Source organism: Manduca sexta, chromosome 22, assembly GCF_014839805.1.
Source record: "Manduca sexta isolate Smith_Timp_Sample1 chromosome 22, JHU_Msex_v1.0, whole genome shotgun sequence".
In the NCBI taxonomy this organism is placed as follows: Eukaryota; Metazoa; Arthropoda; class Insecta; order Lepidoptera; family Sphingidae; genus Manduca; species Manduca sexta.
In genome coordinates this window covers 10,872,069-10,944,157 of record NC_051136.1, presented here as the reverse complement: position 1 = coordinate 10,944,157, position 72,089 = coordinate 10,872,069, and the positions used below count along the sequence as shown (strand labels likewise).

Here is a 72,089-nt window from a genome sequence, read left to right as displayed (position 1 = left end):
ATGTCAGTTCCTTATTAATGGACACTAATTATTGTCATCGAGAATTGGATCTATATTTTTATACAATTCTTTAGGAACGTGGAAAATTAGTCATTGATATGCGTGCGGAGGTAATTATAGTTAATATAAATTAAGGACGTCGTTTTAATCTTAAGAATTTTTGTTCTTAAATAAGTGCAAAGTTGGTTTTAATAATATCAAATAATCTACTAATTACAATATTACCATATAATTATTCATCATTATCATTATCCTCATCATGATCAGCTTATATTTTAGTCCACTGCTGGACATAGGCCTTCACCATTACGCACCATTTCACCCGCTCTCTATATAATTATTATGTATGTAAATTAAAAATCGCTTCAAATCAAAACAAATATCGAAAGACAATTTCGATTGCACCGCGTGTATGCAAAATGAAAATCAATTTAACGCAATTGGTTAACTTTATGGAACGGTGTACAATTCGTTTGATGCCAAACCGACCCCTAGACAGTGATTAAAAACGTTTTCATTTTGTAAATAATCCAAAAATAACGAGGTAGCAATTAAATGGGACTTTGAGACGAAACGTATGGACATGGGGTTCACATCAAAAGGACATGTAGGCACGTGCCAGGAAGATAAACTTCCATATGCGTCACCCGTTATATTGGTACAGTGATCAACGAAGTTATTCGTACAACGTTATTAGTGTTTTTCAATTTGATGTTTCAAAAGGACAAAGAATGTGTAGAGTACCCTGGGGTTTTATTGTCACTCTACCTTGTTATTTTATGAAACATTTAATTCTATATTTCCAATCCTAAAAATAAAGAACTAATGAGGATGAAGACAATGTCGTTGGTATAGCTTAGTCAGTATATTTTTTATAGTCTATTTTTGACTGCGCTTTGTGGTTTTGGGATCTAATCCCAGGTCAGGCCATTGATATTTTAGTTTTTCTGCTGTGTATCAGAATTTTAGAATTTTTGTCTGGTACGGTGCTAGATTCGCTCCCTATCACATCGTGGGACGGAATACATTTGGCGAAAAGTGGGTGCCCTGGTTGCACCTCTGCTTACCAATTCGGAGATAAAGGCATGATGTGTGTGTATATTTTTTATTTATAGATATACGGTAACTTCCATGCGGTGATCATGCTTTCAATATTATTTATATAAGTATAGATATACGGTACCTTCCATCATCCATTCGGTGATCATGCCTTTAATAGTTGGATTATAATAAATATATAAATAATTACGTATATTTTACGTAATTGAAAAATATTCTTATTTAATTTAATCAAGGACATTAATTGCAGTAAAATAAACTCATGCGGAATTTATGCAATTTTATATTTCAGTACGTTTGGTTGTGTTACCAATACCAAATTTTATTTTAATCTTAAAACTACTATTAGTCAGTTGTAATTCGGTTCTAACTGTACATTAGTATTGCTAAAAGGTTTGGCGCGCCTTTGATCGTCCAGTAAATATTTGTTTTTATTCGGGTTTATAATTGACTACAAAATGGGTACATACATGCGCGTTTAAACATTGGCCTGGATTAGTTTGGGGCTACGTTATGGCTTTGAGCATTAATTACACGGAGATAGGTGCTGTAGGATTTATCCTACGCCTTGAATTACGAGCGAATGCTCTCAAAGATAAATTGATATGGTATGGCTTTTTTAAAATAAAAACATGAATGCCAAGAGAAAATAAGATACATTTGGCATAATTTGTAGCCAATAATTTAGTTTTTAGGATGCACCAGTATATAATATTATGTGTGGATTAATAATAATTCATAAGCAGGCGAACCTAGTGCTCTGTTTACAAAGTAAAAAGAATGGTAAAAAGCTGAATAAACGAAGCGCAAATCGATACCAAAATCGAATATTCTAGTTCGAAACTGCACACACAAACACTATTTTATTCAAGTTTTGCAGCTGCGAATAGTTGAGTGGAATTCAAAACGATCTATCTTAACTTCTCTGGTGTTCCGACAGCTAAACAGTGAATGTAAAAATATACATCCGTACAAATCCAGGACAAAATCCAAACGGAAGTACGTTGGCGCCGCATCGGCCACCAAGTTTACAAATCCACCGGTCGGTAACTGGCAGAGCAATTACTTGCTTAGACACTTTAAAATCCCACAACATTCGGGAAATGGAAACGTCTGGTCGGATCCGCTGGTATCGTTGGTGATCTGGCTTTTTGCGAAACTAAAAATGTTGCTGAACTTGTGTTTATGGGGCCCGTTTCTGTTGTTTTAGTAACTTTACACTTCACTTTGCGTGGGTAAAGGTTATGCTGGAATGGTTAATGTTATAAAATTTTATTTTACGTCCAAAGAAGGTTTGTTGATTTAAGAAATAATTCTGTTGTTGATCTTTAAACTAACAACTCACAGGAAATATCTATTCCAATGAACATTTTAACTGGTTTTTCGACTTCAGCTGCTATTCAAGTAACATGGATATCACCAGGAAAACAACACAAAGACTTTCAATTCCCCCAAGGATTTTAAAAGCACGCTGAAATTGTACCGTATGTTCTATAATGTTTCATTTTTATGAGAGGGGTGTCAAGTTGCAAATTACAGTTGATGCGAACTGTGAAATACTGGTCATATACAGGGGTAATGTGGAGTTCCGGAGAAAATAATTCAAGGCATTCGTTAGAGGTGTGGTCGTTGAGCAGAACCCACGCACGCGGCCTGAATAAATAATACAGATGATTATAGTAGAGGTGTTAGGCTCTTGTGTACCGCAGTTCTGATGAGTTTTTTGATAACTTATCAGATTAATACGGATGACATTTTGTAATCAACAACGTTTATCACATCATTTAGAAATTCGTACTGATTTTTCCGTTGCCCATTAATGAACATTTTTTTCATTACTTAGTTTATGATTTCGAACTTAATAATTATGAATGTAGTACTGAAAGATGCAATAGAAATGTATTATACTGCGTGAGGAACGTAAGCGTCCGTGTATAAGATCAATTAGCAGCTCGAGCTGAGAGCGACCCGTTATTATTGTTTGGAGGGTTCTTGTTAGTTATTGTGTCGGAGCAATTTGGTTGGTCTCACTGGGAGCGCTCGTTCCTGCACGTCGGAGTTCTGATTTGCTGCATCCGGAATATCTATTCTGTTACTATTATTGTTATTTCATGCTGTTGACTAAATTCTTGTTTGGGTGATACGTTTGTTTAATCGTTTGAATAGCTTTTATTTGTATCATGATATTTGATATGATTGTATTGACTAAGGCGTCATTAATTTGTTCGGTTGCGGTAATTTACACCAGTTTTTTTTATATTACTTCGAGTACTGAAAAAAATAGACTCTAATATACTGTAACAGAGAAAGTTAGAAAATTTCCTAAAAATACAAATGCTCTAAAAATAAATACAGCAAAATGTTTTTTGGCTAACCACTGATATATTTTAAACGTTAGTATCTAAATGTATAATATTTTACGAAAAAAGGACCCTTTTTGTGTTTAGTTTATGGCGGCTCAATGTTGTGGAAGTGCGTGGAAAGTCCGAGATATGGCCACGTCATAAATATTGCATGCGATATATGGATTTATTTCGTTGAATCATCGATTTTTGGTCCAGTTAGTAAGGGGTTGAATTTTTGAGCGAGCGAAATGTTTTAGTTTTCAATCCAATGTGTAAGCGAAAAATATAAATTACATTAGGATGTTTTATCGTATAAAATGGAGTACATAATTTAAATATTGGAATCATAGAGTGACTAGTGCATAAATTAAGGAAAGTGAGATAGTAGAGATTTTGGTGTGGTAGCCATGAATGTACATACACACATACACGCCTTTTGTTCCCGAAGGGGTAGGCAGAGGCGCAACTAGTACACCTACTACCCGCTGTGTGTAATTCGATTCAATTTTCCCCGACCCGGAGATCGAACCCGAGCCTTCAGCGCTGCAGTCGCACTGAGGCAGTCTTGAATGTCATTCACAAAGTATACGTTATTTATAAGCACAATCTTTGTAGTAAAGGTGTTGAAGAGTCATGACACAGACGAATTGCATTAGCAGAACGTGGCTATGTATGTACATAAAATGCTAATCCTATGATTAGAAATAATGATTGAGTACAAAGTACGTTCTACACGTATTGCGTAATGTGACAGGAATAACTTTAGATTATTGCTACATAGCCGATACTAATGTTGTACCTTACAAATTAGATAATAGACTTAAGTAAAATAATAATTCAAAATATACATAACTAGCTCTTGCACGCAGTTCCACCCGCCTGCTACAGTTTTTCCGGGATCATGTTTTCCCGTGTTAAAAAAAAAGCTTATAGCACTCAGAAATAATATAGCTTCGTATTAGTAGAATAATTTTTATTATTTATTTAGTATATCAATACATTAACTCCTACAAACAAACTAATTCAAAATCTTTTCCCGTTGGTAATATTAGTGTAGATTAAGTACATAGATGTTTATATTTCTAGTGGTACAATCCTGTTAATTGTACTTAGTAATGTTTTTGTTCGTGACCAATCACTTTGAGAGTATAGAGTGGAGACGCGCAGGTGTCCCAGGTTACTCGCGAGTGTTTACCGAGCGGGGGCTGGGGTCAGTACACCGAATTGGGAAGGGTGCATTGGACAAAGAAATCTGTGGAGTAGGTATTTTTTTATATGAAAATATTTTTTTTGCGAGGAAATTGCAGCATCCCTGCGAGCAGAGGCGAGTATGGAATCATCTGTGTGTTCTCGTGTACCAGAACGAAGTCTCGAATTGTGGCCAGTAAGTAGTGATAATGTCGATTTAATACATTGGACCTTACATAACTGGCTAAATGTGGGTGTGGTAACCACTGCCTACACTTGAAAAGCGAAAATATCGTAGTATTATTTAACATAAGATCTGAATGTCTGAAATACATTTCAAATAATTAAATAAAAAGGTTATTTATTCATTTATTTTTATTAAAAAATGTATATAAAAAAATCTAAAGCCGTGTCCACGATACTCTATGTCCAATTTAGAAATTACGTACGTAGAAGATTATCGTTGTCAGAGCTCGCAGAACGGAAGGTGTATGCAGGAGGGTGCCACCACGGTATCTACCTGCGTCACTTCCGCTCGGACTGCATACAAATGCTCTTCGATTTTTGAATGTTGCGACTGTTTAGGATTTTCAGGAGAGTCGGTGCTTAGGTTATTTTTTGTTTGGCAGCTATAGGTTATACGTGGTACAATAAAAAATGACGTTCATTTTGATTGTGAAGTAGTCGAATTCATTGAAGTCATATTATACCATTTTTAGACACTTGTAAATATTTCAGTTTCTTTGGATTGATGCATTTTGAATTCTCTGTAGCACGCGTTATAAAATTACCTATACTTAGTTAGTTATTGCTGGTCGATGAACTTTCAGACTCATCACTCGTATCCTTGTGATACGCACACAGAGTATTAACATCAGTGCTAAGTTACCGAATGAATAAGATGCTTTATGCAAACGTATCTAACTATAGTGTTTAACTACACATAATTGTGTAATGAAAGAGGCCTCCCGCCCCAAGCCGTGTGTCACAAAGTTTGTAGACGTTTTACACACACGGACAATAAGAATGAAAACTTGAAGATTAATTAATTATATGAGATATTTAAAATAGGCTACTTTTTATCCCGGGAAAATATATTTTATGGCGGAAATCTTTTTCATGCGCACGAATCCGCGAGGAAAAGCTAGTTTTTAAATAAGCAAGATTTGTCGGTGATTGGAATTGGTGTTGGTTATGACGTATGAGTTTAGTAGCGATAGGAAAGATACAGTAACAACTAAAGCACGCTCCTTGATGGGGATGATCTCTGATTTATCTATGTATACAATAACACCCAAGTGTAATTAATAACCGAACATCATCACTGACTTTTACCTCTACAAAATTAGTAGGATACATACATACTCATTTTTATTGAATTAGTTTAATAATATAAGTAATGTATTATCTACTGCTGCACTGCTGGGCAAATGCCTCCTCTACAACTGAGAGAGTCTAGGCCTTAGTTCACCACTCTGGCCTATAGAGGGCAGCCTTCACATACTTCCAAAATTCTAGATATAATGAGATTACTCACTACATCTTCATCATCAGCCGCAGGATGTCTACTGCTGAGCATCGACCTCCATTAAAGATTTCCATATCGACCTATTAGAAGTGGTCTGCATGCAGCGACCTCTTGCGACTCTCTATATATTATTAACATATTTGATATATTACCTATATAATTGTACTAAATCTATAAGTCATAATAAGATTGGCCGATCACAATGACCCTGTGTGATAGGATAGGATATTATCTTGTTGTGCCCAAATGAAGAGTCAAACAGACCCCATAGCTTCTGTTCTCGCGTCATTGGACTTGAATGGGTCCGTAATACGGACCTTTAGTACGCAGGTGGCATTTAAATCAACGGGCTATTTGCAAGGAGCCGTTTTGAGACGAGGTTTGTTTGTTTCTATAGTTTCTGGTTGTTTAGAAACTAATTTTACTACTGATAGATTGTCTCAAGATTGTTCAGGAAATGTAAAATAAGAAGGAAGCAAACAATTCTATTCCAATAAACATTTTTCTTTCTGTTGCCCCGAGTATAATACAGATTGAAAAATGAATGTATTTGTGTGCATAATACTTTTTCATTCATTGAATATAATGTAATATTCTCGCATATCCTTCATTATATTGCATGTTTGTAAAATGAGATAATGAGTGCAAATTGCATTATTTTTTAAGCGGAAACGCTATAGTGTGAATTTATTTATCGCGTGGTGGGAAATCTATAGCGTGCCTTATCGAATAAATACGACTTTTTTATGTATCGATGTCATTTTTTAAATAATACATTTTTACTTACTACTTAACTTGCTATCCGTTAGTAGTAAGGTAGAGAAAATTGTTGCTTCCAAACAATTTTAGATATCGTGCGAGGTGTAAGTATTTGCTTGGCGTGTAACCGCAGAATGTTCGTCTTCACATCTGTATTCCATTAGCAAATACGGTTTAACCTGCCTTTACCGTAGCCGGTTTAACTAGAGCTCCCCTTCCCCCCTTAGCCGTTATATAATTGGTTGAGATATGGGCAGGATGCCTTTAATCATGGATCTAATGAGAGTGGCGGCGAAGTAAGACGCAACAAACGCCCGAGGTGCCATCAGCCAGGTAACGGGTAAAGTGAATAGGGTTGCCGCTTGTGATCTCTAGATATCCTTGCACGATCTATGATATTATGGCTTGACTTGTGTGACACCTACTATGAATAGCAACGTGGTATAATACACGATTACTTTGCAATATTATATCATAATATCTACTGCTATATGGGTAAGGATTCTTATTTATTAAGCTGTATTTTGGTGGGTGTACTTAACTTAATAAAATCGTTAGAGTCAACATTTCATGCAGGAAGTAAATACTGCTTTCGCAGTTTTTTATTATTTATAAAATTGGAAAGCATGGTTTTTCTCCAAATACTTGTTTTATTTTTAACTAGCTTTTGCCTGCGGCGCCGCCCGCGTCAAAATGTTTTGAATGATAAAAAGTAGCTTATAGCACTCACAACGAATGTAGCTTCATATTAGTGAATTACAAAAAAATCTAAATCGGATAGTATTTCACAGTGGCGAAGGGTGAAATTTTCCAAAAAGGGAAACTCATACAAGGTATAACTACTAATAATATGCATAAATGCGGCTTGCAAATCGTTCTAATGATAATTAGATTTTAGATTACGAAAAGGAAGCCGGCAGGAATCGGTTTATATTAACCTTTGCCACTGATATTTCATGAGCTTAGCAAGTTCAAACAAACTCTGCAGCTTTATAATATTAGTATAGATTTGCATTATTATTTTCGACTCTAACTTTCATTATCTACAATTGATTTATAAAATGAAAGTAGCGTCAGATTTCTTCAAAAACTTATATATTTTTTTTAACTATAAGCGATTCATGAAATTAAAGTAGCGTCAGCCCTATCATTAGAAACATGTCAGCTAGCCCGTGTAATCTCGTTCGGATCGCGGGCACGAATTTCATAAGTGCTCGGTTGAGTTAATGGATGAAAACATTAACTCCACGGGGACCGGCGAATTTGGGAACGTGGCATTACCATGCCTTGTATAGCATTTGCATATGCGATTGTGATTTAGACCCAGTACCTCCCGACGGGAGATTAGATACCTTACCAGAGTATAAAGGTTTTATACACGAGCATGAGAATGATGGTTCTTAGTTGGGTGCGTAGTTGGTGCTACGCGATTTCGCGTTGCAGGTATGTGAATTATACATTAATTTAGACTGAAAATACATTTTGTGTTAAAGATGTTGTTAGGAAAGGAAGCGATTATGATTAAAATAAAATATCTACCGCTTAATGATTTCTTAAGTTTACGCGAATGTTCGACATTTAAATTAAACTATTTTACGAATTTTATAGCGGTTTTAATATTTTACTTTTCTCCCGACGTTTCGAAGACCTTGCAGCCTTCATGGTCACGGGGGGGACTGAGGTTTCGTTCATCCGCAAAGTCAGAGTTACAATATCTACCTACATTTTATAAATATACATTTTTTTTTTTTTAATTTTTAGCTGTTGGTGGTCCGATCTACGCAGAATGAGCTCACAGTGTCTTGAAGTCTGGCAGCCGGTCTTTTGGGTTCCGATTTAATTAAATGTAGAACTGGATCCCAGGCTTGTGCAAGCTTACCGCTTATTTAATTTGACGGACATACTTTCATAAGAGTATCACCAACCAACAGACCGGTACAAGAATTAGTGACCAATTGCCTTGATCTGTCAAACGCTTTATAAACTTAACTTAACTTTATAGCAAAATGTGTCATAAATGGCCTCACAAAAATATTCCTATGTTCCAATATACATAACATTAATTTGTATACTAATAACAATTAAAATCAATAATTCGACATAAAGTAAGATAAACTTTCGCTGCAAAATCGCCCATGCATACCCGCACTCGCACACGGTCACAAAACATTTCGAAAAGCAATAATAAAGTTATGAATCATTCGAGTATTTGACGGTCACTTGGAGTGTGTCGCGCAACTTTCCCGACCAAGCTCATTTCGTGTTTTTTCTTCATATGTGGATGCCACAAAAATCATAACTAAAGATGAAAACTGTCTGGTAGAGGACTTTGAAGAGTCAAATCAAAGTTTTATGCAGTTTGAAATAGCAACTTATAATGAATACGAAATCCTTTGCAATGTTTGCGCGTAGTTAAAGGCTAGCGATGTTCTAGGAAATGTAATACATAACGAATACATGTATACGATTCTACTTGAAAATTTCATGTCAAATAGCAAATAGGAAAAACTGAGTAATAAATACAGATCTGTCAGAGATTCCGATTGGAGATAGAGCTGCGCGACATTTCAATTAGGCGATTGCTTGCAGAGCGGGCGTGGGACAAATAGGGCCTTTGTGAGCACAGAGCGCCGAGTGCAAGCCTCATCATGAGCCAATACGCTGATGAGATGACAGGCCCGTCACCAGCTTTGAGCCTCGTGTGTTTTTATGACTTACTTTTATTTTTGAAGGTGTGTGGAGTATGTTGTTATCGTTAATGAAGACCCAATGGTTTATAGTTGGAGATGTAACTGAATAGCATACTGGTGTTTACGGCGAAGTTCAAAGCGATAGATTCTGTCTGAGTTGTTTTCTATTACTCTTCTTTTAGTCACCCACTTTTTTTTCTTTTTGTTGACTGTACGGACAATTCTGCATTTTATTCTATGTATAGATCTGCAAAAAAAGGACGTACTCCACAAACATTTCTTGAATTCTGAACACATTTGCCAAGTAAAATAGACAAAACAATCAAGTCCCCGACGAAAGTTTGTGAGAAAAAATCATGAATATCTAAGCGTTGCGCAGTAGAAATCAGTGAATGTCTCAGACACTCGGGTAGGTTGTCGTTTAGAACCTTGGTGGGTATATAACAAAAACCCTCTTACGCACTGCGGATGAAATGCGTGCGTCTTTGAACGGGCGAGTGGAATAGAATTACTAGCGCCAGTACTAGTTTCGATACTGTTATGGTGTATATTTGATTTGGTAAGATAACAAAACATTTTCAAGCCTTTGTTGGGCTTAAATATTCATAAAATCTTTTCATTATAAAATATTATGAAATAATTTTGATTAAATTCGAATACCAAAACACCTAAAAATTGTAGTATGGTTTTGTACTGCAACACAAGAAAAATATGGTGGTGGATGGTAGCCATGTAGGAACCGGGCTTTCTTTGAATTATCTTAGTGGTGTTGGTGAACTGACTGCCAGTGATCAGACTATTATACAAGGAATATTACTGAAGCAACCCTATAACTTTATAGTAATATGTTATTTCATAGGAACAAGCCGAAATCGTCTGTGTGGCGTCTAATAATAATATGTTGTATCTATTGTTTTATTTTACCACAACAGTAATTCTACTAAATCGATAAACATTTAAAAAATGTATGCAATATCCTGATACAATCCACATTATTGTATTTTTTACGGATTATCATATCACGTTATAGATAAGATGATAAGTATGTTTTTCATGTGAAGATATTTATTGAAAAAAATACAATAGCTATATTAAATTCGACGAATGTTTATATGTAAAATATCTTTTCATGTTTCCATTACTGGATATTTTTCGATGGTTTTACTAATGATATAAATGTGACAGTTTGTGAAAATGCTAGTATTTTTTTATTATTTATCTTAGATGGTTAAAAAGTTGCACTTTCACTTATTGTTGGATAACAATATTTCCTGTTATTCTCTGATAGGAATGCAGAGGGGGGCAGTCCGCTATTTGATACGTAATTCACACCCTCAATGTTTGGATGTTTGTATGTTTGTTAGAAGTGAATGTAGAAACAACTGAACGGATTTGTATGTAATTTGGCATACAGTTACATCATGTTTTGGGTTAACACATAGGGTACTTATGTCGGTAATTTTCTCCCATGGAAAATAAAGGAATTTATAAATAAGATTTTTTTGAATAGATGGCGTTGGCGTCGTACCGTGTTTTGGGAATTTTTGATGTGGAAAAGCTTACACGGGGACGTAGTCGCGAGCAACACCTAGTAATACATAAATTGCTGCGATTTATATGAAGTTTTATCCAAAGTTAGACAAACTATTGGAATAAAATCATAGATTAAATTTTATCTCGTGTTCAATGGGTTTTATTTAGTGGAAGTACTTCCTGCGAGCGGAAAAACGTTCTCAAGCACTTCTTTAGTATAAGAACAAAATATTTGAAAATATTGATATCAGAATTGTTATCACTGACTTACTAAGCGACGATACGAGTATCCTTTTCAATAAAGCATGACTCGTCAAACTGATAAATGAAGAAACAAACTCAAGTGATTATATTCTTTGTTTTAATGTTGATAATGAATGAAATCGAATTATCAATTTATAATATATTTAATTCTTATATGGTATTCTAAAGCTGTAGTATGTCGCACTTTAGACATTTTTTTCCAGTGCGGATTTTTTGTACGGGCACAGATGCTCGGAATAGTTGGGCGCTTTACGATCAAGAATATTACATTTCGGATATATCTGACGAGTCCGCCGCGTGGATATTCGACGTGCTGCTGCGAATTTTTATCCACAAATTTATACACATGTTTTGATTATTTGACATTGACGGTTATTTTGAAAAATTCGTAATTGTTATTTGTGGTTTATAATTGTAAAATCAAGCTAATATTATAAAAGATAGTGAATAGATATTTTAAATAAATGACGTTATTGTAATTTTCGAAATGCGAGAAAATATTTTGATGGTTGTTATTTAGTAATTAAAGGTGTTTTAGGAATTGGACGTTCCACCTGCGGTTATTTGTTTTTATTCACATTCACTTATCTTATACGTTTTAATAAATTCAGCATTCACGATAACAGAAACTTGAGTTTTTCACAGCAACACATATTCTAGATGGAAGATGTATATGCGAAAAAAAATATTATAACCTGCATTATAAAGTATCAAAACTAGTTACATATTAGAAACAAAAACCGCTTAATATGTAATACCAACAAACCTACGTAGATAAGATTACTGTAATCTCAACTTATTAAGAGGCTCGCCCCGATCACATCATGGGACGGAATATGCACGGCGGAAAATGTGTGCACCAGTTACGCTTCTGTCTAGCCCTTCGGGGATAAAAGGCGTGAGTGTGCGTAATCAATTAAGTACTGGATTTATCTGATAAACGTCGTGTACAAAATATCTCAAAATAGCTTTTGCGAGCGGCATTATCTTTGTGAAAAATAAAATTGTTTGAAACTTCCACTTTTTATTTATCATTTATGGCTATTATATGTTATGATAAGGTGTTGTTTTCCAAAAATAAGTAAGTATACGGTTTCTTTTATTATCGCAATGACAAAATGACTATATATTTTGAAATAGGCATACTATGTACACAACATCCAAACAAATAGACATTACGCTAATGACTAATAGACATTAAAATAAATTAATAAATATTTCTCTATGGTAATGAGTTGTTATATACAATAGTATAAATATTTTTAACCCCAGTGCAATAATCAACGAACGTTTGATGATGCATGCAAAACGCGTACGACGTCGGTATTGGAACAGAGCCGAACATTCAAATGATTTAATTTCGCCAATCACCGTGCAATTACGCAAAGCTATTGTGCGCACGCGGTCCGAATATATTGATAAAAATCCCTTCTCAGTAACAATGTAAAGAAATATAAATAACGGTGGATAATTTATATATTGTGTATTTTTATACATGTGAATGACAGGACTCAAAAACATCCAGAACTATGGATTATAGAGCCCTGAAAACTAACCTATGCTCATCACTGAGACATTTTAAATATCTTTATTGTATAATAAAAATTGGCGATAGACTAGTTGGGAGTGGAACGGACTGCCGAGACTATGTATGTCTATGTCCGCAGGTTCAAAATCCAAATACAAAACTTTGACTTTTCTCAAGTATATGTGTGTATTCTTTGTGAATTGTCGCTTGCTTTAACGGTGATGAAAAACATTGTGAGGAAACCTGCGTATCTGAGAAGTTCTCTATAAGAATTTTGAGGTTAAGTTTGAGGTCTGCCAATCCGCACTAGGCTAGCGTGGTCGACTAAGGCTTTATCCCTCTCAGTACAGAGGAGGCCCGTGCCCAGTAGTGGGACAGTATATAATACAGGGTAGAATTATTATTGTTATTTATTCTCATAATGGCCAGTAACATCTTTAATTATTCAAGACTCCTACCTCTTGTTTGAGTTATAATATTCCAATCATAACCACGTTAATAAACGTAGCCACACGCAAAGATCAGCAAACAAAGATTCCAAGTTTTAATAAAAGTTTGCCATGTAAGTGATGGATTGGGCGGCGCGGGGCGCAGAGTCGGCGTGCGTGCTACTCCATTAGTCAAATAGCTTTTCCATCAAGATTAACTTATCAGCGCCGTGACAAACGCTCCCTGTCCGTAGTTCGCACTCGAATGTCCGACATGACCAGGCCTTATTCCTCTTTGATTTGATTTTAAAACCTGATTACATTTATTGATACTAGATTTTGGTCGTGGCTGTGAGCGTCATTTGGATTTTACAGGATAAAAGTCCAGCTATATATTATTCCGGGATAAAATGGAGACTATATTTTAAGTAAGACTTCTAGCGGTACATAAGTGAAAACTGTATTCAATACTATGCAGTAGTTTTTGCGTGATGCGTGTACAAACATATAGACAAAAAAAAATCTTCTGTTGCTGAAACAAAGACACCCCATCTTAGTTTTCTTCTACATCTATAATGTACAGCCTGTTACAATTTAATTATGTAAAGATATCGACAATTAACGTATTTTTGCATAGTCTATACGTTCGTACTGGTACAGTTATAACTTGAGGGGATAAAAAATTCATGTGGAAGCAGTGGCGAAAGGTGAAATTTTCCGAAAGGTAACCCGACACAACATATAGGTACTAACATGCATAAATGCGGTCTGCAAATCGTTTTAATGACAGTTAGATTCTACATAAATTCTGCTTCAAGGGAAGCCGGCAGTAATAGGGTTATATGGATCCTTCGCAGTGGCGAAGAGGTGATAGGGATTGTAATCTCACAGTTTGAGCTGTCCCATTCACACTGCCCAGAAAACTGACTACTAAGTTATGATAGAGCTGAAGAATTACAATTCTATAGAAGCGGAAATTCACGTCAACAGGCTGGTGTGTTTGTGCAAGTATTGCATTATATCTAATGTAATCATCGAATGATAGCGATATCAACTTCTACGTAACCAATGTTTTCAGTAAATACAGATATATACTGTCCCACTGCTGCGCACGGGCCTCCTCTACTACTGAGTGGGATTAGGCCTTAGTCCACCACGCTGGCCTAGTGCGGATTGGTAGACTTGACTCACCGTCAAAAATCCTAAAGCGAATTTCTCAGCTATGCAGGTTTCCTCACGATATTTTCTTTCACCGTTCAAGCAATCGATAGTTACAAAGTATACACACATAATTAGACAAAAGTCAGAGGTGTGTGCCCTTAGGATTTGAACCTGCGGAAATTCGTCTAGACAGTCCATTCCACACCCAACTAGGCTATCGCCGCGTTAACGGCATCATAAATGAATGCGTGTCTCTTAACAACAATAAAGTTAAAGTCCAACATTTCGTCCCTTAAACGGAAATTCGGTAACAAAATAGACCTAAGCTATGTCTTTAAGATAGAGATGATACAGATAAGTTTGAATGACAACATGACTCATAACTCGTGCTCTGTAACTTCTGCACCTTGACGCGTTAACAGAGTTGATAGATATTGACAGTCACAGTTTATCCCGTACTTATATAATGTGGCAACAATAGTTTCTAGGCTTTTTTATTACTTGATTTTTTAGTTTTATTTTGTTTTGTATTTGCTATTATTACTTGACATTGGAAAAATACCGATACATACACGATGGCAGCCATAAATAATATAATAGTTTTCACTGTCACTATCTCACTATAGTACCGGCATGCTAGCCCATTTTGACAGATGATGTGAAATCTCATCTGTCAATAAATAATAATATTTAAACGCGAGTCGCATAAGTTTTTAGATTTATAACTATTAGAAGTGGATAGCTGATGTAAACGTTTTAAATAAAACAAAAATAAAAATGCATATTGCAACGAATATGATATACTTTATTATGCGAATGTGCCGGAAGTAGAAGTGATGGCTAGCGATCAATAAGTGGTGATCGTAATAGATAAAAAAAAAATCAAATTTCGAATTACAATTTCTGAGTTGTGGCGTAAATTGTATTCCATACTGCACGTCACTCTTGACAGTCAAGTACAGCAATTAGTTCCTTCAACGTAGTTATGATTAATATGAAACTTGATGAACGGACAGACCATCGTAATCAAAAAGGCCATCATAGCGTGCCGGTATTGTAATGTTACAACGTCCTATGCGGTGCGATTGTCACACAAATAATGGAATGAGCGTCATAATATTACGTCTGTAGGTACACATGTGCGAGTAATAAATTTAAGTGTCTGTGTACGGTTTCTAAGTATAAGTTGATTCATTGATTTTTGTGGTTATTCCTAAGGGTAAAGATGACGATTTTTATATAGCCAAAATGATTGCATGGGTATTTTCTTCAGCAGGTAGAACATGTCAGAGTATTTTGAGTTGCATTTTATCCCAAAAAAGGCTTCTCGTGGGCGGGGCTGTGTACAGAATCTAGTAATATTTTATCATGGCTGATAACGGCAGCAGATAACTCACTCCATACTTTAATACGTTTTATTGTCTATTCGACTGAGGGAAGAAAATTATGTTTGTTTAAAAATATCTTCGTTCAGCATGTTATCGTGTATCGCTTTATTAAAGTAACATTCAATTGATAATGGTAATTATTGTTTGTGGGAGGATACCGGATGCAATTAAAGGTAGGTTTTTTCGTAGCGTATTATGACGTAGACAATAGACATGGTGGAAAAACTGCTAGTTTTACAAAGTATAGAAATAGCTATAGAATTTTAAGTGTATTTATCGGTAATGTAGTTTCAGAAGTGTCTACTGAGTTTTTAATTAATTCCTTTTAAGATAATTTCATAATAAAATAATAAAAAAATAAAATAAAAATAAAATACTTTATTTATCACGTAGGCGAACAAAGTTGCACTTATGACACGTCAAAACAAAGAATAAGAATAATTATTATTTCTATACAACTATTAAAATCACTTATATAACTATGGAGATTTTAAATTATGGATAAAGTTTATACAAAAGACAAGGTACAAACCGAAGTAACCAGCTCGGACTGGCAAGTAGGGGGAAATAGAAGGATAACGCGTCGCGATCCTCACCGGCGATGACATGAGCCCTAACCTAGCTAACCTACCAGCCTTTCACTAGCTACCTAAGTGATGACTACCCGAAGAAGAAAGGCAGAAAGAAACTCCGGGCTTTCTTTTTGTCATCAATTGTTCAGTACTTCTTTTGTATTTTTTTCCAAGTCTTTCTTGTACATAGTCACAATAGTTATATAAGCTAATGCACGCACATCACCGTTAACATGGGATAAGATGAAATCCAATCGACTAAACCTGGAGCGGCATAAAATAAAATTAGCGATAGCAAATAAAAGAGAACATAGATTCATACTTAAATAACGGCGTACAGCGTGCATTCGCCTACATTTACAATCATAGTTTTCAATCATGAGAAAAGAAAAAAAAATAGTGATATTAAACAGGCAAACACAACATGATCGGGTGGTCGTCTTTCAAAAATTACATTTTATTAAGATATGATAAAAGAAGAAAGGTGTCTATTCAGCTTTGAATTAATGTATTTTTAAGATCTATTATTCACACCATTCTAATACAAATGTAGCTATACCTATTGTAAGAAAAGTAAGAAGATAATTTACGTTTCACCGCATTGGCTGGTGAATACCTACAGTCACATTGTCATGCGTGAATAAGTCACGACGCGTAATTGTAAATGCATTGACTTTATTGATAAAGAAGAATGAGGATGAGGCTAACTAAGCCGCTGTCGATCTTGCTGGCATTTACAATATACGACACGAAAGTTAAATCTTTTTTTCACAAACTAAACAAAAACACACATCACGCCTTATCATAGACATAGGTGCAAATAGGGAACCCATATGTCGCCATGTCTGTGGCGTCCTATGATGTGATAAGGGACAAGTCTGTCATATCCGGTACAAATATGACTCTTCGACTGATAGAGAAAAACCGAATATCAGTACCTAATCCGGGATTCAAATCCGAGACCTCAGAGTGGAAGTCGTACCGCGTACTAAAACTATGCCACCGCTGCAGTAGATTTTAAACCGACTTAATTTAGTTCTAACATATTGCTTTTAATTACATCATTTGATAGAATAGCTACCTTTTTCTAGGCCAAGCGATTTAACACGTTCAGAAATCGATAATTTAAAACCTCGGACTTCCCCGCTCCCATCAAATACTTTAGTGACGTGAAAGGTAAATAAAGAATTACAATGTTTCAAGTAGAGTTATTTGATATCTGAGAACTTCATTTTGAATTTAAATAGTTTCCTTCCCCTCTTGAGACACGCTGTAGACAACTTCATATATGCTGGGTATTATCTCACAGAAAACTGACGTGAAGAGATCTATAACGCGTGTTGTCAATTAGATTGTTGGAGGTATAACAAATCCTCTTCCAAATATATATGAACAACCCTTATAATACTACATATATTTTGATCCGGGAGAAGAACCTCCTCCACTGAGAGGATTTAGCACGCTGGCATAGTCCGAGTTGGTGTTTTTGTACTTTTACTGAATCAAAATTCGATCTCAACGTAATCTATAAAGGTATTATAGATAACATTTTATCGGTTAAGTATTATCGTTATTCTTATCTATATATATGTTCCATGATGATGAATTCGATATATTTTTACTAGAGGAACATTCGGACGCGCAACATTCGGTGGTTTTAACATTATATATTTTTTCTTTTTATAGTGCTCACGGATGTGAAGTGGTGTTTAAAAATTCGACAGATTAAGTGACAAAATGCAATCAGGTGAGTTAAATTGATAATTAAAGTTTTATTTATGACTAACTAACGTGACAAGGCATAATAATCGATCTAATAATTCGTATTAAATATATTTCTAAATCATATTACTTTGCGTCATCGTTTTACGTTAATGTGTATAGGCATTAAGAACAACGTATAAAATATTTTTTTCAATTCGAATTTGGAGTTATAGTGATGAGTCATTAACAAATACGTAACGGGAAAATACGAATTTGAATTATAAAAGGACTACAAGATCCGGTAAAGTTCATATCACCCGGAATTTATTTTATCAACTATTTTTATCAGCGGATATCAAACCTAATCAACCTTCAACTCCAATTCATTTGGATCAATACTGAATACTGACTGCATCGTGTTAGATTTGAATTTCGATATAATATAAAACAAACTTGCTTCTATATAAACGCAGTGTACTTAAATTCACTTTGACCAAGGTTTTTCTTAAATTTACGACGTTTTTTAAAGTATTAGTTAGGCACCGACTCCAAAAATAATTTAACTTAAAGATGAAGTTAAATAATTTTTTTTTGGTTTGTAGTGTTCTCGAAGTCGATTTTATTTTTTATTAAAAAGTTTTTATTCATTACGTACCTCTTTGTTAGAATGTATTCAACAGATCTAATTTAACAAAACCCTTATCCTATTTGATTTTGAGGATATCTCTCCTACATATTCGTCCCATACCAATGAAATTAAAATTATACCAATTAGAAGCTATTGGAAATATGACGCAGAAACATTTTTTTAAAATCGGTCCATAATTAACGGAGAAAGTTCGTCAAAAAGTAATAAGAAGTGGCAATTCCTTTACAAATCAAACAATTTTGTACGTTTCATTTTTATTGCTGTTTTTTGAGAATTTCACAAGTTGTCTTCAAACCACTTCTGAACTAGAGGGGAAAAAGAAAACATGAAATAGAATTTGATCCATCCGTTTTCGCGCTTGGCAAGATTAACGACCACCAATATCTTATATCTTAACTTATACATAAGATTAGATAGATATAGATAAAAAATACACTTTTACCAATACAACTTTGTGTTATTACTTTACAAAAAAAAATTATAACCTGCAATATATGAAGCAGCATAATTCGTATATTAATTAGCTAATAATCTATATAATAGGTCATTTTCCTTCACATCTGTTAACAACTTTAATCTTTTTTTTTTATGCTTTGAATGACGGGTTTGCCGTCCGCCTGATGATCCACCATCCAACACCTTAACTTACAAAGTATTGTTTAGTATTCCATTGCGCTCGCGAACATGACATGTTAAGTCTTATCATCTCCAGTAGTTACATTGGCTACAATGGTCTTCAAACCGGAACACAACACCGATTGTACACTGCTGTTTAGCGGTAGAAATAGACATTGTCGTGGTATCTCACATGTGAGAGACCCACCACCAGTATGTTCGTTAACTTATCATGTATTACATGATTAATTAATGAAAGTGCCAAAAATATGTAATATAATATAATCTTTATTTCACGAAAATACACTTGAATAAACACAACTAAAGCAATACAATAAATAGTATAGATTATGAAAATGCAAATAGTGTTGGTGAACGGCCGGTATCCAAAAAAGATTTAACCTCAGTTATAGACACCGATTATTCACATCCAGAAAATACAAGCTCGTAAAAAATTTTCCTTGTTTATTAATTGTTTATACTTATTACCGTTTTGTGTATGTGAAATATTTAAATATAGTAATTTTGTATCTATCCCATGATGACATAGGAGTAGAGACTATCGCCATATCGGGAATAAAATCCAAACTCCGGACTGATACTGAGTAGACAATCCCAATTTCACTTAGATCGACCAGTATCGAACCCGGGACTGCAACACTGCAGGCGTACCGTAATATAACTACGCCACCAAGGCTGTTGAAAATAAAAACAATAATATCGTAATTAATTTTCCAGAGAAAATGTCAGGACCCAGTTCTTACCCGGAACAACCTCCTCCCTACAGCGGACCCGCACCATCACATCAGCCAATGCAACCATATGGAATGCAAGCCACCGTGGTTCAACCAACCGTGGTACCCGCAGTGATACCCATGGTAGTGGGCCAGCAGATGTCCCCAGGCGCCGCCAGGGTGACCTGCCGTTCCTGTGGTATGGAAATCATAACCAGGGTTGAAACCAGGCCGACAATGCGAACACATCTTTTCGCCGCTCTTCTTTGTCTTATAGGGTATGTATACTTTATCTCTAATTTGATACGATACATTTTATTTAACTTATTATATTCCACGAAATAGATTATCCTACTTAATATCGTTCAAATGAATCGAATTTTAATATTGTTTTAATTCTAGCTAGTATACTGGTTCTCAGTTTACTGATTTCTGCTTTTACTTCTAACAAACATCCAAACCAGTGGCGTAAGGTGAAATTTTTCGAAACGGTATTTGAGGTAATATATATGTACCTACATATGTATATGCAACATTTCTGCAAATCGTCTTGATAATAATTAGTTTCAATATAAATTCTACATAAAGAGAAGCCGATTGGAGTCGGGTTATATAGACGCCTCGTCACTGAGCCGAACATATAAACATTTTGCAAACATTCACATTAATTAGTATATATTTATTATATTACTGAGAAATGTGAGAAATAAGAGAAGTTATGAGTAAAAGTAATTTGATCTATGTCCCATCGTGTTACTATGTTTAGATCTACTGAAACTTCTTTTGTCATTCTGTCCTTTCTTATGTCGTTATCAGGAAAAACATTTTTGGGATTTCACTTTGCTTGATTCTTTGCTCACTTCCAATATTTGCTATTAAATTATAAAAGGTGTATAAATAAAAGGTGTATAAGTAAATAAAATAAAATAAAAAAAATAAAGTGTCTTTAAGGGTTTGATAGTGCTATTGCATTAGGAAACTTTAATTTAAAAAGTATGATATGCTTTTCCTTTATTGGTAATGCCACTTAACTTAGTTGCACCTTAATAAAACTGTTGATACCCATACTTTATTTATCTTGGACTTTACATCACGAATTATTCATCGCTATAAAACATTGTTTCCATAGGTATCTATTATAATTCTCTTTGACTCATTCTAAATCTTAACACGTATTGTTAATTTATGTAACGTAATAACAAATAGTTTACTCACATTTATTTCAATTACTCTGTAATCACAATCTTTTCTGTTATTCCTTTGTTTTGTTGATATGAAATATGAACAGTCATGGCGCTTATCAGACTTGCACGACTTATAAGTCAGTTCTGTACAAACTATTTATTTCTTTTTCCAGATGCTGGCCATGCGTTTGTGTGCCGTACTGCGTTGACTCTTGCAACAACGCTGACCATTACTGCCCTAACTGCAACGCCTACGTCGGAAGCTACATTAACTAATACTTTTCCATCGATGTATTTAAAATATTTATTGTCTTCGCTAAGATTAGAATCTATAAGGATTATTTTTCATTGTTCAATTATTGAAGATTAAGTTAAGATAAAAATCATTATTAATGAAGGTTATTTGAAAGAAAATTATCGATATGTTTATAATTTTTCTTATTTTGATTTGAAATTGGCGAAAAATTACAGTTCTAAAAGTTGGCTGTGAAAAAAGGAAAAACCTTGTTGGTTAAATATTAATTAGATAATTACACACGTCTAAATCTATATAATATGTACGTACCTACATGTCGTATTCGAGCGAAATTGCTGTGGGCCAGGACTTATGCCGGTTAACAAACTACAAAATATATTGACTTATTAAAATTAATTAGAAAATATTGCAATTTTGTACCTACACCTATCAGTGGAGCTTAAGACAGGAATACTTAGTTTCAGTGCAAACTAATGGAAAAACATCCAAATGAGAGCTCTCGTTTTCTCTTCACAATAATCCTGTTTACAGTTAATTTGTAATAAATGTATAATATTTTACTATCCTTGTTTTTAAATAAAAATAAACGTATAGCTATAAAGGCAAATTCGAAATGTGAAAATAATAATTTATTCGGAAAATATTTAACGTTTTTCGTTGTATATAATAAATAAATAATTAATATTTTTGCCATGACACCTCATGTACATACGTACATAGAAAACATACATATATTATCTATATTTATTAATATACCGTGCTAATTAGTATGTCGGTTAAATAATGTGTTTGTTAATTTCCTGTAAATTGCGTAGTATTGTCAAATTTAGCATATAGAATCTCTATTTCTGTGTGAAATACAGTCGATATAATAATGCTTTCTATAAATGCTTTTCATTGCTTCATGGTTTAAATGAAGTAAATAAAGTTAATTTGAGAAACAACACTCTACGGCTTTAGAAAAAAAAACTTGATAGTCGAAAGCCTTAACAATTTCTGTCATGCAATTTGAAAATAGACTTTAACAGTACTCCGGATTTTCTAAACTTTTTTAGAGTTTGTGAATGAACAAAATGAAACAATATCATGGTTTAAGAGTGCCAGAAAATTAACGATAGATTTTCTACTTTATGTAGCCCTATCTAAGACCGTAGCAACGTGCCTTACAATCGTTGACGCTAGCAATATGAATGACATACCCTACCGATAGACTTATGTTATGTAATTTAAAAAGTTTCTTTTTCTCTTTTCTATTAGCATCACGTAGAAAGGCGCCTTAACTACGGTTTCTGAGCCATTTGCTTTTGGCAGGTTATCTTGTAATTTTAAGCTTGTAATATTAATTTTGGAAATAACCATGCTTATTAAAATTATTATGTGTACGTGTTGGCGCGGCATTCATAATGAATGCACACAATATATTGAAACTTATGCAGATTATCTTTCTAAGTTATAAGTATACTATAAGTGCTTAAAACGGATTTCATAATTAATAAACTGATTAATAATTTATAATTTGACTGAATATAAACTTGAAACAATAAAACTTTTTGATTCCTACCTATTGAAACCTAAATTCTCTAAGATATACACATTTATGAATTATTTATGTTGTGTTTTACACCACAAATAATAACTTTTACCTGACGATTGAAAGATTACCAAATTATAAGTAATTATTAGTTTATAGCAATAATAAGGTTATATCGCAGCATTATTAAAGTAATAAGAACTTAAAAACAATATATTATCTTGTCACCCGATTCTTCAACTTAGATACCAACTGATTGTTTCATACGATTTTTGATATACATAACAATTATGTGTATTACACCAGCAAATTGCTCTTCGATATGGTCTTGTGTCTTCTGAAGTACCATATTACCAGTATATACCACAACCAGTTCTCGAAAATGATCATGCAACGCTGTATTGGGATCGATCTATTATCACAGACAGGACAATTGTTGCTAATAAGCCTGATATTGTGATAGTAGATCGATTGTCGCGCCGGGCAATACTTGTTGATGTCACCATTCCGTATGACGAAAACTTTGTTAAGGCCGAAAAAGATAAAATGTCTAAATCTTTTGACTTAGCACATGAGGTTACCGACATGTGGGATGTGGACTCTACAATTATTGTCCCGATTGTCATTTCTGCGCATGGGTTGATACCAAAGAGCCTCGACCAACATCTTCGAAAGTTCTCAATTGGCCGTTGGGTGGAAGGCTAGATGCAGAAGGCAGTATTACTGGACACGGCGCGCATTGTGAGGAGATTCCTCACTTTGAATCCCTAACCGCCGGTAGCCTGGGTCTTAAGCTTCGCCATCGGAGGGTCATAATTTTTTTTATATTTTTATATGCATGTTTTTTTTTTAAATGTATATGTGAAAATGTAAAAAAAAATACCTTTAAAATAAAGAGAATTGACCATTACAATAATATACCATTAAGATAATTATGAAGTACTTAATAAAAATCTAAAAACTCATTTTGTTTTTTTGTTACTTGCTATAAATTTATTAATTAATTCTAGGAAAGATGTAAAAGTCTTTTCCCTACACATTTATATGCCTCAAAAGCAGATGCCAGCAAACTTTATCGTTATTTCTTAAGACAAATCAACTTATTTAGATTAATCTATTCACCTGATATAAATAAAAAAATTGAATTCAAATATTATAATGATATTTTGATAGATCTTCATAGATCCAGCTTATGGTATAATTAAGGGAACGAGTTAAATGGATGTCACTCACGGTAGACATGCTGGGTGCTTCTCATTGTTAATGAAAAATAGATACTCAACAGTTAGAAGTATCTTCTTCATTAGTCTCTTTTAACCTGTTTGGTGTATGCCTCCTCAAAAATCTGCATTCGTTGCAGTTTTGAGCTTTACCATCCAGTTCAATCCGATAACATTCTTCACATCTTCCAGTACATTAGTGGTCTTTCTTGCAGGTACTTCTTCCCCACGGCTTCCACTCACCGCTCACCAGCCCACTCCTACTTTAGGCGTACCACTCTTCATTACATTTGTTACTGCTTTATTTTCTATGCTATTTGATTGTTTTGCTTTTATAACTATACCTACAAGTTACTATAGGTTCTAATAATATCCACAAATGGAGTCTGGAAATCTAATGATAATTAGATTTACATAAATTACGAAAGAGAAGCCGATAGGAAGCAGATTATATGGACCCTTAGCCTCTGTCGGCAGCGATTGCACTTTTAGTACTTTATGCAGTTAAAAGGTATCATCTTAGTGTCTGCAGCCGCTAAGTATCTACGTTACTGTAACCCTTTTGGTCCTACGTACTTTGATTGATTGATGATTTTTGTACAAGATTTGTGTATCCTAAGGTGGGGAGATGTGAGATATGGAACGTTGTTTATAATATTAAGGTATGGCGGGTAGATAATTAAAAGACAGTTGTGTCGCAGATTCGGTCTTGTTATTTGCATTATATCACTTTTAAATCCTATTATCTCTTTGTATACTGTACGACCGGATGCGCAGCAGTATCGTGCATTATATCTTTCAGCTGGTACCTATATATAGAGCTTATGCAATGATAAGAATTCGGCTCCAAGATCGAGCGATGTTTACCATTTCTTCGCTTCGCTTAGTCATACTGATGATGACTATTATCACCTTTGTGTCTTGGGTCTTCATAACGATAATTATTTGAAAATAATATCACTGTTGACTCATTATCCTAAATATATTGTCGACTCAAAGTATCGATATTCAATGTTTGATAAGTGCTCTAATCATAAAACAATCCTTGGATTTTATCGATGTTTTGCGAGATAACAACTTTGGAAACATTGGAACGTCTATCTAAAGTCGTGTCACACTGAGACTTTTTCAATAGGCTTTTTTTTAGTTTTTAATCGCGACTACACCCTTGGTAGGGTCCTTCCTTGGATTAGATGCGATTAGGTTATATTTATATTTTTTAAATGCATTGTTATGATCCTCGGGATGGACGGTAGTGTGGAAGGTAGTCGGCTGCCCTTGACGCCCTTCGGTGTGCGGGGGCTTCTGAGGCCTCCACAATAGAGCCGCACCAGGCGGCACAGCGCAGTTGCGGTTGTGTACGACAACTTAGACACTTCTGCATAGTCGTCCCTAATGCGTTGAAGATGATCACCGCGCAGTTTTAGTTGTGCGCCGTGCATAGGGTGTATACAGCATTAGGGACTTAGCCTGGCGGACGTTCGCCATGTCTGCCATGTCTTCGGGTGGCGTTTGAGGCACGTTGACCCCAACAGAATCATTCAGTCGTCCCACGATCCCCGCAAAGGGTGAACGATAGTAAAAAAAAGGCACTTTCTCCGCGAAACAAAAAAAAAATGAAAGATTTATCAAGTATACATAATGATATTTGGCACAATATAGTAGTAATGAAGATGAGCACGTGGTTTCATTTATTAAAGCAATGTTAAAATCACCTGTATGAGGAAGCGTGGTGTGAAACAGTCCTTAGTTTTGGTTAATGTGTATAGACTGAATGTTTTACTGCAGTTATCAGTATTAATAAAATCGTCTTAGCTGGGTTTTGTTATGTGATCAATTACGAAAGAGCTGATTGTGAAATTAACGAGTAAATAATTCAAAAAAGGTAAGGGCAGTGCTTTTAAATAAAAAACAATAATACAAATATATTATATCCAGGCGGTTCATAGATGGTAATTGGTCAGCCTAAAAATCTATTCGCTGAGGTATTGTGGATGTTTTACAAACCTATAAGATCGAAAATCACATGAGGTTTCTGAACATTTCATTCATCTTTTTCGTGAAACAGTTTTTCCGCCATTCTCAGGTGGCGCAGATTTTGAAGCCGTGAATTTGAATAAGTGCATAAATGTAAAATTTCAATCCCCAAACATTGAGTTGTTTTTAAATTAGTTACATTGTATTTTGTTTATCGAACATAAATAAAATCTATTTCAATTAATTGTGTGAAAAAAATATTGGTAAAGACACAAGTATTTAGACTATTAATTAGAGTTTTGAATTTGTTCAGCAATTTCTTTGTATGACTGAAATTGGATCCATGTATGCAGGTAGGTAGAACTTTAATGCTTCGTAAAGGTCAATATGTTAAGTCCAGTTTGCTGAAGTGTATCGGATTTATCCTGTTCATTGCGGTCGTCGTACAATGAGCCAACCTTAACTACATTTTTAGGTCTTAATAGTAATCAATATTGTTTTTTGTAGTTTGGTAGCTTATATTCTCTCAATGATCACTAATTGCCGTTTTCAAAGTGAGCCCTAGCGCCCTAGGACCTATGGCGACATTACGATCTGGTGTCGTAGGCATCTGATGATCAGGCGTCAGTCACAATAATATCAACATTTAAATGCTTGAAATCGCATGCAGAATTTTATTATTTTCTAATATTTTTTTACGACAAGCTAGGAAAGGTTTTTATGTTTTACTGATAATCAAATTCAGGTTAGTTAATCCAAATATTGATATTTAAGTAGATTAAGTAATTATTTTTATTTTTCAGTAATAATGGAGGTTAATATCGTAAACGTTGGACCGGATCCAAACCCCATGATATGCCCGTCATGCCAGGAACAGATTATTACCAAAGTGAAGCGGAAACCAACACCGAGGACTCATGTTATGGCAGTATTGTTATGTATATTCCTGTAAGTTCTATTAAACAGGTTCATTTTGACATTGCAGTAAGTAATAAATGAAACCATATACCCACTTGTCCTCTTGATACCATCATTACTACTACTACAGATGTAAAAAAAATATAAGTTACAAACAAAATATATTATATTCATAAAAAGTAATTTTAATACACGCCTTAAGGCCACTAATACGCAAAGAGAAATTTTCTGAGTAGCAACATCATGCTTTCAATGATCGAAAAATCAGAAAACTATAACTGGATTCTTTTTATGATCTTTGAAGATAAATATGTGGTTTCATTTAATTAACGCAATGTAAACATTACCCTGTATATATTTTATAGTCATGTTAGTTTGTAAATGATATTTACTACACGTGATTAATAGTCAGTAAAGTGGCACAGCCATTGTAGGTGCAGCATGAACGGGCAGTATGTCTGCTAATATATCAAATTAAATAATTATAATAGCAAACAATTATATTGGCATTTGGTTCCTTCTCCTCCTTGCGTCGTTCTCCTCAGTTTTGAGGGTTGTGACCACCTCTCACCAGCTTCTGTCATATGATGTCACGCCATCGATCCCGACTCTTGGCCACCTGGATTGCTTCGTATATAGATGTATCAAATATGGTGTGGATCTGATGCGACCACCGTATTGGGTTTTGTTCTTTTGACGTCTACTTTGCCGGTGACCATCTGTTTCTTCAAGTTGTTGCTCGTCTTCCTGACAATATGTCCAAAATACTCAAGCACGCGTTTGAGGCAGATGGACGGCGCGAAAAACTAATGTCTCTATACCAAAATCACTACTAGGGCATTAGGTTAGAGCTATACAAATATATTGCAGCTCCTAATTATTCTACCAGTCCCTCCAACTCATATTTAAAGTCAGCTTCACACTATTATAAGCACGGTGCAGAATGGGCTTGGCTTAGTTTTATATTAACCGCCTCCCTGACGCCACATATTTCTTTGAAAGCGTTACTTTCAGGAGTTAGTATTTCAATTTTAAAAATATTTTCACCATGGGAAGCTACATCAGTTCTGAATGTTTATAATCTACGTTTTATCTCAGAAATGAATACTAATGCAAGCGAAATCGCAACCAAAGTTTGTACAGTCCGCCATGAACGTTCCTGAACAAATTCTAAACTTCAAATGGCCGATTCACGTTACATTAATTGATTTTTTTTTGTGTGACGTAAAGTAAATACCATTTAATTTTTATGATATAAAATAATATTGATAAGAACACAAAGGTGTGGAGGCACAAAAGTTTCATATTTGTTCAGCTTCTATAGCTGACTGTATTTTGATTCAAATCTTTTATTAGCTTAAAACTGATTAAAATTATTATCGTTTTCAGATGCTGCGTGTGCGTATGTCTGCCGTACTACATAGATTCGTGTAACAACGCTGATCACTACTGTCCCAACTGCCAGGCGTACTTGGGTTCATATAAATGTTGAATTAATACGTACTTACATGGTCATAAAGACTTTAATTCTTTAATACACTTGTCAAGTCTGCTCGAGATACATCTCTATATATATAAAAATGAATCCCTATTTCCCTTGATCACGCCATCACGCGTGAACGGCTGGATCGATTTCACTATTTTTTTTTGTTGTGTTTGTTATTGTCAGGAGAAGTTCTTATGTAAGAAAAAATTCAAAATATTGCACGGATAATTAGAAAATTTAAGAAAACTTAAAGAAAATATAAGTTTTATATATCTATAGAATGCGCGCTGCAAATTCATAGTTAAGACGGGACAGCGTCTATCGGGTCAGCTAGTCTCAAATAAATAATTTAAAAGACTTAATGCATGTAAGTATGTCACGCCACAACGTACACAATCCTAGACCCATAGTCTTGTCTGATGACATTAATTATCGTATTGAGATGAAACGTGTGCATTTATAATGACATTAGCACTCATACTTATAAACTTGTTTTGGCGTTAAGAGGTGGTTAAGAATTGCTTAAAAAGATGTCAAAACGTTCCCACGTATTTTAAACCTTATTAAGAGGCAAGATGGCGGATTTTTACTTACAGCTAATCGAGTAAATTTGTGTTTTAACTAAGCACAGCTTTGCGAAATTTTTATAAGTCAGACTGTAGGTATATAACGAATATATTAAACATGTACTATTTACAATAGTCTGTTGTGACCAGTATTTTTATTGATAATTTATTTTGACAATTGACGTCACATATTAACATCGTGACAATTTATTGCCCTATTGTTTGACCACGTTTACAAGGTATTTTTTGTCATGAATGCTGTGTAATAAGTAGTCTTACTTATTCGTATCATGAAAAAGGCGAAGAAGCTGTAGTTTTATATTAGGGATGTTATGGAGCTTCGTATCCGTAACCGAAACTATCGGATATCCGAAATAAAAATATATCCGTAACCGTAACCGTATCCGTTATAAAAGTTTCGGATAAGTTACGGATAATATAATTCGATAGGTTTTTGTTTCACCGCTCACACGCCATCTTGTATACTTACATTATATGTAGTTTTTTTGTAATTTTTAGTCATAACATAACCTCCTTCATAAATAGTATTTTTTTATTTAGGAGTAGGTAGTTATTTAATAAAGTGAAGGAATAGTGGTGTGTTACGTACTAAATTGATTTATAAGGACAAAATGCGTCCAAAGTAATTTAATTTGGACATTTTTTGATCAAGTTAAAGGTAATTTTGCAAAATGTAAACAGTGTGATAAAAACATTCACGGAGAGGAGGTGGCAAGCACTACTTCACTGAAACTTCACCTCAAATTAAAACACAGAGGTTTCCTGAACACCCATGTTCCGCGATTAATTCATCGATAATTAGTAACCGTCGATGACGACGAACGATAGTTAGTAATCATCGCCCTACTACCTAACTAATATCCATGACCGAAACTATCCGAAACTACCGGAAAATCCGAAATAATTGCATATCCGTAACCGTATCCGAAACCGATATAATTATATTCCTATATCCATATCCGTATCCATATCCGAAATTTCATATCCATAACATCCCTGTTTTATATACACAAACACACACACACACACTCTCGTACACCACGCGCGTGCGCGTTTTATATCCGAATGGATAGGTAGTGGCGCAAGTGGTGCACCCACTTTCCGCTGTGTATTTTCCGTTCCATAACGTGATAGAGAGCAAGCCAAACGCAAAATCAGGTACAAATTCCAAATACCAGTTGATACTGAGTAGAAAAACTGCATATCACTTTGCCCGGCCCGGGATCAAACCCGAAACCTCATCATGGCAGTCGTACCGTAATGTACTTTTGCCATCGACGCTATTTGTGTTAATATCAGCCCTATATTATATACTGTCCCACTGTTGGGCAAGCGCCTCCTCTACTACTGAGAGGGATTAGGCCTTAGTCCACCACGCTTAGTGCGGATTGGTAAACTTCACACACCTTCGAAATTCCTATAGAGAACTTCTCAGGTGTGCAGGTTTCCTCACGATGTTTTCCTTCACCGTTAAAGCAAGCAATAATTCACAAAGAAGACACACATGATTTTAGAAAAGTCAGAGGTGTGTGCTCTTGGGATTTGAACCTGAGGACATTCGTCTCGGCAGTCCGTTCCACCACCAACTAGGCTATCGTCGCTAGTAATTGCGTTATAATATGAAACATATTTAGTAAGAATTCCATAGTTATTTTAAATTAAAGTAGATATATTTTATTGTATAAAATGTATTGAAATATTTCAAGGAACGAATAAAAACTGAACAACCATTTTTTTAAATAACTCTTATTCGATGTAATGTTTCATTTAGACAGAGCAATTTTTTCGCCTCGCAAGTGCGATTTTTGAAAGGACTTAAAAATTTTATACCATTTATGCATGCGCAATGGACATGACATTGTCGCCCGCATTAACAGACGAGCATCGCCTGTCCTAAAAATAAACTATACGAGCTTATGACAGATATTGAAAATAGTTTCTACAACATTTTCACTACATTTAGCAGGTTTTAAAAAACAATAGTTTTAACAGTCGCAGTGGGTAAGAAAGTTGCTCGTGCGGTTCCGATTATACATGAATTAATAGCATGCTAGGTTTTAGATCTCACGTGCGTCTGAACAGACACTATCCCGTCCTCTCACCCACCACTACAACCTCTGTAAGCCAGGATCAGCAGTGGCACGCATTTTATGACACCGAGCAATGAAGCTCGGCGAGTCTCAGGGAAAACTAATATGTCATTATCCCGCAACCAAATTAATCAAATAGAAAGATAGGGACGAGTTGGAATAATGAACTAAGGAGGCGTTTTAACCTCAAGGATAGAGATGTTTACAACTAGATAAGCTAGTCATAAAGTACTATGGATAAAATTAAAAGAAGGGATCCTATCACATGAGCTGGTAGATTTGACCCACCAAGAAGGGGACTTCTAAAATAAATCTTCTTAAATAAATGTCAATGTAGGTGGGAACCTACATTGACATTTATTTAATAACTCATTGTGTCATCAGTGTGCGGTTCAAATAGTCTAGTGCGTCTAAACAGTATGATGAGATAATTTCCTGATGACTATTGTTAGCAATAATTGCGTATAAAGCTTGCCTCCAAACGTACAGGAAAATTACTAGATCTAAATTAGATATGATTGAAAATCACAAAAAAGTTTATTTGTAAAGAAAATTATTATTTTTTGACATGTTTTTTTCCCTTGAATATGCTTTAATGATAGCACCTCTTATGGAAAGTAAACTAAAATAAAAGACAAGAGTTAATGCGTTTCTATTGAGCTTATCTTAATAAACTGGTAAAAACATATTCGAAATAAAATTATTTTTCTGATTTTATAATGCACTCCCGAGATTTTTAAGTCTTTGTACCCTTTATGGTCACGACAGGGGACTGAGGTGTTCGTCGTCCGAATTTCCAACATTACAATAACAATACAATACCTACATTTTACAATAGGGGACCGGCCTGTGCTTCATTTTGTACATTATTCTATATGTAATGATTAATAATATGAAAAAGAAGCACTTCTGCGAAAACTGCATAAAAATTGGTTAAAGAATGAACGAGTAATTCATATTTAAAATATTGTAATGTGCAGAAGTGGGCGCGATCATGTCGGAATCATGGGCAACGAGGCAGCTGACTTAGCAGCGAAACAAGCTATGTATGAAGGTATAACATATTTCGGTCTTCCTCTATACAATGAAGTGCTAAGATACGCAAAAGAGAATTGTTTTAAATTGTGGCAAGAGTACTTTGATGAGCGTTCATTATCTAAGGGAATATGGTATAAAACTATTCAATGTCAGGTGCCTCGTTGCCTATGGTTTGAACTGGTAGATATAAATCGGAAGTATGTAGTAATATTATTCAGACTACGTTCTGGTCACATCCCCGGAAACAAATTTAAATATCTAATGGGTAAGTCTGAGTCTCCGAATTGTTCGAACTGCCCAAAAATTGAGGATGTTCATCATGCCTTAAAATAAAATAAAATAAAATAAAATAAAAATGCTTTATTCATCACGTAGGCGAACATAGTTGCACTTATGATAAGTCAAGTTACATGAGAATATTCAATTATTACTTAATTAGATTAGCTTATATAAACAAAGACAATAAAATAAATGAAAAATATACTTAGTATACAAAGAAGCCAGCTCGGGCTGGCAGGGAAGAAGAAATAAAATTATGTATGTATGTATTTTTAAATAAGCAATAAGGGAGAAACGCGTCGCGATCCTCACCGGTGAGGACAATAAAAGCCCTAACCTAGCTAACCTACCAGCCTTTCACTAACTACCTAAGCGATGACTACCCGAAGAAGAAAGGCAGAAAGAAACTCCGGGCTTTATTTTTTGTCATCAATTGTCTATTCATTTATAATATTGTTATTAAATATATATATAATAGAATGTGTTCGAAGCGAAAATGAACGTAATGATTTTTTCAATAATTGTAGCAATGTGGGTACGTGTAACAGCATTTTAGCTTTACCAAATTCTGATAAAGCGATCAGAATGGCTAAGATTTACATTTCTTCCAGATTGAATGCTGAATGATTGTAATTAATATGTTGTATTGATTTACGGGAGTGACATCGTCAAATATGACAAAACTCCCTTTAAACAATAAAGAAAAAAAAAAAAAAAGTGGGCGCGATGTGGGGATATCGCTTCATCTCTTTCTTTCGCATGCGTCGTAATTCCCTATGACGTCACATGTGGGTACTTCGTCACTTTTCTGTTTCTTGTTAATTACCCCTTCTACCGAAGTTCGGAGACATATAACTTGTTGATTTTTTTCCGGACTTTAATAATTCCTTCTGTGTTATAATTTATATTATGTAAATATTTGATAATAGTAAAGACCAAAAATGAGTCCGGTACCCTATGGTGCAATATTAAAAAAAACTACGATAAAATCCGAAAAATAGTTTTATTTTGATGCCAATAATGATTCGCGTAAATATAAGAAATTATTACACTAAAATAATCGTTAAAATAAATTAATTAAATTTGATCTTTTTTATTTATAGTTAATTTGCTGTAGTAAGCCAATAAGTTATTATTATATTTTTATATAAATAAAATATTTTTATACGATAAATCTGGGTCGTTTACTTTATAGCTCCTTTTTGTTGTATAAATATACGTTCTATTTTTATCTTAGTTTTGTTCTAGAATTGTTTTCCCGTATTAATTGTTTTAATAAGTTGTTGTGCATTTTTTTTAAACAACTGAACTTTGAGATGAGCAATAGCACTCCAACTAGCCATATTAAACAATAACCTTAGTGCTATTTTGCCTTCTGTACCTACAACTAATAAAAAATCGGAGAAAAACGAACACATTTGAAGTTGCTTTAAGTGTTTTTTTTATACTATTCTGTAACAAGAAGGAGTACCGAAGTCTCGAGTGAGAATGAAATCTTACCAAATAGCAATTAGCTATACCGATATTGTCAGCTTTGGCGCTGGTGTACATTTAATTTATGTTGTTATCTTTTCTTAATATCAAATATTTTTGATTTAAATAGTGTAATTAACAGCTAAAATAGTTACAATCGGGTACAAAAATAACACAATGATAAAATGGATTCAGTTATTCCAAATGGCACCACCTCACAAATCATCCAAAATTAAGTTATTGATATTTAACACGCCATTAATACAAATGTAGTACCTTACTGTTCAGCAAAACACGCTATGATCTATTTATATCTGACATAAAAAAGTATGTGGGAACCAGTCCACATATTTTATTTATAATAAGAACAATCCAGCTGTAACAAATAATAATCCATAAATGTTTTAGTTGGAATATTTTGTAATAACTCAGTCCAAATAATTATAAACATTTGTTTCATGAATACCCTTCGAATTGAATGATTTATGTGGTCAAAATAAATACGAATTCACTGTTACATAGTTCAGATTTTATCCTTTTTAAATTGCGACTTAAAATCATTTGCCACATTGACGATGAATAACATTACCTACTTATCAAGTTTATTGCGCTGGAGCATCTGTTAAGCCACGCCTGTTGCAATTTCGACAACAGTATTCTTTGTGGCATTTGACATTTCAGACTTAATTTTTATGTTACGCAGTTTTAGAACGATTATGCATTAAATTTGACATGACGGTAGTAGCGGACATGCTGTGATAGTCCAATCTTGTTATGCTCTATTCTTACATACAAAGACTGATTTTATTCTCATGTAATCAATAATTCTAACAACGCAATAGAATTGTTATTTACGTTAACACTTATCGTCATTTTCAATTTTTTATAATCATATTATAAATAAAAAAAAATCTAAATCGGATCATAAAAATAATTGACTTTGAGGTAACAAACGTAAAAAGGTACAGATCTACTTGAAAATCTCCTTCTCCTATTTTTGAAATCAGTTAAATTGTTTGGTCATATAATTTACATTGAAAACTGCGTATTATTTTATTTAACCACAATAAAAGAAATAAAACATTATTTTTATATTTTAGTTTTACACAAAAATTTGACTGGGTGGGGGATCGATGGCTAACCCTTACGCAATTCTATTTTATTTCTAGAAGTTCCCTGCTGCATCTTCGAAGTCTAAGGTGCAATACCAAGGAAATTATAATTGGGCAATGCAATGCAAAAATAGTTATCTAAACCGGAGATTATGTTAAAAAATAAACTAAAAAAAACTCATGGTCCGTGGCGGCCTCTTCGATTAGGTTTAAGGGTAATGTGTATGCTAGGTTTAAGGGTAATGCGTATGTAATATGTTGTTGTGTAATTAATTTGTAAAATTTACTTTAATAAATAAAATTCGTATATTAAATGCAATTAGAACACATATGAGACCACTAAAAAAATACGACGAATAAGTACATAGCCCCTCCTTTTTTAAAGTTGGTTAGATTCAAAAGTGATAAGGCGAAATAGTCTTCATTCAAAATAATATGATAAAAATATTATCGCATTGTACCAAAGCTTATCATAACCAAACTCTTTAATGCTTAGCTTGATTGTGTACACGTTTGTACCGTTAGTGGATATCAGTGATTCGTGAGTTACAAGGATTTTTTTACAAATGCCGTAAAACGTAAGTTTTTTCTAAATATTTTTATGTTACTATAACTATTTAATATAGTATTGACCTTTGTTTGTTTATAAATCTATAGGAATACAAATATTATTACGCATATCTTTACTTATCAATCGTGCGCAGTCTATACATAAAATATCAGGTACAGTACGAATGTTTTTGATAATTCATATTTTATACGTTTATATCTTTATAATAAATGAACTTGCAGATTTTCAAGTAGTGGATCAAATGTTAATTTAGGTATTTTCCTTTCAATCACAAACGCTTTACCTTACTTTTGGAACCGGGCGCCTGCAGTGATGTCAGACTCTAGATCTGATATCACCATTAAACAATAGTTGATTGTTGAGGGTTGCAGCGAGATTTAGTATTTGGTATAGGTATATCTATTAGTATAGAAATATCTGGATTCCTGTGTAAATAGCTCAATCAGTCTGTATTTCTTTTAACAGTTTGGTTTAACACCTTTTGAATCCTAAGTATTAGCAGATAATTTTCTTTCGTTGCAGAAAATAATGGAAGAGGTGACCGTGTATGAAGTGCAATCTATACGAAACCGTATTTTAGAAAATGTGCAATCCGAAAATAGTTCATCAACTCGTCACAATGTGTCAGTCGCACCAAATGAATTCTCAGAAAATGGAGAGCCAACACTCAACACATCACCAAATCCAGGTGTAGCTGAAGTATCAAATCGATTGCCAGAATGTCCACCGCCGGAAACTACGATACCAAAGCAAGGAATGAAGTTGGTTTTTTCAATTCAATTGTCACAAAAAACATTAACATGTAATATATCGCCGCATCAACATACAACAGAAGGTAACAATCGATTGTCAGAATGTGCACCAGCAGACATTACAAGACCTACGCAGGAAATTCCGCTTGTTTCACCAAATCAAGTGTCAGTAAATATACAGACAGACATCAAAACATCGGCTCATCAACGAATAGTAAAAGAAAAAAAAGTATTGCCAGAATATTCACCATCAGAGACACCAAATCGTGAAATGACGATGGTTGTTTCAATTCAATTGTCAGAAAATGCCTCGCTAGAAATCGATACGTCGACGCCTGAACGAACAGTAGAATCATCAAATGCATTGTCAGAAAATTTACCCTCAGAAGATAATAGACTTATGCATCATCATACAGCAGATGCAATTAGTAGATTGCCAGAATATTCATCACAAGATACTCATACCACAAGTCATGGGATGCCGGCGGTTTTATGTAATGAATTGTCAGACAACGCACAATCAGATGTCAATACACTAACTTATCAACAAACTGCAGAAGTAACCAATCGATTGCCAGAATATTCACCACAAGAAACTATTACCCTAAGACAAAGGATACCGGCGGTTTTATATAATCGATTGTCGAAAAATGCACCATCAGAGGCCAACAAAATTACTTATCAACATATAGCAGAAGTAACCAATCAATTGCCAGAATATTCACCACATGATACTTTAATACCAAGGCAAGGAATGCCGTTGGTTTTATCCAATAGATTCTCAGAAAATGCACCATCAGAAGCCGATACACTAACTTATCAACATTCTGCAGAAGTAACCAATCGATTGCCAGAATATTCACCACATGATACTTTAATAACAAGGCAAGGAATGCCGTTGGTTTTACCGAATCGATTGTCAGAAAATGCACCAGCAGAAGCCAATACACTAACTTATCAACATACAACAGAAGTAACCAATCGATTACCAGAATATTCACCACATGATACTTTAATAACAAGGCAAGGAATACCGTTGGTTTTATCTAATCGATTGTCAGAAACTACACCATCAGAAGGCAATACACTAAGTTATCAACATACAACAGAAGTAACCAACCGATTACCAGAATATTCACCACATGATACTTTAATAACAAGGCAAGGAATACCGTTGGTTTTATCTAATAGATTGTCAGAAACTGCACCAGCAGAAGCCAATACACTAACTTATCAACATACAACAGAAGTAACCAATCGATTACCAGAATATTCACCACATGATACTTTAATAACAAGGCAAGGAATACCGTTGGTTTTATCTAATCGATTGTCAGAAACTGCACCATCAGAAGGTAATACACTAAGTTATCAACATACAACAGAAGTAACCAACCGATTACCAGAATATTCACCACAATATAGTTTAACACCAAGGCATGGAATGTCGTCGGTTTTGTCAAATCAATCGTCACAAAACGCACAACCAGAAATCAATATATTGTCACATCAGCAATTAGCAAACAATCGATTGCCAGAATATTCACCACCAAGGAATGGCATGACTTTTGCTTCGTCAAATCAATTGTTAGAGAATCAACCAGCACATACACTAACGCGTCCACCAGCAGCACTACCTAATCAATCGTCAGAAAGAACGTCAGAGATAATTGCATCTACCCAACAAATACAACGAATAAAGCCTGATGTTTGTGTGGGCCCAAAGCCAGTTGTAATTGTTTGTCCGAATTGTAAACTCGAGATCATGACACATATCGAGAGGCGGCCTACGATGTGGACACATTTTATTGCTCTAACATTTTGCATTATTGAGTAAGTATTTTACTATTATGTATTGTGTTAGCTTTCGTCTTCGTATAGTTTGATAGAAAATTCAAAGTTAAAATTAATCCAAATAAAACAATGATATCCTAAATTTCTTTTAGAATCACTTTGAGACAATATCATGTATAGAGAAATTATAAAAAATATTTCTTGCTTTTGTAATATGAGTTGAAGATTTTAAATTGAAGGTAAATTTTAACTAAACATAAGATACTTATAGACATCTTTATTACAGATGTTCTAATAAGGCTCATAATAATCTACACGGCTTTACTGATTAGACCATTATCAGACTTGTCATTGGTAAATGTCTATTAATCGAACCGATCGGTAAACGTATTAGTCGCGAATATCTATAAGGTATGTAAAATACGGGTGCATTAATTGCATCTCTGTCTATCCTTGGATATAAAAGGCGTCGGTGCATTTGTGAACATTCAATTCTATATTATAATTGCTCGCGGCTTCGCCCGCGTGAAGGAGTTTTCCGGGATAGAAGTCCACTGTATGATAACAGTCTTGCTACATATTTTCCCGGTACTGATAGGTTCTAACTAATTTTATCCCCATGGGGGTTGAATTTATCAAAATCCTATTTAAGTGAACGTTTCATACAAACTTTCATCCCCTATTTTATCCCTTTGGGGGTAGAATTAATCAAAATCCTTTCTTATGCCAAATTTCATCCCGATCCGTCCAGTGGTTAAAGCTGTGCGTTGATAGATCACTACTTGATATGATAGTTGATAGATGACTGACAAGTCAGTCAGTCACCTTTGAGTTATATATATTAATGGAATTTATGATTACGTATATAATATACGCCATAATATGATATATTCGTAGAGCTTTAGGTTGGGCAGGAAGCCTATATCCGCTGTATAAAACGTTGGATAAAGACATCCAATGTTTTGCAGTGTTCTACGTATCCTTCGTGCCAATTTATTTCCTTCCTGGAATTTGTGACTAAGTGTATCAAATTATATATATTTAGGCTCGAACAAATAAAGACTGATAAAATGGACTACCCACTGATCGATCAGATTAAAATGGGGGATGTCGCTATACTGTTTAATGTCTTTGGAGATAACAGTTTTTTTTAATGAAGTATCTAAGATTTTAAATAGGCTAATGAAAAAAAATTATACACAGATGATAGTGAACAAAGTTGTGATGGTTGAAACACATGTATTTCAAGCAATTATTGGTAAATTAACGATTTAAATTAAAATTTAGCGTCTGTTTCAAACATTTTTTTCCATCTACGCCCCTTGCCGGCATATTAATTACGAGTAAGAACTTATTATGAGTTTACCAATTAATACTTTTTTCTTTATTCATGTTCTTGAGTTTTAAGTGAATCGATCGAAGTATTGCGATTGCAACTGTATTGTGAAAGTAAAGTGGTATCCCAGAAAAAATATAAATGTGAAAAAAGCCCAAAATTCCTTATAAAAAAAATTGCAAATTATACTTAGACTAACTTTTGCTCGCGGGTTCACCCGCGTGAAGGATTTTGTTCATAGACACAAACATCGTTTAAAATAACTTAAATCATAGATTTTGCGATACAAAACGTTCTTCAGTTTGTAGTTTTATGTTATTTCGCACTTGGCACGTTTTTATTCACCGATTTTAATCTTAATTTGAGATACAATTTAGCCAAGGCGTTAGTACTCCGAAAACAAAGTCCTCATTAAGCTAAAATGTGTTATTTACTACCAACTTTAACAATAACTTGTTGTTTTCAGCTGTTGGCCTTGCGCGTGTCTCACCTACGGCATGAGGACTTGTAATAGGTTAAACCACATTTGTCCAAATTGCAGTGCCTACATAGGATCCTGCGAATAGGCTTGCATAGAAATATTCAGCTCTCAATGCTAAAAAGCAAAATTTTGTAAATATCATGAAGGCTTGCAATGTTATGAATGTTTTCTGAAATGCATCAACTCTGAAAAGCCTGGAAGGATAGCAACACTAATAGAACCAAAATTAAAATTGTTGATACATTGGTCTTCTAGATTTTTCTATACGGGTACGAATCTTGGATTGTAAGAGCAGCAGACAGAAGGAGGATAGATGTGTTTGAAATGATGTGCTCGGGTAAGATGATTAGAATACTATGGACTGCACATCGAAACATGTCCATCCTGAAACAACTGCATTTCGAATAAAGCCAAAGGCTTTCTGCGACCTATTTACACAGAACCTTAACGTGTTTCCGATATATCGCCAGAACCAGACAACCTGGAACAGCTGCTCATGGTTGGAAAGTTGAAAGGGAAGAGACCACGAAAACGAAACCCCAAAAGATGGATAGACCAGGCTTCCAATGCGTTATATGTCTCCATTAATTCAGCACTTCATCAGATAGAAGACCGAAGCCAATAAAGAGATATCACTATGAAGATAATTGATAGTCACGATCCTCAATAATGAGGGACCGACTGGAGACAGAGATGAATGTTTACGTTTGTTTTAAAATAAAATGATAAGGTTTAAAATTCTTAATGGCTATTAATTTTACTTAATGTAAATACAATCTCAACGGAGGTTAGCCAGGTATGCAGGATGTAAATTATAATGCATAAGTGTGTGCGCAATACACAGGGCTCTCTGTTCCTTAACTCTCACAGTGCGGTAAGACGGCGAACCGACACGACGGGAGAGATATCAGGCGCAGGACCGACGGCTTTACGTGCCTTTCGAGGCTCAGGGGTATAACATCGCCAACTTCCTCACTCTAAACTGCGACTTAGTATTTTTTAAGATGGAAAAAATTAATCACAATTATTTTTGATTCGACTCGGGATTCGAATCCTGGACCTCAGCGCGATAGTCGTATTTGTACCACGTACACATGACAACAACGCCACCAAGGCAGTCTGTGGGACAGTAATACATACAGGATGATATTATTATTACATATATCAAATCACATTATTTTCAGAATAAAATTGTAAAAAATTAAAATAAACAATACCCAGTACATTTTCGAATAAACAGTTCTACGAAACGCTTAAACACAACGGTTAAACACAATGACTCAGCATATTATTGTGTAAGGTATCTAATATTATCTGTAGTCGGTAAAGTTGATAATAAGATTTAGTCTCATTATCTGCAACGTAATACATCAAATTATTATCATAAATATTATCACGCCTTTTTTTAGGTATGCAGATGTGTTATCACAAGCACATTGGATTATGATAGCCCCCGTATGACTACCTCGGTGGCGTAGTTGTATGTTGTTTCCAGGTGTGTCGCGTTCCGGAATCACCCTGTGTATATCCGGTTCCGACACGCCTAATTATGTCGACTGCCGTGGGGTAATCATCTCTCGTCAGTCGATATTTTATTGGATCCCACTCCACTTACCACCAGTTTTGGTGCGGTTACTATGGCGAGCGCGATATACCTTTCATCCTAAGTTCAAATCGAGGTCTAGAAGTGTTATTGTTTTTTTTTAATTGGAAGTTTTATAATCCAGAGACTGGAGTTTGTGTCCGTTATGGCGATAGGCTCGCCCGCTGTCACATCATGGGTTGGAACACACACGCATAACCTCTGCCTACCCTGGAAATAAAGGCGTGATGTGTGTATCACCAAGTGGTCGTCCAATTTAATATATTTATAACACATTTTATACAAACTGTATTTGTCTGCATCCTTTTATACTATTATAGTTTTTAATTATATAAAATCTCATACGTTTTAATGCGCGCAATGCACTTAAAAATGACATGAAGTTTTTTCTTAATGTACCTATTAATATAGATTATTTATTATCATTTTAATCAAAAATGAACATATACAGTGTTCACTAATGTTAATTGTAATTCACATCGCGTGAAATATGAAATTATTTTTAAGACTCCAATATGCCTTGTTTATTTTTTGTTATTTAAATTTGTTATCCAGTGTCCGTTAACCACATAAGTACCTGCTCACGATTGTTAAATGATTGATAGTCACTTGCTGCTTAAATGAAAAAAATGTCGTAAGACTAAGGTCTTATCCCTTTTAGTAATAGAGGAGGCTTGTGTCCAGCAGTGGGACGGTTACCATTATATTATTATTAGTGCAGAGCGGTACAATAAATACAGCGAATGGGAGAGATATCTCTCAAAATACAATATATAAAATTAATTGGTAACAAAATGTAAGTAATACGTTAAAATCTTTTTAAATTGCTGAGGTTTTCCTCCACTCAAAAAGTACTTACTTATCTTCAGCCGATACAGATGATATTTGTATACACGTTTAGTTTAGATGATAATGTATGATTAGTTAAGTGACGTCATTCAAAATCCAATATGGCGGATGGTCCAAGATCTCGGACAATTTTTTTACGCACATACGAGATGTAGTTGTATAGTATAATAGAATTTTATGTAATTTTATGTTACTTGATCTTGACGAAAGTAAATTTCGCGACAAGCTTTTATCTCTACAAAGTTTAAAACAAAGTTTGATTAAATGTAAAGTATTAGTTTTTTATTTTTAGAGTATTGAAATAAAAGTTTGTTTTAAAACTGTTTTTTTACTATTAATTTTATTGTAAATACATATAAGAACTATTTTTCTATGCTGTATATTTCTTTGTGCAGTAATAGTATCCACGATTTGTTTTCGAACGAATTCGAGTCGTCAATAAAAACAACAATATACTTACTGTTACTTTTGTTACTGTATACACAGTATATCAACTTATTTTTCCTATAACTGCAACGTCAGTTCAACCATCTTCTATACTTAGAGCGAACACCTGTGCGCAAAACAGGATGTTATGTCTACATCTTTATATGGCTTTATTAATATACTGTTCAAAACAATAAGGGGGGCAAGACTTTGGTCCTTTCTATTATTTAAACTACAATTAGTTTTAAAATAAATTTTAAACTAACTTTCCTTCTTAAAATTTTTATAACTCCAATTAATAAAAAAACTCATGTTGTATTATTTTTTAATAAAAAATGTACTTTGTTGGCAAAAATCTAACTGGTGGTAAAAAGGATCGTCAATGAATAACAATACTCAAAACATTTGAGAAAACATTTAAAATGTTTTCTGTGATTAGAAAGCAAAAAAAATCAATGGCGTCACTTTGTTTTTAGGTGTTCATAGACTCTTGGTCACTTTATTGAGAACTACTAACAAAAACGCCGATGCTCTTATGTTTTTTAATTTCTTTAACAATGCCTCTACATTATTTAATGGCCAGTTATAAATAAAACCTCACGGAAAACGTTTAGTTCTACTTTTTAGTTTATTTTCCCCTAATTGTTTTGAGCAATACATGTAAATAACCGGATAGGTATAACCTAAGCACCGTTCCTGGGCACTGTAAAAATGCTGCCCCATCATTTATATAAAATTATAGTTTTGATATACAATTATTTAATAAATAAATAAACTTACTTATATATAGTTTTTTATTCTACGCCAACAAATTTGCCGGCCAGGAAGCTAGCCCCGAATTATCCTAATAAATCCAGTGCTATTAATATCTTAATAATAACTCAACATCGAAAATGTATAGTTTATTCTATAATATTATAGTATGATATATGATAAAAGACTTATATTAATGTGCGAACTTTTACAATACATATTTTGTATGTGCCTTTACAAATATAATTTGAATGAAATACTACACGTGTAAGTGGAAACTTTAAGGTGAGCGTTCAACGAAGATTTGTCAAGATGGTAACCGGTGCTTTAGGAAAATGCACTAAAGGAAAGAAAAAGTTTTTATTGTCACAACTGATGCATGCAATACATAAAAAGTGTGTAAGATTAAACATAAAACATGCTTAATCATTAATCATTAAACAAATTAATAGAACGTTACACGCCTTCGATGTTACAATTAGGTGGCCAGCTCAGCATAATGCTGTGTTGCGTCGTGAGCCACAACACGGCGCTGGTTTTCAGTGGCCATCTAAAAGTGGCGCAACGGAAGCTAACTAAGCCTAAACATACTTACTTACACTACACACTACACTCATAGTATTGTATCTCTGCCTGAGTTAGCACAGCTGTGTAAGAAGGGTTAAATGTAAATGACGGCCTCGCTCGCATATACAGAACACAGGGGAAGCTTGATACAGATTAAATGATGGTAAGTAGATGCATAAAAATGTGAATCACTCGTCTGTCTGCGCTACGAATTATCGACACACTTATATTCTTACTGGTGGGTAGGTCTCCCATATGTGAGAGTCTGTCTTCTATCAAATAATATATAGAATTAATGAATTCAAACAAAAACAGATGAGACAGAAAATCGTATTAACCTTTCGCAAAAACTATTTCGTTGGGTAGATTTATTTTGACATGTACTAAGTAACTTTTATCAAAATTACTTTAACTGTTTATCTATGAAATTGTAGCGGACTGACCGACACATAAAATTACTTTAGCATTTATATTAGTGTGGTTGTTAGGGCCTGCGTAGGCGACGTATTTTGATAGGTGCCGCTAACACGAGTTGTGTTCATCGTGTTCTTTTTTTTATTATTATATTAGCGACCCGCACCGGCTTCGCACGGGTGCAATGCTGATAATAAATACACTACAGAAAAACTGAATACTGTGTTGTATATAAAAACATAGCGGCCCGCTATGGCTTCGCACGGGTATAACATAACAAAATAACAGTATTTCTTCACTATTTAATGGATGTTATTATACATATAAACCTTCCTCTTGAATCACTATCTATTAAAAAACCGCATCAAAATCAGTTTTAAAGATTTAACCATACAAAGGGACATAGGGACAGAGAAAGCGAGTTTGTTTTATACTATGTAGTGATGGGTTTAGCAAAACGGCCCCACTGCACCTGATTGTAAATAGATTGGGGTCCAATAGAATGTCGATTGACAAGAAATGATTACCTCAGCAGTCGACACAATTATTATACCGACCTGTTGGAACCGGATATACACAGATCCCGGAACGCGACACACTTACATAGCATAGTGGTAGCTATTCGGGCGCATATAAAATATATTCTACCACCAGCAGTTCTTTGAGCATTAAGTTTTATTTAAAGCGCGTTGTCGGATCATATAAATTACGTCATCTACTATACATATAGGCTGTAACCCTAAAACTATAGGTACTATTATTTTATAGCAGAACAGACGAACGAGCAAGGTCGCAAGATGGTAATTGGTCACTATTGCTCACTGAATACAATTTTATACTGAAAATTTATGGTAGCACTTTAAATACCTATTTTGGTCAATCTAGGACGATTATTTTTAAATATCATGATTACAATTATAATATTACCGCTTACTGGGTAGGTAGATATGTTATCAGATTGATATTTATAAAAAATGTAATAAAACAGATTATATTTTTTTGGAATAAAAAATTGAGGAATGTGAAAAACAATCAATGTAGCACATATCATCATTTTTTTAAATTGTTGTTTGTCTGCTTATATATTCTTTGGAATATTATGTTAAAACTGCTCATTGGATGTAAAATTGAATTACACACACATACACACATATATATACATTTTCATGTCTTTCCCCGAAAGGGTATGCCGAGACGTTATTGGTGTACCCACTAACCGCCATATATATTCCATCCCGTGATGTGATAGAGGGCGAGCCTATCGCCTTTTCTAGCACAAATCCCAGACTCCAGGCTAATAATAAGTAGAGAAACCTAATACCATTGATCGATCGGAGACCGAACTCAAGACCTCAACATTGCAGTCGTATTGTATTATAACTACGCCACCGAAGCAGTCGATGCACTGATTACTAAATACTAAACTTTTTTTTGTGGAACAGCAGGGTAAGTTGGTGCAGATAGCCATACGGGGGCCATCGCGCGACTTCTGCGTTTGCCGTGGTACACCGTAGCAATCGTTGCACCGATTACTGAAAATAATAATAATAATAATAATATCAGCCCTGTATTATATACTTGCCCACTACTGAGCACGGGCCTCCTCTACCACTGAGAGGGATTAGGCCTTAGTCCACCACGCTGGCCCAGTACGGATTGGTAGACTTCACACACCTTTGAAATTCCTATAGAGAACTTCTCAGATTTGCAGGTTTCCTCACGATGTTTTCCTTCACCGTTACAGCGAACGATAAATTCACAAAGAATACACACATGATTTTTTAGAAAAGTCAGAGGTGTGTGTCCTTAGGATTTGAACCTGCGGACATTCGTCTTGGCAGTCCGTTCCACACCCAACTAGGCTATCGCCGCTTAATTACTAAAAATATTAAGCTTTAATTATGTGGAACTTATTGGGTAAGTCGGGGACAGATGGCCACACGGGGAGACAGGGTGTATGCAACGTCTTCCGTGTTCTGCCGTGGTAATCGGACAGTAAGTCAGAAAAGGCGATAATACTCTATTACATTATTAACTAAATTATCTTATCGCTCTTACTGCGGTTTATCAAACAAGAAAATACATTTCTAATTTACGTAGATGTATAGCTAGGTATGAAAACTAGACATGAAGAAAGTGCGTTTAACGTACATTCCACATCAAAAATTAGCCGCCTTTGACTTACTTTCGGCAGTGTCATGGGCAAGTTTTTCGGCAGAGTTATAATGCTTAAAGGAGATAGATCTAAGTCCAAATAGACATTTTGGGTACAGATAATTTTATATTTGTATTACTCTGACATCTACATACATCTAATAGCTTTATACACATAATCTTGCGCGATAACGTTATGGATCAATCTATGGATATATTCATATACCATAAAATGGAATTAGAAGTCTATACATTTACTAGTAGTAGATCTCTCATATGTGAGAGTTCGTCTGAGTAGGTACCACCGCAATGTCTATTTATGCCAACAAGCAGCAGTGTGTAGTCATTGTTGTTTTCCAGTTTGAAGGACATTGTAGCCAGTGTTACTACTGGACATGATGAGACGTAACATCTCATGTCTCAGGATGGCGAGCGCAGTGCAATACCAAACAACACTTTGTAATTCAAGGTGAGGGATAGTGTTTCTACTGTTTATGGGCGGTCGTATTGCTTACTATCAGGCGAACGGCAAACTCGTCTCGTCATTCAAAACTTTAAATAAAAAAAAAACAAATTCTATCGTTCTTACTGCTGTTTATCAAACAAGAAAATGCATTTTAAATTTACATAGATGTATAGGTCAAGTTTATAGATTAGGTACTACTCTATAAATTTGCTGTATCAACTTGATTACAGTGTAATCTTATATCTTTGTAAACAAGTTTCGCGATAAACTTCCTGGAAAGACAATACGACGTGGGCGTCAGTCTAATGTCTGCCATAACCAATGCTATATTAAAATATACATTTTTATAATAAACTAGCTTCCGCCCGCAGCTTCGCCCGCGTGGATTTCGGGTTTCAAAAATGGAGAAGGTGCTCAATTTGTCGGGATGTTTTTTTAATTTATGGTGGTATGCAGGTGGTCCGATTGTCCGGTCAGGGTCTGATGATGGGATCCTGGTGAAATCGAAGGAACTTTTAACCATTAAGGTTGCACACGAAATGACGGAAGCTTAAAAATGGAGTAACTTCTCCCGTTTTCCCAACATTTCCCTTCACTGCTCTGCTCCTATTAATTGTAGCGTGATGAAAAGTATACTATAACCAGCTCAGGAGTATGAAAAATAATTGTACCAAGTTAAGTTAAAATCCGTCGAGTAGTTTTTGTTTCTATAACGGTTATACAGACAGACAGACAAAAATTTTACTAATTGCATTTTTGGCATCAGTATCCATCCCTAATCACCCCCAGTTATTTTGGAAAAATATTTCATGTACAGAATTGACCTCTCTACAGATTTATTATAAGTATAGATATGGAAAAGTAGCTCAAAAATTTTCCATAACGAAAACATGCATTTTAAAGTAAAACAAAAGAAATAATATCGTGAAGCTAACCAAATAACTAATGATATATTAAATTTTGTGACTGTTCAATTTAGTCGGGTCCGCAATATCACTTTTGTTGAGTTTCAGAACGCGACATTACATTATTATATTCTGTGCTCCAACGCACACTGCTTTGATGATAGGAACACACCTACATTGCTTAGACAACAGTGAACTTTATACAATAGCAATAAAGCTCAAATTGACTCTACGTATTAGTTAGAAAACGTTTGTATGGGAAATAGAAAAATGCTGTTTTGATGATTTTCCCGGCAATTATTCGAATTTTTCTCACCTTTTAAACCTTCCCTAGACCTCCACGAATAATTCAAGACCAAGATAAGATAAATCCGTTCAGCCGTTCTCGAGTTTTAGCGAGACTAACGAACAGCAATTCATTTTTATATATATAGATAATAATGTTACCTACCAAATTGTCATTGACTTGTCTTTTTAATGCAATTTTTAATAACCGTTCCTAATTATTTTTTTTCAATATAAAAAATGGACCAATCAGAACAAAGGTGTTTTTGACATGCTTACAAATTAATTATTAAATTTACATTAGTTATTTTGATTGGTCCATTTTCAAAATCAGATTAAAGATTGATTTTGCCGTTGTTTATTGAAAATTAAAATCGTAGGAACTTTTATGGTCACAATAACTATGTGGCATACTCTTGTGTAACATTTTATTTTCTATTTGTATTATCCTTATAACATTTATGATCAATACCTATTAAGCATATTACACGGTAAAACTAAATAAAACTTTATCGCAAACCTCTGAGGTAAGCACTATTATTCATATAACTAAGGCTATTAAATAACAATAAATATAGCATTCGTTTAACCAATAAATTATCTTATGAGAGATAACGGCAGGTGTAATTATAACTAAAAAGACTAAGAAACGATAAAATTAATTAGTGACGTGAATTTATTAATTGTTTTATCACTTAGGAAACCAGAGCAAAGGTAAATCGTGTGCCATGTAGTACCTATATAGAATCGAATTGTAGGTTTAATTAACAATTTTTTTTATATTAAAGATAGATTTATTTGTTGGGTTTTTCTGTTGGTTTTTGCTCAGAATCAGCCTCGAGTCTCGAATTTTTATAGTGATAGGCTCGCCTATCACATTATGAGACGAAACGCGCATGGAGAAAATGGGTGGACTAGTTGCGCCTCTGCCTACCCCCTCGGGAATAAACGTTGTGCTGTGTGTTGGATTGGCTATGAATTTCATTATTTTCCGGTATGTGATGTTTTTAATAGATTTGTTTTAAAGTGGCCGTACCGGGACTGTTTGAAAAAAAAACCACTTAATAATGGTATATTTACTCTTTATCTTGATTTCAGTTCTCTAGGTGGAATAACTTGATTAAATTTAGATCGAATTTTGTTGACATGAAGCGTAATAGCATATACCTGTACCGCATAAGAGACAGCAGAAAATAACATAAACCAGTTTATGCTTTCCAACCACGCCCAGGTAAAAAATGCATCGGTCATGCAAACCTCATCAGAAACACTAGGTGAAAATGATCATAACACCATTTATTCAAGACGCAACGCCTTGTGACTTTGAAATGGCAAAAAGTCGCCGGAATTCGAAGTTTACTAATCCGTTCCGCCTTATTCCTGTCTCATGTTTCAGGCGCCAGGAATACTGGCGGAGTTTGTTTATTGATTAATATGAACTGAGTTTAATGTTGACCTTGACCAAGCCGGCACATCGGCGACGTGCCTCCGGTCTTTTTTATAGTATCGAGGTCGCTTGCAGGCTTCATTATTTGTATCCATTATATTCAACTTTAAAAACAACCTAATTGACCACTGTATCACGTAGGTATTTGATTATAGAGCATGTTCATCAGGTTTCAAATAAAAACTTTATTATTTTTTGCTTTTGGATGATGATGATATATATCTTAATAGGAACAGGCAAGTAAATGTTGCATTCGTAATGTCACTGTTTGATGTGTCGTTACGTGACCAATTATGATTGCTTTTTAATACTATGACCTTTTAAAGGTTACCATCAGCAGGTAATATTTGTTCTTAATTAAAATATAACACTCATAATTTATTTGACCTTATTATATTTAAATTTACGAGCAGGATAACTTCAACCAATCCGAAAAACATTTTAATTGGCATACATAAAGTTCGAGTGCTACACGCACTTTTACAAAAGGACTTCCTTTGTTAAACTCTGGTTAATGAACTTTCCCTTATAATATGCTTAAGTGCTAAGGCGGTGCTGGCGGCAAAACGACGCACTAACTATTTTTAAAAGGTAACTATTCGCAATTTATAAGACACACAGTGAAAACGTAAACAGTTGAAGTTAAAGGAAAAATTATTTCAACTATGGTTAATTAATATTTTTAATAATGTGGATATTTTTTTTTATTAATTTCCTAATGAAAATTACACATTTTTTTGTGTTTACGCATCTCCTCCTAAAATATATTATATTAATTTGTAATTGACGCTATTATATGGACAATTTAATAAGGAATATTTTGATAGATTCAAATTTTAAAAAAATCATTGCTTTACTTTTTTAAAGAATTTACTCATAACACTACTCCTTCCCCTTATATCTCATACAAGATCTACAAAATATTGTACGATATTTTTTTTATTTTCCGTTTAAGTTTAAGTTCGTGTTAGGTTAGGTGCTCCTTGTTTATTTCCGTTTCAGTAAACAGACTTATCTTTGATGACTGAATCAGAGTGAGGCTATATCCACCACGTGAACAATCAAAACCTTTATGAATAATTATTTATCACTTTAATACATAATATGTTTTTAAGAATAACGTCACTTCACCACGTTTTTTTTACCACAGTACCTGACAGTAAGTGGGTGAGGTCCAGTAGAATGTCGACTAACGAGATATGAGTACCCCTCGGCAGTCGACACAATTATGCCGGCCTATTGAAACCGGATATACGCCGGCTGATCCCGGAACGCGACACACTTACGTGGGACACTATGGCCGGTTTTAAACACTATATTTACGGTGGTCACTATCCGGACGGATATAAAATATATCTTATCACTAGCAAAACGTCACTACTATAAGGATAACAGTTGTGGATTTCCTATTTATATCGTGAACGCACCAACCCATTGTATAACTAAATAATATTTAAATATTTAATTGATTACCCTATTTTCCGATACATTGCAAAAACATATGATTAAACAGATTAAGCGCCAAGAAACTCAATCTTATATTGTGTTCTTTTATTTTACAATAATTATATAAATTCATCTATATATATATAAAAATGAATCCCTATTTCCCTTGGCCACGCCATCACGTGTCGATTGGGCGATTTCACAATTTTTTTGTTGGGTTTTTTATTGTCAGGAGAAGGTTCTTATGAAAGAAAAATATGAAAAAATTGCGCGGAAAATTAGAAAATTAAAAAAAAAACTTAACGAAAATATAAATTTTATATAACTGTCAATTGTTTGAAATAACTGTCAGCGATTGGCAGAATGCGCGCTGCAAATTCATATTTAAGACGGGACAACAAAGAGAATTATAATATATATGGAAACGGGAAAACGTCTGTCGGGTTAACTAGTAATACATAATAATTGAATACGCAATTTCGATAAAAATAATTTTAACCAAAAAATTAAACCGCCTTCAAAAACCACTCAAAACCAAAAAAATTTTCACATAACAAGTATATATTGGATACCAATTTTGGAGTCGGTGCCTAATTAAAATTGCTAGTTAAGCTAGATAAATACATTAACGAATATACGAAAACAATGCGATAACCTCTTTCTTTTTTTGAAGTCGGTTAAAAAGGGCACATGTCAGACATAATATAATAATATCTAGATCTATATCGAGAAATGTATATATAAGAACAAAACTTCTGTAATTTTTTTATTGCTAATTGAACCCAAAAATGAATAATTTTTTACACTGCCTTAGAAAATTTCCATTTTCTGAACTTTTTACGTTTTCGGACATGTCCTCTTTTCCAAATTGTTTATTAAATTATATTTAATTCATAAGTAAAACTACTGACATGACATTGTTGAGAATTATCATCGCTTTACACAGGAAATTATTATGTGGTCATTATACGGATATGATAAGACCTATGTGTCATTAAAATTTTTATAGTAAACGCTAACTACATTGTGATGCCTAATATAAAATGTTAGGTAACCAAAATCCCATACAAACGGTGATAGCCTAGTTGGTATTGAAACGGAATCCCGAGACGAATGTATGCAGGTCTAAAATTGTACCCTTTATATACCTGGTACGGTTTAAAAAGGGTATGTGAAGTTTGCCAATCCGCACTAGGCCAGCGTACTTAGGCCTAAACCCTCTCAGTAGTAGAAGAGGCCCGTGCCGATCAGTGGGATAGTATGTAATACAGGCCTGATATTATTATTTATTACAAAAACTCATGTTTGACGGTTTGGTTCTAGATAAAAACCGCGAGACTAGGAAGTGGCTTGCTTCACTGTACGCGAGACCGTACAATTTATTTAACCTGACATCAAATCCTATATGTCAATATCGATAGTAAGATATGTAGATATTTATAAAACCGATGTATGAAGCTCTCGTGCCTTCGCCTGCAATCAAAATTAATCAAATGAATTGGAGAAAAGTTGGAGATATAAATTGGTCATTTCCCTTTATAGAATTACAAGTAGAAAACCCAGAAGTAAAGCATTAGGGATAAATAAGTAGTCCTATAATGCAATTGCATTTAACTACTTAGTTAAACTGATGAGGCTCGTCTGCAATAAACACTGCATTGAGCTAAATTGGGCTTGTATTGAGACATTAGAAGTTGAGTGTCGAATGCCCAGTAATTAAAATAGCTTATGTCAACATATTCTTTAAATCGTAACAATACATCAGTAGTACAATGATGGCAGTAGTAATAGTGAATTCTGAATTAATAACCTTGACAGGGTTTCACATAAAACGCCCTACCATATATATTGTTAATATGGTGTAATGCAGGTCACTACAATTTAGGGCGAACCTATCGCCATTATGTCCATCCAAGGCCTAGGAAGTCAATATATTAATGCAAAAACTTAATAGAACGTTTATTTAATTTACTAGAACTTCATAAAATGTTATAAAATTGGACGGTCATTTTTTATACACCGCCTTACGCAATTTTTATAGCAATGATATTATTGAGGTCTAGAAGGTATTTATTAATTATTATAGTAATGAAGCAAGGTGAGTGTTAAAATTTACATCTGTCAGCTGTCACTTACCTCTCAGAGGAGCCACTACGAGTAGTTTTTTCACTGTCTCGTAAATTAGTCACTTTTATGAGTCACAGTGTAATCGTACGAGTGAGTGGGACAGCGAAAAGCGCAAACGACTTACCCATAGTGTATTTAGTCGCGTGTCGATACTACTAGCGTACAGTTGCGTTTATATCTAAATATATCGTGCCAGTGCCCTGTGCTGATTCTTTTGGAAGTGTAATAATAAAATTGTAAGTGAATTTGTTGTAATACTACGTAGATGTTTTGTTTTTGCGTTCCATCTGTTGCGCGCTGACACGGTCACGGTACACTTCTTGCGACATCAACTTTCATAAGCCGAGTATTATGTTGTGTACATTTTTCGATTACTTTAAATATACAAAATATCGTTTACCTTTTATGTGAAAACGTGTGGCCTCTAACCTATTATATTTTTGCTAGTAAGAATTGGCTTTATGTTTTATGGTACCGCGTTTGAGTAAAAAAATTGACCTTGTGAAGATTTTATTCTAACAGTGTTGTTGTAAATGTGAACTCGAATTGACGGTATGCGTTTAATTTTAAGGTATATTGAATTATTTCATGAGTATTATCGGTTATTGTCTAACTATATTTATAGATTTAAACTTTTCTAAATATACCTTCAAGGTTTTGATATCTTTGAGTTGTCGTGGAGCATAAACAAAACGGGTTAACGATTTGTTCCACCTGCCATAATACATATTTGAGAGAACGGAAAAAAAGTATTGTTCGTGGATTCAAATAAGGCAATTAAAGAAGGATATATGAATAAAACGGAACACCAAAAGTGCGGTTCACACAACTTACACATAAATCTTATCAGTTCTGGGGATTGGGGCGTTTGGGTAATTCGATCATTCCCAACCCCGGATTGTATGCAGAGACCACAGCATCCAACGGGGATCATCGACAACCTGGCTGGGGTTGTAGCATCCTAAACTTTGTCTTTTCTTTGATGTATTTTGTGAGTCACCTCAAGGTTATTGTTCTTTGACAATATTTAGGAAGTTAGCCTCATGTTACTTCATATAGCCTCAAATCGCTGCAGATGCTGAGAGCGTATTTTAAATGTGTGGGTGATTTCGAATTACCAAATATTATTATGGAGGTGAGTTGCTAGGCGGTGCCACGCGCAGGGCTGTAAAAGGAGGGCATTTCGAACTATTTCGACCGAGTTTAATGATGCTTATTGGTACAGAGACATTTTGTTAGAGGTTATCCTAGAAATTAGTACACCAGCGGAGCCGCAAGCAAGAAATATGTATACAAGTGTATACGTACTCCAAAGAAATGGACGTGTTTGTGAAGAGCCCCGCCCTACTCATATAATTTATACTCTGGATAATTTGGCACGCAACGCTGGTTAAATATTCTTTAAGTTCTTAAAAAAACCTAAAATCATTGGCGCCATGAACCTGTCGATGACGCAACCGCGATGACACTCGCGGGGTAACTACTGACTACCGTATTTTCCCAAAGTAATTTTTTAATGTTTACCTTGTGAACTCGAGTATAGCGTGTTTATTACGTTTAAATTCTACAGGTAGTGAATTAGGGTATAATATTAGGGTTTTACCACTAACGTGGCGTGCCGCCCTGACCTTATTTATTTTATGGTATTCTTGATGTTTATTTGTTAAGTTACACACTTTAGTTCATTTACACCTGTATCCATTGCTAAAACTATAATACGTTATCACTAGTATTAAGAATATGGTACTTTTTTATCACCGTTTGTATTAAAACGCGTCATTTGCATTACTTATTGTTTATGATTTCATACTTTATGGTCATTTCAATTTTATTGTTTTAAATGAAACTAGGTGTTGCTCGCGCCTCCACTTGCCTATTTTTTTGATTCTGTCACTATAAAGTAACTGTACTGCATCTGATGGTAAGAGAGATGCCGACCACATCTCATGCCATTCGCTACAATCATGCCTACTAAGATGCTTCTTCACACTACGGCGGAAGGACCCAGGATTTTAGGAAGAGAACTATTTCAAAAGACCTTTCTCGGCATCAAAAGTCCCAAAGTGTATTTTTCTGGGGTTTTAACCTGGACATCATTTATCTGCATGCCAAATTTAATTCAAAGTGTATCATCGGTTTCTGCGTTTACTTCTAACAAACCTCTAAACGCCTGCACAAATTTTTGCATGATATGTAGTTAATTAAAATACGAATGTGGTAATATAAAATATAATATAACGAAGGGGATTTCCGGTGCACAGACGTTATCGATGATAATACTATACTTAGTCTGGCCATAAATACTGTTACACTTAATTATAAAAAAATATTACATTTGAATTTCGAATCTGTCATTTTTATACGATTGTTCATTGTGTTTTCTCATTTTGGCGCCAATACATTGTAAAATATTTTGCGATATTAAAATGGTGTGGGGTGATAAAGAGAACCGAATCGCTGTGATAGCATTACACAAAGTAGGTATGGAGCCAAATGCAATTTTTAAAACTCTCCATACACTTGGTATTAGTAAAATGTTTGTGTACCGGGCTATTAATAGGTACAATGAGACCTCCTCTGTTTGTGACAGAAAAGATCTGGCCGTCCACGTAGTGTTCGTACGAAAAAGGTGGTCAAAGCAGTAAGGGAAAGAATTCGAAGAAATCCTGTCCGAAAGCAAAAGATTTTATCTCGGGAAATGAAGATAGCACCTAGAACCATGTCGCGTATTTTAAAAGATGACTTAGGACTTGCAGCCTATAAGAGACGCACTGGCCATTTCTTAACTGATAATTTAAAGAAGAATAGGGTGGTAAAATCGAAACAACTACTGAAGCGGTACGCAAAGGGAGGTCACAGAAAAATTTTGTTTACGGATGAGAAAATTTTTACAATTGAGCAACATTTTAACAAACAAAATGACCGTATTTATGCTCAAAGCTCTAAGGAAGCTTCCCAATTAGTCGACAGAGTGCAACGTGGACATTATCCGACTTCAGTGATGGTTTGGTGGGGTGTTAGCTATGAAGGAGTGACTGAGCCATATTTTTGTGAAAAGGTATCAAAACATCGGCACAAGTGTATCAAGATACCATTCTTGAGAAGGTAGTTAAGCCCCTTAACATCACCATGTTCAATAACCAAGTATGGTCCTTCCAGCAAGACTCGGCGCCGGGTCATAAAGCTCGGTCCACGCAGTCTTGGTTGGAATCGAACGTTTCGGACTTCATCAGAGCTGAAGACTGGCCGTCGTCTAGTCCCGATCTTAATCCGCTGGATTATGATTTGTGGTCAGTTTTAGAGAGTACAGCTTGCTCTAAACGCCATGATAATTTGGAGTCCCTAAAACAATCTATACGATTGGCAGTGAAGAATTTTCCCATGGAAAGAGTGCGTGCTTCTATTGATAACTGGCCTCATCGTTTAAAGGACTGTATTGCAGCCAATGGAGACCACTTCGAATAAGCTTTTTATATTTTTAATTGTTTTATATTTATGTATTAAACTGACACACTGTAAAAGTAATAAATGTTATTTGCAGTTAACAATTTTCTTTTTTCTTTATTACAATATTTATGGCAAGACTAGGTATTTAAACAATATCGTTGATGTTCTTTTACAAATTTTATATTTATTTAGGTACCTACATAGTTTAGGTACACACCACGTTTATGCTTGAAATTCTATACCTTTAAATTGTACAGTTACATGTGTATAATTTATTAGAGGATATATTTTGTATCTGACAAATAGTTCAGGATAATCCACAATACGATTGGACCAATTGAGACTTTCTAAAGCAGATAGTTGATTAAATAAGTATTTATGCTTCTTGATATCCAATATTTCTTTACTAATATTTATTTTGTTTTTTGGGTAGCAATTTTTTAATGTGACAACGGGCAAAGTTTATCGTGAAGAATGTTTGGAAGTATGAACGGCACCTATGACTGTATTATGACGCGGGCGGACGCTAGTACTCAGCTTATGTTATTAATATTAAAAATACAAGTTTTTGTAGACATGTTTGGATGTTAAAAGTAAACGTAGTCACAGTTGAATGGATTTGGGTGAAATTTGCACGAGGGTAGACCTTGTCTCGGAATGAACATAAAGGTTCATTTTTAATAATATCAGCCCTATGTTATAGACTGTCCCAGACCTGAGCACGGGTCTCCTCTACCACTGATAGGGGTTAGACTGATAGTCCTTAGTCCACTACGGTATTTTGCTTCCGTAGAAAATATAATAAGTAAAAATTTTATTTAATAGATGGCACTGACATCGCTAATAAATAATAATTGATACATTGATTTTGGGAGTTTTGTAACAAAAAGCGTTTTCACGCGAGTGTAGCCGCGAGCAACGCTTAGTGTAAAATAAAAATAAACATCAAGTAACTGTAGTGTAGCGTGCGGTCAACGAAATAGCTCAAGGCCTTCCTCTTCTCCCATCCATATCTTCAAGATGGTCGGAAGACACGACTCCTTTATTTATTCGAATGTTTACGATAGAGTTCTCGATATTAGTGGTTTCTTAAAAGGTTTTGTTTATAGTGATAATTACAATGAATAGTCTCGGTTACTTGTTTAAAACTATAATAGCATTTATAAACCTATATATTTATAATTTAAATATGTAGGTTTAGAATGCGAAGAACAAACAATTGGACCTTTAAACTCATAAACTGCTGATAAAGATTTACATGGAATTTATACCGCTGTAACATACACACATATCACGCATTAATCCAATGGGTATGCAGAGGTGCAACCAGGGCACCCACTTTTCGCCAAGTGTGTTCCGTTCCATGATGTGATAGAGAGCGAGCCTAACGCCGTATCGGGCATGCCTATACTACGCCACCGAGGCAGTCCTCTATGCCGCTGTAAATAGATCAAAAGCTCAAGAATATAGTAAATAAGTATATGTTACATTTAGCCTCAAATAGTATACGCCAGTAATGTATTCACAGTGAATCATTCTTAACCGTTTGGTTCTTTAAACCTTTAAACCCGCAACGTATTTTTGCAGTGCGTGACAAGAAGAATATCCACTTTATACAAGGGAAAATTATATCTACACTATATCACTCATTATGCGAATCATAATCATTGTATAAAATGTTGCCATATTCTTCATAAGTGAAGTTTTATCCTGTTTGCTGTTGCGCCAAGTCTAATTAGCTATGGTCTTATAAAAACTTAAATACCACGATCTCACACAGAAACAAAAAATAACCACATTGTAAACTTATTATTTCTTAGAAGGATTCCTTAGCTATGATTTTATAGAGTTTTATCTATAAGAAGTTGTTAGGTTATAACTGCCGTGTTGGGTCGCGGGTTCGACGTCCGGGTAAAATGATACTGGGCTATTCAACTTAGTATTAGACCTGAATCTAGAATATATCCCCGTTATGACTGTTAGCTTGACATCCTTATACATTACTAGCTTTCGCTTGCAGCTTCGACCGCGTGAAGGAGTTTTCCGGGATATTTTTTTTCCGACTTACTTCATATGTATCGTTATATTATCACCAAATTAGACAAAATCATTATAAATTGTAGCCTATGTGTTATTCTAATGTATAACCAATATTACTATAAAGTTTCATCCCAATCCGTTTAGTAGTTTTTTCGTGAAAGAGGAACAAACATAGTATATCCATCCCCACAAACTTTCGAACTTATAATATTAGTAGGATTGAATGGAATAACAATTTGAAAAGTAGGTGCCCTTGATGCGTCTCTGCCTAACCTTCGGAGATAAAAGGCGTGAGTGGATATGTAACATTTAAGAAGATGAAATAGAACTATTACGTCATACTCAATACTTACATTAGATACATTGATAAGGGTATTTATGGGCGAAGGAGATTCTGGAGGAGAAAACATTTGAAGACCACTTGTGTATATTCAACCTATAGTATAAAACATAAATAAAAAATGACTTCAAATCGGAACACAACAGGGGTTCACACTGGAGTAGTAGATGGTATAAATTAGTGATACCTATCTACTCCAAAAATATTAACGCATCAAATACCTAACAACAATAGGGCAGTTGACAACGTCGGTTAAAATATATTCATCAAATATGTATGTCATCCAAAATGGAACTGAAAAAGGATTTTCTAAATTCACCCCATAATAAATTCGTTATAAAACTACGTAATTTGGTGTAATAGGTAGATGGCAAAGCAATCTGTGACGTCACCAAGTGTCGCCGACCATGACGCTGCATGCGTGAGAAAGAGATAGTGCTAACCTTACCATGCCCAATTTTGCTCACATTATTTTAAATTTGATGTCACAGAAGAATTCCTTTTTACCGACTTCAAAAAAAGAAGGAGGTTATCAATTCGTGTATTATTTTCATTTACATATAAAATAATGTGCAAATTTAAAGATACGAAACTATCCTATTATTTTAACGACACCTTGGAATAGGATATAGTTGGATGATAGTCATTAAACTCGGGTCACGATTTTAAAATTTGCTGGCGGTCGCCCAGTGGCCAAAATTCAACTGCAATACATAAAATTTTTGAGCTTTAATGTTTCTGCACTTCTCTATATTAACTTTAATCAGGCCAACTCTTACACTCCTCCTTGTCCGCAACGTTCTTAAAAGGGGTGCAGATATGTTTCTTCATGTATTAATATAATATAGATATCTATAATTATAATTATTAGAAACGAACACATACATCGCTGGATATGATATATGTAGACTAAGACTTGGGTTGACGTATAGATTACTCCTGAATTAATAATTCATTTATTTTTTACAGCAATATGAACATCGCTCCAGTCGGCCCCAAATCCACTAACATCGTGTGCCCGTCATGCCACGCCACGGTAATGACGAAAGTGGAACATAAGTCCACAACCAAGACCCACATTATCGCCTTATTCTTATGTTTGTTTTTGTAAGTATCACCTACAAGGTTATTTTGGTCATTATGCTAATCTAATAAAGTAATGTCGTTGAAACGCCGGGTCCTTAGGTAATATTCGATGATATTGGGTTTTTCAACTTATCATCTCGTAGTCTAAATTTGTACCAGATAATTGCTGTAATGTTGCCCTCTATTTTATTTATGAGTCTGAATTCTGAGTATGTATCATTAATTATATTTTATGCATATTTTGTTTCTTAATTATTAATTTTTTATTAGAGCAGTAAATAGAGAGAGTAGAGATCTTAAAAAGTAAGTGGTGACGCTTCCAAATTTTATGAAGACATGTGTTCATGTAAAGCTTAAGGGCATGCATTTCTCAAGTTATTTCAAGAAATGCTAAGGTCTAACAACGTGGTACAAGTAAACTTTAGATTTAGTATGTCATGGGCTGAAACAGTTTGTTTGGATTCTGTGTGTATTGTTTATATACTAGTGTGTATGAAGACGAAATAGGTTATTGCGTACCACTATACAAAAATATTATATAAATTCAGTTAGCGCGGTGGATAAAATTATAACATCAACCCTGTATTTATAATACCATCCTACTTCCTTAGTGCGGGTTGGCGGACTTCGCATACCTTTGAATTTCAGTTTGGAGGATGGTCAAGCGCACTCAAAGAATTCGTTAGATATGGTTTTAGCAACAAATAAGCCTTCATTTGTTATTTTTCTTCTGGTTTTATACTATTAGTCAGGGAATGAAGTTCTTCCTGGAACCCATTCTTTGCAAGTTTTATTTTAGTTGATTTTTTTTACAAAGGAAGTCTTTACAACGCTTTCCGTAATAGCGTAACTAATCGTCGTTAATGCAATTTCGTCTTGACCTCCGAAACTTGCTTCCTAGATTATTTTTTACGCATAGGCCTAAACGTCTTTTGCTGTATGACACTAATACTACAGATCAGATACTATGGAGTTTTACAGATGAGTGTCAATAATGTATTTTTTGTTCTGGTTCGGGTAATACTTCACATGAACTAAGTCTAGTGATTTATAATGTCAACCCACAATAGAAGTTTTTACGTCATTAAACAGTAACGCTATTCATGCTACATCGACTATCTTACTTACTGAATGTATATAAGCTAATCCTGGAATCCTAAAATGGGGCTCGTGTTACAAAACACTGTGAAATTAATAGTAACTATTGATAAGGATCTATAAATCAATAAATCAGTTATAGTTCCTTGTTTTTACAATGACTTACAATGAATTTTCGTGGAGATATCTTGTACATGTATTGGATAGGAAACATAGCTCATATTTATTGTGTTTGTCCGTCCTAGAATGTAACTTAGAAATATCAGGAATATGCCATCAGATTAGATTATTAATAGTCATTGATAGATAAGTAAAAAATTGAGTTATTGCGTGCATGTATGGCATTCATTTTATTAATCTTTATAACATTGGATTTTACTAGTGATTATCTATGAAATCATGTTTGTTTTTAACTCGTGAGGAAATAATGTTTAACTTGCAATCCCTGTTTGCTTTTGATAAACAGATTACCACAAGTAGCTGAATGTAAATGTAATAAACGTTTATTATGCCCTTTAACTAGCTACGGCATTCCGTAGTTAGTATCAGAATATTTTCTGTGATATAACGAATATCTACAAGCATTCTAGAATTGAGAGCTAGGTTTGGTGTATATTATAATTAAAATTCTCGGTGGCATTCCCTTTTGGAGACACCATTGTTATATAAGAATTATGCCACGTTGCATTATAACAATGGTTCGACCCACATATATCGTCGAACTGATCACAATGACAATCAAAGTGGAGTAAGACCACGCCTGTCTTAATGCATTGTAGATTGAAATCGTGTCAGTTAGACTAATAACATCAATGATATTGCTAGAGTCAGTTGTATGAGCAAGGCAATAGGCCGTCAAGAGTAGCGGAATCGGGGTAAGGCAGCATCGGGTAGTTGAATACAGGCTGATGGATGGATGGAAAGGATTTTTTAAGCATGATAAACGAGACAAACAATTAGATCGCTTATGTACGATATGATCCATAAAAAATTGCAACACTACTCAAACATTGAAGTACATAGAAAGTTGTGAGGTCCGTTGCATTCGTCTCTCTAAGACCTACAAGATACCAAGTCTCGTAATTGGTAATTAAGCTGGTAATTATGTATTGCAAACCGGGCCACAACGGTATAGGCACACTGGTGCTTGGCAGCAGAAATAGACATGGAATTGTTATCTAGACGAACCCTCGTCTATAGCAGAATCACCAGTTAGCAACTATAATGCATTGTTTATTTGCAGGTGCTGGCCATGCGTATGTGTACCATACTGCATGGATTCATGCCAGAACGCAAACCACTACTGCCCCAACTGCAACTCCTACCTAGGGACTTATGAACAGTAAATCAGTGGGTGTACCGTCGACTTTTTTATTGCCACGTATTATTAAGTACAAACTTTCTATGATGCAGATCTTAACGAGTGTCACTGATTATGTTTAGTAATGTATTTTGAGATCTCAGAGACTGAGGCTGAACTTTGTGTATTTTTAAATAAAAAAATATTAATTTGTAATATGCTTGAGGAAAGATGCACACAAATAATAACTTCCTTTCAAATAATTGCTTTGTTCAGATTTGCCATCTTCAGTCTTACTTATAAAAATTTCGCAAAGCTATGCTTAGTTAAAACATAAATTTACTCGATCAACTGTAAGTCAAAACCCGTCATCTTAATAAGGTTTAAACTAGGAGCCGGTGATGTTTTTGACAGCTATTTAAGCAATTCTTAAACAACTCTTAACGCTAAAACAAGTTTATAAGTAAGACTGCTTATCCTTAGAGATAGTTGGAAATTGGGTATTTTTGACCATTATTATCTTCTTTTTTATTAATGTTTCTTTGTATTCTATCTTTGTTTCTTTTCATTTCATTTGTTTTAGTCAATACCAAGTTACTTTGATATTAACGACCTCTGAGATATTTGCATCATTAAAAAAGTTTTTAAGTCAAATAGTTATAAGATCTTAACACTCTTTCGAGAATGTATTTGGATTATAATACCAATTTTTAAAAATCACTTAATGCAATAAAGCTATAAAAAGGACTACAAGGTACCAATTATATAAGTCATCAAATAGTCTGATTGCACGCAGTTGGGTAGCTGCAGGTAGCCGTTGTCGTGACTTGACGCGGTGTAAGAAACTATACGCTGTAGCGATGGATTGCGTAAGTTCAAATACGTCAGCGTGCTGATGAATATCAAGAGTCATGCAGTTTCTCTGATTGTATTGTATAGCGTGATAGTTATCTTTGTAACAATCTAGTAAGGTACCTTCTGTATTAATTCGCGAAGTAGTTTTACCTGTCTACAAAGCTAGTATAAGTGTATTACCTTAAAAAGGAAACTGTAAGACCACGTACAGAATATTAACAAAATTTTATATATATTTTGTTGTTATATAAATAAATATATTATATAAAATTATGTTTGTCGAAATTAAATCTTATGCATTTTAGTACACAGCCACGTAAGGAATGTTACTATTTATACTCGTATATGCAAGAAATAATAGTTATTTGCGGAATTTTCTTAATATAAAATATTAAGTACTACCTTCCACTATTTGTCTTTTGACTTCCTCTTTCTACATTTGTAATAATTATTCCGTTAGTCTTAACATGTTTTTATTATGAATATACTACTACTTCATGTTAATATAATATTTTAATTCACCAAATGTGTGAAAATATAAATAAAATCAATTTTATTTTTTTATTTTTAGTATCTCTGAAATATGAATGCCTTATAATGTCAATAACATTTTTTTATTACGTTTTTGGACGACTTTGCATCCAAAAACGTAGGAAAGAAAGATTATATTTTATTTATAATTCCAATATTTTTTTTATTTTACACATGTATGGAAATTCATATGCTGTGTTTCTATAATATTAAGTAATAAAGATTTTTTAATTCAAAATGTTTGCATGCCTTTCAAAATACCGTCAAAGATACTGTGTAACTAACATTAGTTAATATCGTGTATTTTTGTTTTAGGAAGGGTTAAAAGTAAACGTGTTTACTCAGTTATCAATGAATATATCTTCTTCTCTATTCTGTATTTACTTTTTTTTTCAAACTTACTCGATATTTACTTGTACTAGTTACACGATCTCGCACTATACCAATGATTACAATATTATGTTCATATAGATGTCATGATATTTTTTTTTGTTTTTTTGAATGACGAGACGAGCTTGCCTTCCCTTTCGCCTGATGGTAAGCGATACGACCGCACATAAACAGTAGAAACACCATCCAACGCCTTAAATTACAAAGTATTGTTTGGTATTCCACTGCGCTCGTCATACTAAGACATGAGATGTTAAGTCTTATTATGTCCAGTAGTTACACTGGCTACAATGCCTTCGAACTGGAACACAACAGTGACTTCACACTGTTGCTTGGCGGGAGTAATAAACATTGCGGTGGTACCTACCCAGGCGGACTCTCACATATGAGAGACCTACCAGTGTAAAAGGTAATCATTTTATTGACTCAAGAACTACAAACTCAAATAAACATGATATTAAAAAAAATAAAAACCATTATCAACGACGTAATGAATCAACAGATCAATCGTTCCATATGAACTAAAAAAAGCACTGTCTCGTTTATTTATATTTTATCTGGATCCATTCGGGCCCGGCGCTCGGGCGTCACTACGCTACGACCTCGACCATATGTATACCTGTTTATTTTCTATTATAGCATACACTGTGGTATTGTATTGCAGTACGACTGTTGTGCTGAAGTCCCAGGTTCGAGGCCAGGGCCGGGTAAAGAGAAATTAGGTTTAACTGCTCTGTATTAGTCTGGAATTTGTGCTGGATATGGTGATAGGCTTGCTATTGGTTACATTGTGAGTGCGGGAAGGGCTGCTAGCCTGGTTGCGCCCGCGTCATTCTGCAAAAGATAAATAATAATCCGTTAGTAATCTTTATTCTCTGAATTCAAAACTCTGAACGTAAAACAGTTTAAAAATAACGCATTTGTACTGTTGTAATGTACTGTACTCATGCCACTATCATTAATCAGAACATATATTGCCGTTTGTTTGAATTACGATAATATTATACAAGGCGAATACACTGATACAGACGTAAAGTATTTCAGAGAAACACTGGATAATTAAATTGTCATAAATTATATTGCCGATTTTTTTTTATTAATTATGTATGGACAATGCAATGTATATTAGGAAACTTGTTTAGGCTTAATTATGTGACCGTTGCGTCATTTTGGTCCAGTTGCGTTGGAAGATATAAATATCTTAGACGCAACGTTTAAATGTATCGAATTATATTTGTACCACTTATAGAATCCAATGTGGGAGCGAATATGCTTTTTAGAGTGTTTCGGAAAGGAGATGGTTTAGTTTTTACAACCGCGCCGTTTGCCTTGCTCGCTTCTGGGATAGCCAGTTCCTAGCAAATTGTGTTTGATAAACTTCTAGAAATGTTGCCTAACTTGGAGTTATTATGTATCTGAGCTGATTAAAATTGATCAGCAATAGTGGAAGTGTTGAACAATTAATTAGGGTAGGGCCGGTGGAAACCTCAAGGTGCCCATAAACATTAATTACCATAGGAGCGATTGCTGGCATCCCAACCCAGCCTTTCTCGTTCTACAGCTCACAAACCTATACTACCATTAGATCAAGAAGGAAATATGAAACTAAACATTACTAAACCAAAGACTAGGTCTCCGGTGCTAAGCAGTCCTGGATTTGTAAATAGGCGGTAAAGGCCGCGGCCTATGGGCGGCAGCCTCTTAGGAGCAGCATATTTCAGAGGACCCTCACTCGATTTAATTAATCATTCGTTTATTTAACTTTATTGGCTTCCATAATACAAACAAATGAAAAATTGTTAAGTATTTTAGACACCTACATACATAAACATACCTACATGGGGCGGCGGAAATAAAGTGGTCTACACTGATAAAACATATAAATCCGACACTGGTGTTCAATGAGTTAGGTACAATAAAAGTATATTTTTTTATATAAAAATATTTATAATCGTCAAATAGATCGTGATTCTAACATAAGTATTAGCAGCTTAATATAAGGGTGAGTCGCTTACATAAACTGCAAGTTTCCACCCCCCGACAGTCTACGCTTACGTATATTTTTATGAGCGGAAACACTTCGCGCAGTTTATTGCGGTTCCACCTTCAATGTATTGTAAATATTTTATATTTACTCATAAAGGACATTGTAGATCTGATTTACTACGTCAAAATAGTGTAACGGAATATTTGAGGAATTTTAACGTTCGCAGCGAGGTATTCATACGAATCAATGAATGCACGATTTTTTAAAGTTCTATATTATAGGTTATTAAGTAAATTTTCATAATTGATGGCGAGGGAGAGAAATAACTATAATAAATAATAATGTTTTTTATAATTCATAAATTAAATAATTTTACAATAAATATTATAATACATTTATAAATTAAATAAATAAACAATTCTAATAAATATGTATAATTCATTTAAGTTATTTTTGAACTCAGATAATGTTGGGCTGCTGTACATTATCACGCAAAACACATGTGTTCTGCTCTGTGCGCGTGAGCAACTATAACCATTTTGTGAAATATACACATTTCCTATTATAAACCATATTTCACTCCGAAACACCAAAACTGTATGCGGAATGCCATCCGTATAGTAGACAGACCAGGAAATATAATACCGAACGTATTCTACCATTAATTTAAATCCTATGCAAAGATCTTAAGTCGGTTAACGATGAAGTTTGTTCATTGGAGTCAGGCGCGGTCCAAACTTGGCTAAACCGGGCCCGAGATGCACGGAGACGTTCCAATTAAATTATTGCCGGTTCAAAGGCAGAATGCATAACGGCCGATGTGCCGACAGAGCTATGGAAATGATTTTAGCAAGTTGAGCAACGCTGGTGCCTTCTGTCTGGATCTAGCACAATGACGTTAGTTACGGGTCATATTGGCAGCAATTCAAATGAAAAAACGATATGCTAAACTGAAATACTTAGTCTGGCCATAAATACTGTTACACTTAATTATAAAAAAATATTACATTTGAATTTCGAATCTGTCATTTTTATACGATTGTTCATTGTGTTTTCTCATTTTGGCGCCAATACATTGTAAAATATTTTGCGATATTAAAATGGTGTGGGGTGATAAAGAGAACCGAATCGCTGTGATAGCATTACACAAAGTAGGTATGGAGCCAAATGCAATTTTTAAAACTCTCCATACACTTGGTATTAGTAAAATGTTTGTGTACCGGGCTATTAATAGGTACAATGAGACCTCCTCTGTTTGTGACAGAAAAGATCTGGCCGTCCACGTAGTGTTCGTACGAAAAAGGTGGTCAAAGCAGTAAGGGAAAGAATTCGAAGAAATCCTGTCCGAAAGCAAAAGATTTTATCTCGGGAAATGAAGATAGCACCTAGAACCATGTCGCGTATTTTAAAAGATGACTTAGGACTTGCAGCCTATAAGAGACGCACTGGCCATTTCTTAACTGATAATTTAAAGAAGAATAGGGTGGTAAAATCGAAACAACTACTGAAGCGGTACGCAAAGGGAGGTCACAGAAAAATTTTGTTTACGGATGAGAAAATTTTTACAATTGAGCAACATTTTAACAAACAAAATGACCGTATTTATGCTCAAAGCTCTAAGGAAGCTTCCCAATTAGTCGACAGAGTGCAACGTGGACATTATCCGACTTCAGTGATGGTTTGGTGGGGTGTTAGCTATGAAGGAGTGACTGAGCCATATTTTTGTGAAAAGGTATCAAAACATCGGCACAAGTGTATCAAGATACCATTCTTGAGAAGGTAGTTAAGCCCCTTAACATCACCATGTTCAATAACCAAGTATGGTCCTTCCAGCAAGACTCGGCGCCGGGTCATAAAGCTCGGTCCACGCAGTCTTGGTTGGAATCGAACGTTTCGGACTTCATCAGAGCTGAAGACTGGCCGTCGTCTAGTCCCGATCTTAATCCGCTGGATTATGATTTGTGGTCAGTTTTAGAGAGTACAGCTTGCTCTAAACGCCATGATAATTTGGAGTCCCTAAAACAATCTATACGATTGGCAGTGAAGAATTTTCCCATGGAAAGAGTGCGTGCTTCTATTGATAACTGGCCTCATCGTTTAAAGGACTGTATTGCAGCCAATGGAGACCACTTCGAATAAGCTTTTATATTTTTAATTGTTTTATATTTATGTATTAAACTGACACACTGTAAAAGTAATAAATGTTATTTGCAGTTAACAATTTTCTTTTTTCTTTATTACAATATTTATGGCAAGACTAGGTATATTCGGGCCAGTTAATGAAATCAGCTCTGCGATCAATTCAAAATAGATCGTTTGAAATTTTCTTCTCTTATGTTTAGGAGGTTCCAATTAATTCGTTAGTAGCTTAGCGGGAGTGGATCCTACTATACATGTGGTATTGGAAACGTATGTATATTATTATAATGTGCAATAAGAGGACCATTAATCGTTGTTTTAATTTCGATTGACATTACGGTGCGGGAATGTTCTTGCCAAGCACATCACATCTCAAATTCTACAGTTACGATTCTACTAAAGGATATTAGGAGTAAATAAAATTTATTTTGCAATTTATACGCATCGGTATTTCCTCTTTCCCATAACCCAATACCACATTATTGATTAGCGAGAGATAGTCATTTTTTATCAGCTGATAAGACCAAGAAGAGATTTGGACGGCATTTCAAACACAATATGGTGTAGTAGGCATTTAGCCGTACAAAGAAAAATACCGCTTTTAAAAAATAAACAATTAAACCCATCAGACGAATATCAATTAATCGTTTCAATTCTATCGAATACTTTATCAAAACGAAGCATTATTATTATGGTTTCCCTGTGTGTACCCTCCATAGAATAAAATTGTAGCAATCCAATACAACAGAAATACAACGCAGAGCAAACTATTGCATGAATCCGAAACATTCACATCGAATGAGTGTATGACAGGATGGAGGTATTTTGCTGGTATTTGCTAAATTGAATGTTCAGTGAGACGATGGGTAGTATGTTTACATTTATCAGAACTCGCTCTTATGTCAAGGTATTTATGGTAACTATTTGCTATTTTTTCCTAGTGGCAACATGGTTAGTTAGCTGGAGAGATATAAAATCCGATAACTACTTAATTGAGACTTTTTAGTGACAAATTTTGACGTCAAAATTCATACCCACTCGCATTTAGTGAAAGACTTCACCATTATCATTATCATCGGCCTGTTGCAGTCCACTGCTGGACATAGACCTCTCCCAAGAAAGACTTGAATGTTTCCAATAGTAAAGTTAGCAGCAGTGAGGCATTATATATTATTTTTTTCCCTAATTTTATTGATTCATTGTTGATGTATTGGAACGATAACATGGCAAGTTATGTAGTGGTCGGTCCAATGATAAATAAAAGACGGGTTATGTTAATAGTAGGTTCGTACTGCATCTCTTAATTATTTATATTTTATTGATTTGATTCTTTATTGAATATTGGTCAATTTTATGGTTTAATTACTTATTTATTATTTTTTAGGTTAAATTGTATAATTGTAGTTGTTGTATTTAATTTTTTACTGTTTTGTTGCTCATGTTTTATTGTATTTTATTCTCGTTTTCTTTGAATGTTTAAAATTATACCTTTTATATTGTTCTTAAGTTGTTCATAAGTTCGCATGCTGTGATCATGTATAATTGTAATGACATATTATTTGTAGCTCTATGAATTATTATGTATTTTGTATTTGTTTGTATTTATGTACATTATGTTGATGATCCTATAAATAAATAAATTTAATAAATAATAAATTTATTTTGTTATTGGAAAACCAACAGCTAAAATACATTTTAATAAATTACAAAATAAATCAAACAAATGGCCATTTACGGGTTTTCCCGAGTACGTAACAGATACTATGTGCAGTTTTATATATCATTGTAAATAAGAGTATTTAATAATTTTGTATGTCACCACTATGTCGACTTAAGTCAGGCTATTTTGTAAAGAAATAAAGGTTAGCCACCGTCGCACCATACTAATGCTTGTATTTAATGAAAAAATGCTGTATTAAAAGGAATTAATACAGCTCTAGAGATCCATATTTATTTATCCAAGATTACCTTTGCCCAATGTTTGAACACTAAAAGAGTCGATGACAACTTTCCTTCAATAATTTTCGCTCGTCACTACAACACGGCTGATATTTGTTCTATAATTATTTAATGCCATCAAACAGGATCAACGTCGACATGTGCATACAACTGCAGTATACACGGATTGATATTAGGCTTTCAGCTAAACGCAGGTCATTAGTGGAAGGCACTATGCCGAGTTGATTACTCGCCATTTGGCCTCAAGTGCGTGCATGACAAAGCGATAGTATTAAGAGCGTCTATACAATTATTTCACTTATCGAGTACCTATATAGGTATCTATTTAGTGTGATCATAGGATGTGGTAATCACGCATTACTGTGGAGTTTCTAGGTAGGATAAAAATAAAAGTTTCATTTTATTAAACTATCTATTTCTATGCTATGAAATGTACGAAAATAATTAACAATTAAGGTAATGCATTGAATAATACACATAATCTTACTAATGCTTATCATCAACGTGAATGTTAGTAAAATTCTTTGGATGTTTGTGAGCTATTTATGTTCGAATATTTCTAAAAAACAGTTGCACAAATTTAGTTGAAATTTGACACACGGATAGCCCTGAATTAACATATAGACTAAGTTTATCCAGGTAATTCCTCCCGTAGAAACTATTTGATTTTTAAAATAGATGGCGCTGATTTCATATAAAAGGCGAGACTTTGTGCCAAGAAAGACTTTTGATGTGGGTGAAGCCACGACCAACAACATAATATATTATTAGCGTTATATTTATTACAATCTATATTCTTATTAATACGTGAAAAATAACTATTTTAACCACATTGCGCGAGCGGAGCAATTCATTGGCTTAATTTAGTTTGCTATCATATTATTAGTGGAAGGAAAAATATATAAAATATGTATATTTTTTCGATGGTTTCTATCATTATTACTGATGTTATTGTTTCATTATATATAGTGTACTTGTATTATTTTTTCCTCTACCTAAATAAAATATTATAGTTACGTTATTTAATTAGTTATCCACAAGATAGAACTACACGCACACATTTTTTTATTTCTGAATTGGGATGTTATATCTAATAATTATTTTCACATACATTTTATTAGGATTGAAACATTTTATCAATTTTATTCATTTATGAGTAGTAAAATCTAAATTTAATTTCCATTATCAATAGCCATTAAAATCCAATTACCAAACTCAACCCTATCTACAAAGTGTCCGATAAAC

General features: G+C 34.4%; 3 protein-coding genes across 7 annotated transcripts; all 3 read left to right on the top strand.

Annotated features, from left to right (window-relative positions):
• Positions 1 to 18,033: 18,033 nt before the first annotated feature.
• On the top strand, positions 18,034 to 23,131 carry LOC115442164 (lipopolysaccharide-induced tumor necrosis factor-alpha factor homolog). Its single transcript, XM_030167152.2, has 3 exons — positions 18,034 to 18,190; positions 20,150 to 20,423; positions 21,503 to 23,131. Exons 1-3 carry the CDS (start codon positions 18,181 to 18,183, stop codon positions 21,603 to 21,605), a joined length of 387 nt encoding a protein of 128 aa, XP_030023012.2. The 5' UTR covers positions 18,034 to 18,180; the 3' UTR covers positions 21,606 to 23,131.
• A 10,955-nt stretch (positions 23,132 to 34,086) lies between these two features.
• Positions 34,087 to 40,968, top strand: LOC115442171. 4 transcript variants are annotated; one of them, XM_037441469.1, is made up of 3 exons: positions 34,087 to 35,874; positions 36,390 to 38,452; positions 38,700 to 39,025. In XM_037441469.1, exons 2-3 carry the CDS (start codon positions 36,396 to 36,398, stop codon positions 38,743 to 38,745), a joined length of 2,103 nt encoding a protein of 700 aa, XP_037297366.1. In that variant the 5' UTR covers positions 34,087 to 35,874; positions 36,390 to 36,395; the 3' UTR covers positions 38,746 to 39,025. The 4 variants fall into 4 exon arrangements, with proteins under 4 accessions (XP_037297366.1, XP_037297362.1, XP_037297364.1 ...); XM_037441465.1 differs by lacking the exon at positions 38,700 to 39,025 and adding an exon at positions 40,216 to 40,968 and having other exon boundaries at positions 34,093 to 35,874; XM_037441467.1 differs by lacking the exons at positions 34,087 to 35,874; positions 38,700 to 39,025 and adding exons at positions 35,930 to 36,260; positions 40,216 to 40,968.
• A 12,683-nt stretch (positions 40,969 to 53,651) lies between these two features.
• Positions 53,652 to 64,611, top strand: LOC115442152 (lipopolysaccharide-induced tumor necrosis factor-alpha factor homolog). 2 transcript variants are annotated; one of them, XM_030167138.2, is made up of 3 exons: positions 53,652 to 53,908; positions 60,469 to 60,606; positions 62,927 to 64,611. In XM_030167138.2, the coding sequence occupies exons 2-3, from the start codon at positions 60,473 to 60,475 to the stop codon at positions 63,027 to 63,029; spliced, it is 237 nt and encodes a 78-aa protein (XP_030022998.1). In that variant the 5' UTR covers positions 53,652 to 53,908; positions 60,469 to 60,472; the 3' UTR covers positions 63,030 to 64,611. The 2 variants fall into 2 exon arrangements, with proteins under 2 accessions (XP_030022998.1, XP_037297272.1); XM_037441375.1 differs by lacking the exon at positions 53,652 to 53,908 and adding an exon at positions 54,212 to 54,243.
• Positions 64,612 to 72,089: the final 7,478 nt, after the last annotated feature.

What these genes read in the sequence shown, in the direction of transcription:
- LOC115442171 (XM_037441465.1), top strand. Translation starts at nt 36,396, where the DNA reads ATGGAAGAGGTGACCGTGTATGAAGTGCAATCTATACGAAACCGTATT. An exon ending in CTAACATTTTGCATTATTGA is followed by an intron (nt 38,453 to 40,215) that starts GTAAGTATTTTA and finishes TGTTGTTTTCAG; the next exon opens with CTGTTGGCCTTGCGCGTGTC.
- LOC115442152 (XM_037441375.1), top strand. An exon ending in TTATTCTTATGTTTGTTTTT is followed by an intron (nt 60,607 to 62,926) that starts GTAAGTATCACC and finishes GTTTATTTGCAG; the next exon opens with GTGCTGGCCATGCGTATGTG.
- LOC115442164 (XM_030167152.2), top strand. An exon ending in GCTCTTCTTTGTCTTATAGG is followed by an intron (nt 20,424 to 21,502) that starts GTATGTATACTT and finishes TTCTTTTTCCAG; the next exon opens with ATGCTGGCCATGCGTTTGTG.